Source organism: Haematobia irritans, chromosome 1 (assembly GCF_050003625.1).
Source record: "Haematobia irritans isolate KBUSLIRL chromosome 1, ASM5000362v1, whole genome shotgun sequence".
Taxonomy (NCBI): Eukaryota; Metazoa; Arthropoda; class Insecta; order Diptera; family Muscidae; genus Haematobia; species Haematobia irritans.
Window position 1 is genome coordinate 96,198,826 of NC_134397.1, and position 72,089 is coordinate 96,270,914.

General features: G+C 32.7%; 4 protein-coding genes across 4 annotated transcripts; 1 reads left to right on the forward strand and 3 right to left on the reverse strand.

Moving 5' to 3' along the window:
- Positions 1-1,579: 1,579 nt before the first annotated feature.
- LOC142228714 (uncharacterized) lies at positions 1,580-3,286 on the reverse strand. The gene has a single exon (XM_075299213.1). It carries the CDS (start codon positions 3,284-3,286, stop codon positions 1,580-1,582), a length of 1,707 nt encoding a protein of 568 aa, XP_075155328.1.
- Positions 3,287-3,905: 619 nt separating this feature from the next.
- On the forward strand, positions 3,906-5,456 carry LOC142228723 (uncharacterized). Its single transcript, XM_075299224.1, has one exon. The coding sequence runs from the start codon at positions 3,906-3,908 to the stop codon at positions 5,454-5,456; it is 1,551 nt and encodes a 516-aa protein (XP_075155339.1).
- A 10,951-nt stretch (positions 5,457-16,407) lies between these two features.
- On the reverse strand, positions 16,408-16,920 carry LOC142228731 (uncharacterized). The gene has a single exon (XM_075299235.1). It carries the CDS (start codon positions 16,918-16,920, stop codon positions 16,408-16,410), a length of 513 nt encoding a protein of 170 aa, XP_075155350.1.
- A 5,504-nt stretch (positions 16,921-22,424) lies between these two features.
- On the reverse strand, positions 22,425-22,937 carry LOC142228739 (uncharacterized). The gene has a single exon (XM_075299245.1). The coding sequence runs from the start codon at positions 22,935-22,937 to the stop codon at positions 22,425-22,427; it is 513 nt and encodes a 170-aa protein (XP_075155360.1).
- Between the last annotated feature and the right edge of the window lie 49,152 nt (positions 22,938-72,089).

The following is a 72,089-nucleotide window of genomic DNA, read 5'->3' on the forward strand; positions in this document are numbered from 1 at the left end:
AGTAAGGAAACTTTTAAGACACAATTCTCTTTTAAATTTGGGTTTTGTGTACTTGCTTCTAAGAAGCAAATTTTAATTTTTCGTTTTTTCTGCTTTTTTTCTTCATATGCTATCAAAGTCCTTTAAAAACGATTTAACTACAACTTTATTTTCCAAATTCAGACTCGACTTCCAGTAGAATTTTTTTAACGATTTTTTTGCTTTGTAGTCAAGATGCAAAAAGACAACTAATTTAAAGACAATTTCATTAATTTTAAAGAATTTTTCTGAATTATTAAAGTCAAGTTGACCTTAGCCCAAAATTTTTTCTTTCATGTTATGATACCCATTTTTAAGCCAAATCACTTAATTATTAGGACGATACGACTTCATTGAAAAGTTTATTGACTTTAGGACAAGGAAAAAATCTTTATATTAGAGAAATGTGTCTTCTATGCTAAGCAAAATTTGCATTCGTATTTTAAGGACATGAAATCATTGACCTCACGACAATATTTTTTTCAGTGTATGGAGTAGACAATATCATAGTACAATACACTCAAAACGATCAATTAGTTTAGTTATAGTTAGTATTGATTCTATTGAGTTTACTTCAATAAACCGGTTTTCATCACATACACAAAGTTCATGATTTTATTTAGCAGTGCAAAAATTTCTTATAACCACGCTACGCACCAAAAATTATCACCGAAAATTTTCTAATTAAAACCATAAATGGATTTCAGTAAATCAGTAATAAATACTTTCAAGTTGTAAAGTGCTTTTATGATAAGCGATTCAACGGTTTTCTCTAAAATTGAAAACCTTGCTTGTCTTAAATTTCGTTGCCCAGAAAAGAAAACCATTGGGAGTTAAAAAATTTTATACATATGGGAAATAAAAAATAGGTAAAGCTAAATGTCCAAAAACTGCAATTATAACACTAGTTTACACTGAAAATGTACATTTGATGAGAGGTTACGTGATATTAAAGATTACGCAATCTAAATTTTAGGATGCGAATTTTACAAAATATTAAGGACAAATTTCTTAAAAATAATGAAATTTCATTAAATTTAGGACACACATTTTGTAAATTGTTGTCCTCCGTTAAAGTCAAACAAAAGCTTATTTTCCTTAAAGTAAAGAAATACATTTTTGATTTAAAGAAATTGTCCTTAAATTAACTGAAATATTTGGTTTCTTATTCGATCTTTTTCTGTTTTAATAAAAATGCTTTATTTTGTCAAGCTTGAGATCTGTTTTGTTTTTATTCTTTTCAATTCATCCGTCCTAATATTTCGCAATTTTCTTTGAATTGCTTCATCAGAGGTGTATGATCTATAAACATTTGTTATAATATTAATTAATCAATTAAGTTTAAATTCATTAATTATCTATAAACATTTGTTATAATATTAATTAATTAAGTTTAAATTAAACAATTAATACAAATTTCACATACATAGTACATCACAAAACATCTTATTCTAAACATCGTCTACCAGGCTATCATAACTGTCAAGTCGTAGCTATTATCTCTAACTTACATATGCGTCAATCACTACACAAAATTCTTATTAGAGCATCACTGCTCTCGTCAGCTTTCGCTATTGCACTGTTGGCTGATGTTGTTGTTCGAATTGTTCTTTGCCTGTCGATGATCATTTTTGCATACCATATGTCTGTATATGTGGGCGATGTTGTCTGTATCTGTTTTGTAATTCATTCTTCTTTTTGTTGGTACATTATTGATGTGCAGCATTTCTAATGTGTATCTTTTGTTGGTATTATTTTCTTGCTGTAATATGCGGACATCATTGAAGTTTGGTTGATGTTTGGTTGTTGCACAGTGGGCTGCCAACGCGGTTTTTTGTAGTTTAGAATTGCTGCGAGTTTTTATATCAGATTTATGACCTGATATTCTTGTTTTTAATTTGTTTTTTGTGGTTCCAATATACACCATTTTACATTTTTCTACTGAATTTCCTTCGCATGGAATTTCATAAATCACATTCGGTGTTTCCGTTTTTGGAATTTTGTCCTTGATGTTGGTAAATAATTTTTTAACTGTATTATTGGATTTGTGTGCTAAGTCATATTTGTTCTTGTCAAAAATGTTGGATTTCGTTATTCTTTCCGATATTCCTGGTATATATATTAAAGATTTGAAAATTTTCTCTGTCGGTTTTTCAATGTCTCTTTTTTCCGTGCGTGGTTTAAAGGATGTTATTAAATTCTTGATTATGTTCTTAGGGAAATTATTCTCTTCTAGTATCCTTTGTAGTATTTTCTTGTTGTCTTGATGGAATCGTTTGTCACTGATGGAAAGAACTCTGTCAATTAGATTTTGGGCTGTATTAATTATTATTCTCTTAGGATGTTTTGAATAAAAATTCATAATTCTCCCTGACGCCGTGTTTTTCTGATACCAGTTCACAGTTATATTTTTCTTATTTCTAAGTATCAATATGTCCAAATATGGTAATTTTCCGTCTTCTTCCAGTTCCATAGTAAATCGGATGTTGCTGTGGTAGTTGTTGAGTGTTGTCAGGGTTCTTTCAATTTCCGTTTCCTTAATGATAGCAAATAAGTCGTCCACATATTTAGTTATTATTTTTGGTTTTTGTGTAAGTTTCCTCAAACTTTCGTCCAGTAGTTTTTCCATCATTATGTCCGCCACGATGGGGGAAGCTGGAGATCCCATAGGTAACCCTCTTTTCTGTTTGTATATTTTGCCGTCATATTGAAAATATCTATTATCCATTATACAAAATTTAAGTACTTTGACAAATAAATTCTTTGACATGTTCGTATGTAAACTTATTTCGTCCCATCTATCGACTATGGTTTTTATAGCGAGATCTACTGGCACACTGGGAAAAAGTGATATTACGTCAAAAGAGATCAGCTTTTCGTCCTTTTCTATGGTCAAGTTTTTTATCTTATCTTTAAATTGTCTTGAGTCCTTTACATTATATGTAGATTCTTTAGTCAGGTTCTTTAATATATTTACTAAATATTTATTCATATTCGCTGCTGGTGCGTTGATCGAAGAACATATGGGCCTTAATGGGAAGTCCTCCTTATGTATTTTCGGTAAACCATAAAGTCTTGGTGCCGTTGCGATTTCTGTCTTCAGTCTTCTCATTTCAAATTCTGATAAAACCTTATTCCTAAATAATTCTTCTACAAGTTCATTGTTCTTTTTTTGTAGGGATTGTGTCGGATCCTTGTTAATCCTTTGATACGACATCATGTCGTCAACAATTTGTCGCATTCTAATTTTGTAGTCTTCTTTTTCCATGGCTACTGTAGTATTACCCTTGTCCGCATTCAAAATTAAAATGTTTTTATTTTTCTTTAAAAATTTTTTTGTTCGTTCCACTGTGTTCATAATGAATATATCTCTTCCATTTTGGCTCATTTTGTTCATATGATTGTCTACTGTTGTTGCGAATTTTATTCTGGCTGTCTCCTGTTCTTCTTTGTTATTATTAGTTTGTATTAGATTTTCTCCATCTGCTATATAGCAGATGGAGAAATATATAGCAGATGGAGAAAATCTAATACAAACTAATAATAACAAAGAAGAACAGGAGACAGCCAGAATAAAATTCGCAACAACAGTAGACAATCATATGAACAAAATGAGCCAAAATGGAAGAGATATATTCATTATGAACACAGTGGAACGAACAAAAAAATTTTTAAAGAAAAATAAAAACATTTTAATTTTGAATGCGGACAAGGGTAATACTACAGTAGCCATGGAAAAAGAAGACTACAAAATTAGAATGCGACAAATTGTTGACGACATGATGTCGTATCAAAGGATTAACAAGGATCCGACACAATCCCTACAAAAAAAGAACAATTAACTTGTAGAAGAATTATTTAGGAATAAGGTTTTATCAGAATTTGAAATGAGAAGACTGAAGACAGAAATCGCAACGGCACCAAGACTTTATGGTTTACCGAAAATACATAAGGAGGACTTCCCATTAAGGCCCATATGTTCTTCGATCAACGCACCAGCAGCGAATATGAATAAATATTTAGTAAATATATTAAAGAACCTGACTAAAGAATCTACATATAATGTAAAGGACTCAAGACAATTTAAAGATAAGATAAAAAACTTGACCATAGAAAAGGACGAAAAGCTGATCTCTTTTGACGTAATATCACTTTTTCCCAGTGTGCCAGTAGATCTCGCTATAAAAACCATAGTCGATAGATGGGACGAAATAAGTTTACATACGAACATGTCAAAGAATTTATTTGTCAAAGTACTTAAATTTTGTATAATGGATAATAGATATTTTCAATATGACGGCAAAATATACAAACAGAAAAGAGGGTTACCTATGGGATCTCCAGCTTCCCCCATCGTGGCGGACATAATGATGGAAAAACTACTGGACGAAAGTTTGAGGAAACTTACACAAAAACCAAAAATAATAACTAAATATGTGGACGACTTATTTGCTATCATTAAGGAAACGGAAATTGAAAGAACCCTGACAACACTCAACAACTACCACAGCAACATCCGATTTACTATGGAACTGGAAGAAGACGGAAAATTACCATATTTGGACATATTGATACTTAGAAATAAGAAAAATATAACTGTGAACTGGTATCAGAAAAACACGGCGTCAGGGAGAATTATGAATTTTTATTCAAAACATCCTAAGAGAATAATAATTAATACAGCCCAAAATCTAATTGACAGAGTTCTTTCCATCAGTGACAAACGATTCCATCAAGACAACAAGAAAATACTACAAAGGATACTAGAAGAGAATAATTTCCCTAAGAACATAATCAAGAATTTAATAACATCCTTTAAACCACGCACGGAAAAAAGAGACATTGAAAAACCGACAGAGAAAATTTTCAAATCTTTAATATATATACCAGGAATATCGGAAAGAATAACGAAATCCAACATTTTTGACAAGAACAAATATGACTTAGCACACAAATCCAATAATACAGTTAAAAAATTATTTACCAACATCAAGGACAAAATTCCAAAAACGGAAACACCGAATGTGATTTATGAAATTCCATGCGAAGGAAATTCAGTAGAAAAATGTAAAATGGTGTATATTGGAACCACAAAAAACAAATTAAAAACAAGAATATCAGGTCATAAATCTGATATAAAAACTCGCAGCAATTCTAAACTACAAAAAACCGCGTTGGCAGCCCACTGTGCAACAACCAAACATCAACCAAACTTCAATGATGTCCGCATATTACAGCAAGAAAATAATACCAACAAAAGATACACATTAGAAATGCTGCACATCAATAATGTACCAACAAAAAGAAGAATGAATTACAAAACAGATACAGACAACATCGCCCACATATACAGACATATGGTATGCAAAAATGATCATCGACAGGCAAAGAACAATTCGAACAACAACATCAGCCAACAGTGCAATAGCGAAAGCTGACGAGAGCAGTGATGCTCTAATAAGAATTTTGTGTAGTGATTGACGCATATGTAAGTTAGAGATAATAGCTACGACTTGACAGTTATGATAGCCTGGTAGACGATGTTTAGAATAAGATGTTTTGTGATGTACTATGTATGTGAAATTTGTATTAATTGTTTAATTTAAACTTAATTAATTAATATTATAACAAATGTTTATAGATAATTAATGAATTTAAACTTAATTGATTAATTAATATTATAACAAATGTTTATAGATCATACACCTCTGATGAAGCAATTCAAAGAAAATTGCGAAATATTAGGACGGATGAATTGAAAAGAATAAAAACAAAACAGATCTCAAGCTTGACAAAATAAAGCATTTTTATTATTAACTGAAATATTGAAAATTTAGATTTAAGATAAAAACGCTTCAAATATAGGCTTATTTTGAGGATTTAGCGTCTTTGGTTTAAAGTTTGTTTTTTTTTTTTTAATTAAGAAAACATTTTGTGCTTTGAAGTATCTATTATAATTTGGATTTTTAAACTGGCATTTGTTTGTATGTGAGTACCTTCATTAATAAACCGCGAAAAGAGAATTAAAATTTTATAAATGAGATCTGTATCCTAAAAACTGTTCCATAAAAATTTTGACCTTCATTTTCGAATTCAACAGATCAAAATACATAAGAAAAGTCACCTCCCATCAAATGTATATGAAAAAAAATATTTTGTAAATCAGTGTAATTTATAATAAAAATATAAATTTTTCGTTTATATTATTCCATAATTTTCAGACTCTTCCCAATTAGGATAATCGAATTTAAAACTCGCCTAAAGCCTTTTAAAGGTGTGGAAGTTGAGAATTTATTATTATTTGTTCAAATCCGAAATACTCAAAGCGAAATCGGTGTAGCGAATTTTTATTGATCTTTTGGTTAGGCTTTGCTGTGGATATAACATATACCCATCATTAAACCCATTCCAAATTAATCTTCATAAGCATGCAAAACATGAAACTGGTAAATATCGGCAAATAATTAGATTTGGTAATCTGACAGCGCCGAAAAAAAGTAAACTGTTTTATAGGAAGAATAAACTAACTCGTACGAAAATTGAACTAAATTTTACTCCACATTTTGAGATATCCACAAAGCGTTGTTAAAACCAGGAAAATTTATTGCCCCGTTGTACTTTTTAACTGCAGTTCTGGAAATTACACCCTCTCATACAAGAAGTAATTAACTAAAATTAAAGAAGAAAATCATTGGCGCCAAATCATGACCATTTTAACCATACAGTAGTTCATTCTTACTATTTTTGGGAATCGTACGAAAATTTTCATTTGCTTTAGTTCATATTGAACTTATGTGTACGGTCATTAAACTTTATACTCACGTTTAGTTCTTAAAATGTTTGAGACATACTTAAAAAAACGAAATTTTCATTGGGCTGTGGAAAATTTCGCAAAAATAATCAAATTTAACTACAAACAAATAATTTTTCTGTGAGTGAACAACAGGATTTGTGTTAGCCTTTTCGTAGCTAGATGCTTGATTTCTTCCTCTCTGCAAAGGATAATAGTTATTTTGTTTCATTTGTTGCATTGAATTCGAGAAAATCACCATCATGTTTATACTTATAATATACAGAAATATTGAGCGATAAAGAGTAATGATGTGTAGAATTCTCTATCCTCATTTAAACCCATTCCTTTCCATATCTTTTTGAGAAATAATAGTACTCAAAGTGGTTAATGTCATCCCTTATCACATTATATTTTATTAGCAAGGAGAAGTGGCATAGTTGAAACTTACGTGAACGTTACAAATAACTGTCGACTCATTCGTGGTATATCCCGTCTATAGGTTTTATGGGTATCATTTTCGGCAACTAAAAACACATGATGCTTTTTTATTTATTATAGCCATTCTTGGAATATTGGTATATTAATTCAAAATCTATACTCCCAGCCACTTGTATATGCCAGATTGATTTTTTTAAACTTTGCCAGCCCTTTTCCGGTCCTCAATGTGATAGCAAATCGTATGTTGGATGGAGTGCCTGATATACAATTTTAACAAGGGCAAGTTATTTTATTGTATGAAAAGTTTAACGATTCGATTCTGTACTGAAGTGTTCTTGAGTACAGGCGTCGTTGAGCGTTAAATTAACTCAACCCTCTAAAGCCCCATGTTTTGCCAAATGACTGATATTTTCGGAGTTTGTCACACAAATACAAAAATAATAATTTTTTGTACGTGTTTATTGTTTCAAAATTTTCATATAACGTATAACTATAATAACCTATAGTAAATACTGTTTTCTTCAACAATAAGAGACTATGTCTCTTAGTCGGGCTCTCGAGTACAATAACTATGGTGGAGGTATTCATTTGGAAAAAATGATAATAGTATTATTCTTACATGTTTGTAATTCTGTTGTAATGTTTTTGCAATGAACAATTTTTGCGAAAAAACACCACATTTAGATGTATTTTAGAGGATTAAGTCAGAAATTTAAAAACAAGGAACTTATAATATAATTTTAAATAATTAGCCACCAATACTGTTTTGGTGAAGGTTTATGAGAGGAATACAGATCTATATTAGATATGCTAGTGCTAAATCTAAAATTGTTATCTACATAAATAATTTGTACAATCAATACATTGATATTGGCCTTCTATAATGGTCATAAATCACAGGCAAGACAATTTCTTTCTGAATGATCTTTTTTTATCGAGGTACAAGAATGCCTCTGGAGGGACCCATCCTTTACTTTTCGTGTCTATTTTATATTGATCATCCACATGATTGGAGCCAATATCAAATTATTCGTAGTACATGTAGTGCATCTTACAATGTAATTCCTGATCAAACGAATAATGACATTGTCTATCCTTATTACATTCGCCTCATCATAAAGCCTTCTATTTGATATGTACTGTGTGTTGACCTAAATAATGAAGTTCAAACTCGTTTCCTTTCGAAAACTCGTATCCTTTCCATATAACATATGATGGAGATATATTAAACCAGATTGGACTTCCATATGAAATAATTGCAGAATATACTGCAAAGTCTCTATTAACCCTGTAAGTCCGGGCATTGGAAGCTTAAAAGACAACGAAAAAACCATCATGTAACGAAAGTTTAAAGTCGAGCGGGGCCTACTATAATACACCCTGTCCCACTTTGTAAATTTACATTTTCGATATCATCTCAAATCCTTCGAATTTTTTGATTGCTATATACACGCTCACAAAAAATCGCTTCTGTAACATATACTCCCAAACATATTTTGCTTCAAGCATATACATTTTTGGGTATTGCCCAAACATTTATATGGTTGATCTCTTCCAATATATAATATGTTTGAAAGCATATTGGTCTAAACAATATATGTTTGGGTAGTCTAAGTTCCAAACATTTTGTATTTTTGCATCCAAATTCAATAATGTTGTCTTCCAAAAAACAATATGTTATTATGTGAACATATAATATGTTTGGAAGCATTTTGCACCCAAAAATATTATATGCTTAAAAAAAATTCTCCCAAACAATATTGTGCTCAAAATTTTATTTATTTATTTATATATTTACAATCATAATGAATTATGAAAATAAACAGGTAATATAGGTGCTAACAACATAGGTTTTCGACCTGAATGCTCAAAATTTTGTTTCTGCCCAATTGTATATTCCCCCACATCTTTCTCACTTCCACCAGATTTTTTAGTTCTTAGCACCTTTTTCTGTAATACAGAAATTATTCAATTGTATGATTTTTTTATTTTAATTTTACCTTTTGCCGGACGGGGATTCGAACAGCGGACCACACAGTTTGTAAGGATCAGAGAAGTAGCTGATCAATTGCCCAAGGAAAAATAAAATGTTAATTTTGTAATAACAAGCAACAACCACCAACTTAATTCAATATCGCTCCCTGTTAAATAGCGCTCCAAGCTACTAAACACATATATGTTTATAGGCTATTTCTAAATTAATATATGTTTGCATCCAAGCATATTATATTTACTAACATTTTATGTCCCAAACATAATATGTTCTAACATATTAACATATATGTCCCAAACATGTTATGCTAGTTTATGAACATTATATGCTTGCACTCAAAAATATTGTGTTTAAAAATTTGTGTTCCAAACATATAATGTTTATAGCCAAACATATGAAAAACAGTCTTTTTCATCCGTGTATAAAGGTTTATGTTCCCATATACATACATTTAAATCTGATCCGGTCTGGACAAAATTTGTTAGACATTTGCAAGATCTATAGACTTACAGCCGTATTCATAAAAAGTTAGTCGACGTTTACAAACGACTGAAGGAGTATTTCGTTAAAAATAGCATTCATAAACGATTAATAGCTTACCAATCATTTAATAATTCCTTGGTAAGTTGCAAAACATTATTCTAAGATCTACACGCACAGAAAAAACATGTTTGGACATGTTTGCAGCATCCATTTAATGCTTATTTAGAGTATGTAATTGTCCCGAAAACCATGTATTTTGTCTTTGTAAAAATAATTTTCGAGCGGAGAAAAATATATGTTGGCAATAAGCATTTAAATGGTTCTCAAATGCCGCAAACATGTTCTATTATTTAAATGATAGAATTTGAGACCATTATATGGTCAGGAAAATCATGTACCTGACCATTAAATTTTTTTTACTTTTTTTCAGAGAAAAAAGTATTTTTATAGTTTACGTATAGACATGTCTACACCCTCACAAAAAATCGCTTCTGTAACATATACTCCCAAACATATTTTGCTTCAAGCATATATATTTTTGGGTATTGCCCAAACATTTATATGTTTGATCTCTTCCAATATATAATATGTTTGAAAGCATATTGGTCTAAACAATATATGTTTGGGTAGTCTAAGTTCCAAACATTTTGTATTTTTGCATCCAAATTCAATAATGTCGTCTTCCAAAAAACAATATGTTATTATGTGAACATATAATATGTTTGGAAGCATTTTGCACCCAAAAATATTATATGCTTAAAAAAATTCTCCCAAACAATATTGTGCTCAAAATTTTATTTATTTATTTATATATTTACAATCATAATGAATTATGAAAATAAACAGGTAATATAGGTGCTAACAACATAGGTTTTCGACCTGAATGCTCAAAATTTTGTTTCTGCCCAATTGTATATTCCCCCACATCTTTCTCACTTCCACCAGATTTTTTAGTTCTTAGCACCTTTTTCTGTAATACAGAAATTATTCAATTGTATGATTTTTTTATTTTAATTTTACCTTTTGCCGGACGGGGATTCGAACAGCGGACCACACAGTTTGTAAGGATCAGAGAAGTAGCTGATCAATTGCCCAAGGAAAAATAAAATGTTAATTTTGTAATAACAAGCAACAACCACCAACTTAATTCAATATCGCTCCCTGTTAAATAGCGCTCCAAGCTACTAAACACATATATGTTTATAGGCTATTTCTAAATTAATATATGTTTGCATCCAAGCATATTATATTTACTAACATTTTATGTCCCAAACATAATATGTTCTAACATATTAACATATATGTCCCAAACATGTTATGCTAGTTTATGAACATTATATGCTTGCACTCAAAAATATTGTGTTTAAAAATTTGTGTTCCAAACATATAATGTTTATAGCCAAACATATGAAAAACAGTCTTTTTCATCCGTGTATAAAGGTTTATGTTCCCATATACATACATTTAAATCTGATCCGGTCTGGACAAAATTTGTTAGACATTTGCAAGATCTATAGACTTACAGCCGTATTCATAAAAAGTTAGTCGACGTTTACAAACGACTGAAGGAGTATTTCGTTAAAAATAGCATTCATAAACGATTAATAGCTTACCAATCATTTAATAATTCCTTGGTAAGTTGCAAAACATTATTCTAAGATCTACACGCACAGAAAAAACATGTTTGGACATGTTTGCAGCATCCATTTAATGCTTATTTAGAGTATGTAATTGTCCCGAAAACCATGTATTTTGTCTTTGTAAAAATAATTTTCGAGCGGAGAAAAATATATGTTGGCAATAAGCATTTAAATGGTTCTCAAATGCCGCAAACATGTTCTATTATTTAAATGATAGAATTTGAGACCATTATATGGTCAGGAAAATCATGTACCTGACCATTAAATTTTTTTTACTTTTTTTCAGAGAAAAAAGTATTTTTATAGTTTACGTATAGACATGTCTACACCCTCACAAAAAATCGCTTCTGTAACATATACTCCCAAACATATTTTGCTTCAAGCATATATATTTTTGGGTATTGCCCAAACATTTATATGTTTGATCTCTTCCAATATATAATATGTTTGAAAGCATATTGGTCTAAACAATATATGTTTGGGTAGTCTAAGTTCCAAACATTTTGTATTTTTGCATCCAAATTCAATAATGTCGTCTTCCAAAAAACAATATGTTATTATGTGAACATATAATATGTTTGGAAGCATTTTGCACCCAAAAATATTATATGCTTAAAAAAATTCTCCCAAACAATATTGTGCTCAAAATTTTATTTATTTATTTATATATTTACAATCATAATGAATTATGAAAATAAACAGGTAATATAGGTGCTAACAACATAGGTTTTCGACCTGAATGCTCAAAATTTTGTCTCTGCCCAATTGTATATTCCCCCACATCTTTCTCACTTCCACGAGATTTTTTAGTTCTTAGCACCTTTTTCTGTAATACAAACATTGTAGAAGAAATTATTCAATTGTATGATTTTTTTTATTTTAATTTTACCTTTTGCCGGACGGGGATTCGAACAGCGGACCACACAGTTTGTAAGGATCAGAGAAGTAGCTGATCAATTGCCCAAGGAAAAATAAAATGTTAATTTTGTAATAACAAGCAACAACCACCAACTTAATTCAATATCGCTCCCTGTTAAATAGCGCTCCAAGCTACTAAACACATATATGTTTATAGGCTATTTCTAAATTAATATATGTTTGCATCCAAGCATATTATATTTACAAACATTTTATGTCCTAAACATAATATGTTCTAACATATTAACATATATGTCGCAAACATGTTATGCTAGTTTATGAACATTATATGCTTGCACTCAAAAATATTGTGTTTAAAAATTTGTGTTCCAAACATATAATGTTTATAGCCAAACATATGAAAAACAGTCTTTTTCATCCGTGCACGATTTTCATTTTGCGCGTCAGTCGTGTGTTGATTGTTTCTTGGAATGGACGGAGAATACGGAATTATTGTGTTTTGTGTTAATTTATTTATTCAGAAATGGCACGTGGTTTTATGTGAATACAAAAAAAGAAAGTGTAATTGAAAAAAATTTACCTGGTTTTTGTTCTGCATTTTGATATATGGTATAATTTATTTTTATTTGCGGTTACATGATGTCTGCGTTTGTACATTTGATGGGCACGAAGTAAATATGGAATGATTACTTATTGTTGAAATTGAACGAAAATTGAGTGTGTAAAAATATGTGATGTTTGTGTGCACGACATTATAAATACAAATAAACAATGAATTAGTTTGTAAATAAATAAAAACAAATAAACAAAGTTGATTTTGTGTTTTCTTTTCTCAAGTGGCGTCTTTTTTTCGACGACGAAAAAAGTTTTTTCATAAAAATCAAAAGATTTTAGGTTGTGACCATGTTCTTTTAATTAGAAGGAAAACATTTTTGACGAATAACATAACATTTTAGATCGTGACCATTGTCTTTTAATGGAAACAAAATTCTTTTTATCAATATAATAACATTTTAGATGAGGACAATAGTTAACATGGTTGCAGGTTAAAATGTTACATGGTCGCCGCAAAAATAGCTGCTATCATATTATTTTGCTCTTCGAATATGATTGTGACAATCATGTTTCTTCTCTGCGTGTACCCTTCTTTAACTCTTTGATAAAATTGTAAAATATTTTTTTTCTGGACAATACCTATTAATTTTCACTGTTTTATGCTATTTCGTATATCATTATACTTCAATATGTTACGTATAAAATGGGCGATCTTTTCTTATAAAAAACAAGTAAGTAAAGTAGAAAGTCTGGCGGGGCCGACTATATCATACCCTAAACCACCCTTACTGAATTAGTAATCATAAGCATATGTGGGGTAACATTGATAGAGGTCTGGGAGTTAAACCGCGGTTGCATATTTAAGAAAATTAAGGGGTATATGTTTATGGGTGCTTTGTCTCAATATATAGCTCATAGTCAGTGTTGCCAGGGAAAATGTTCGGTTTACCCTATAAGAACAAAAAAAGTCCCCTACTTTCCCATACATTCCCAAACAATTTTCCCTACAATATTTTTCGTTAAATTTAAATATAATAAATATATATATATATATATATATATATATATATATATATATATATATATATATATATATATATATATATATATATATATATATATATATATATATATATATATATATATATATATATATATATATATATATATATATATATATATATATATATATATATATATATATATATATATATATATATATAACAACAGAAAAAAAGTTTGTATTACCACCACGGATGCCACAGTTAGTAGAATTCTACAAAAAATAGTATTTTTTTAATCTCTATAGAAATAAAATTTTGAAAAAGTATCTAGTAACTAATTTTTTTGAGAAATTTTTCTACAGAAATAAAATTTTGATAATAAATTCTATTGAAATAAAATTTTGGGAAAAAATTCCATAGAAATAACATTTTGAAAAAAAAAACTTTATAGAAATAATATTTTGCAAAAAAATTTCTATAGAAATACAATTTTGACAAAATTTTCTATAGAAATAAAATGTTGACAAAATTTTCTACAGGAATAAAGTTTTGGCAAAAATTTCTATAGAAATATTTGTTTGGTAGATTTGTGGTAAACTTCAAAATTTGTTAGATTTTTTTTGGCACGAGTGGTAACTGTTGTTACCACACATTGTTAAAGATCAAGCCTTGTCGGCTTCTAATTTCCTCCTCTAGAGCCACCAGAATGTAAACCTTATTACAAAATGTCGCTACATTGTGGCCTTACGTCCCTACAAGACGCCTCTTCTTCTACATCTAGCAACTCTTGCTGTAGTTGATATTGCACCTACGGGGTTAGTATGCCACTAATATTGAGCCCATTATTAAAAAAGAGAAAATCGCTCAATTAGTGTGGGTAATAAATCCAAATTTATAAAAATCGGACAATATTCTTATGTAAGAGCTACAAGTACGTATAGTACATCAAAATTTGAAATTTGAGTAACATTGGTTAATAAATAAGAGTATTATGGCCAAATTTGGGGAAATCGAGCGATACATATATATGGAAGCTATATGTAAATCTGAACCAATTTGATAAATACCACAAAAGGTTACCTTGTGCAAAAGTTGAGTAAGATCAGTTAAGAAATGAGGCCTCTATGGTCAAACATAAAGCTATTAGGGGCAAATTTTTCAAAATCTTGCGATATATATATGGGAGCTATATCTACATCTGAACCGAGTTCAATTAAATTTTGCACATACCGTTAGTACTATAGAGGACTGGATCTAGCCAACTTTGAGTAAGATCGGATAATAAATAAGGGTTCTATGACCAAATTTGGGAAAATCGGGCTATACATATATATGGAAGCTATATCTCAATCTGAACCGATATCGACAATTTTTTGCACATATAGTTAGTGCTATAGAAGATTACATTTAGCCAACTTTGAGTAAGATCGGTTGATAAATAAGGGTTTTAAGGCCAAATTTAGAAAAATCGGGAGGTACATATATATGGGAGCTATAGGTAAATCCGAACCGATTTCGATGATTTTGTGCACATATAGTAAGTGCTATAGAAGATTACATTTAGCCAAGTTTGAGTAAGATCGGTTGATAAATAAGGGTTTTATGACCTAGTTTGGCCAAATCGGGCGATACATATATATGGGAGCTATATCTAAATCTGAACCGATTTCGATGAAATTTTGCAGACTTATAGGGTGATACAGAAGATTTTTTGGTGTTAAATTTGACGACGATCGGTTAGTAAAAAAGTGCAACGTGACCCCATTTGTCGAAATCGAGCGATACATATATATGGGAGCTATATCTAAATTTGATCCGATTTCTTCCAAATACAATAGCGTTCGTCCTTGTGCCCAAAAAACAGAGGGACGGACGGAAAGCAAACGCTAGATCGACTCAGGAGGTGATTCTGAGTCGATCAGTATATATTTTATGAGGCCTAAAATCAATATTTCTGGTAGGTACATTTTTTGGACGATCAAACTTATTATACCCTGACCACTATGTGGTTTAGGTATAAAAACCTGTTTTGATGCAATTTTCCCAAATAATAAACCAAATAAGAGGACTGCAGAAATAGACCTGCAGAATTTATACCTACACTGTTAGAAAAATATGTTTTTCATATGTTCCGATATAAACAAAATGTGTTTCGGGCACAATTTTTAAACATAATATATTTAAGTGCAAAAATGTAATATTCCTAAACTAGCATTAAATGTTTGGGACACATATGTTAATATGTTAGAATATTTTATGTTTAGTTTTAGCAGAGATAAATAAAACACGCTTATATAGTTGAACGATTTGAAAAGAAGTAATAATGAAATTATTTATTGACATATAAAAACAAATTTAATTCTCAAAGCATGCGTGTTTTGTTCGCACAAGTATATTTACAGCAGTGTTATTTTCAACACCCCCACTCGAACAAAACTTACAAAAAATCTACTCCCATTTGAATTGAACAAAATTGGTGTTTATTGGAAGGAACAGCCTTCGTTAAATTGTCAGCTACCATATCCTGGGTTTTCATACCAACAAATTGAACAATGTTCGACTCTCTTTTCTCACGTATAAAGTTATGGCGATCTTGCCAAATATTTACTGCTTGGATCTTGCCAAATATTTACTGGTCGATGCAAGATGAATTGCACTTTGATTGCCACAGTAGATTACGGTAGCTTTTTCGTTGAACTTCGGATTAAGCTCTTTATCCAAATTTCCTAACCATAAAATTACTTGCACTGTAGCAGAAAGAGCCATATATTCGGCTTCAGTGGTTGACAAAGCTATTGTGCATTGATGTTTAGATGCCCAAGATATTGATCCGCCTTGAAAGATATTAATGTTTGCCGTAACTGAGCGTCGTTCATCACAATCGCTTGCCCAATCAAAATCTGAAAATGCAAACAAATCTTCGTTACCATTTTTACAAAATTTTAATTTCGCTTTCTTTGTCCCTTTCAAGTATCTTAAAACTCGTTTGACTGCGCACCAGTGTGCTTTGCCTGGACAATTGTTGAAAGTGCTGAGTTTATTTACTGTTTGAGGTCTAATACAGTTTGATGCATAGGGTAAACTGTCTATTGCTTGTTGATAGGGTATACCTGACATTCCCTTAATTCGGCGTCTGTTTAAGGAGACATTTCTTTTGAGAGTTTCGTATTTACATCTATAGGAGTTGATACAGGATTACAATTTTCCATATTAAACTTCTTTAACATCTCATCAATGTATTCCTCCTGGTCTAAATAAATATTACCATCTTTTCTTGTTATTCGAATGCCCAAACAATGTTTTGCTTCTCCCAAAAACTTCATCTTGAATTCTGTCAAGAGTTGAGATTTTAAATCCTCTAGGTAGGCAATCTCATTACAAAAAAGCAAAATATCATCAACGTAGATGGCCAATATTGTCATCGTTGCTCCTTTTCTGTGAATATAAATACAAAGGTCAACTTTAGATCTTATCAATCCAAATTTTTGTAATGCCTTGTCCAATTTTATGTTCCATACTAAACTCGATTGTTTTAGGCCATACAAGGCTTTATTGAGTTTCAAAACCTGACCATCAGATTTCGCTTGAACACCTTCGGGAGTTTCAATATAAATATTTTCTTTTAGGCTCCCCTGTAAAAAAAGCTGTCACTGCATCCATTTGTTGTATTACAAGATCATATTTTGCAGCCAAGACCATTAAGAAACGGATTGACGAATACGTTTCGTCGTAATCTATGTCTTTTTTTTTGTGTAAAACCCTTGGCTACCAGTCTATCCTTAAATCGTATGTTGTTGCCAGGTTCCTTCTTCTTTTTGTATACCCACTTGGTCTTTATCACATTTACTCCATGTGGCTTTTCTACAAAACTCCTAGTATCGTTTTCTTCAAGAACCTTAAATCGCTTTTCATGGCCTCTATCCATTTATCCTTTTCAGAACTTTTCATTGCATCTTCAACATTCACAGGCTCATCGTAAATATGTTTCTGCTCCGCGGCTTTTCGGTTTGCAATTCTTTCACTTCTCCGCTGACCGGCTGAAATATCATCATTGGAAAAAAACATTTTCAATCTCATTTGGAATCTCTCTCGAATCCCCCACTTCATGTACATCTTCTGGCATTGATGTACATGATCCAAAATCACTATGGTGGATTTTTTTCTTTCTCATTACTTTCATTTAAAGAATTGGAATAATGAAAATCGTGTTCATGGAATGCTACGTCGCGGCATACAAAAACTTCTTTGCGTTTCCAACTGTATACACGATAACCTTTTCAGGTAGTTGAATATCCCACAAATATACATTTTTCGGATTTAACGTCAAGTTTTCGACGTTTTTGTTTAGGAATATGACACATCACCGAACAACCAAAAATCCTAAAATGACTTACGTCTGGTTTGTATCCAGACCACATTTCTTCAGGGGTATTTTTCAACATTTAGTGTGGCGATCTGTTTATTATGTAACTGGCACAATTTACAGCTTCCGCCCAGAAAAATTTCGGCAAGTTAGCATCGGACATCATCGCTCGAGCTTTTTCCATCATCCTCTCGGTTCATCCTCTCGGCAAGTCCGTATTGCTCTGGAGTATAGGGCACTGAAGTCTGGTGAACTATTCCACTTTTCTTTAACACAGACGCCATTTTGGAATTCAATTACTCCTTTCCGTTGTCGGTTTTCAAAATTTTTATGGACCTCGGCTTTAAATACTATAAACCGATCGACAACTTCATCTTTTGTTTTCATAAAATACACCTTTACTTTACTTGTGTAATCGTCTACAAAAGTAACAAAGTAGATACTTCCTCTAATGGAGTTTACTTCCAAAGGACCACACACATCTGAGTGTATAATGTCTAAAACCTGAACTTCCTTTATTTGCGAAATTCTTTTCCTTTAATTTCGAAGGACAGTCTGACGCAAAATGACCTATGCCCCCACAATTGAAGCACTTCGACTTTGCCTTTTTATCTGACTTTGCACTTTTCTGGGATTTCAAATATTTCACTACTGAATGCTTACCCTTATTTGAAAACAATGCACTATTAGATGACGATGGCTCGAATTTGACATCCTGCAATAGCTTCATTTTTACGCCGTCTGCTGTTAGAGGATGACCTGTGCTTCCAATTGCCATGATCATTGCTTGGTATTCATTTGGAAGTCCTTTTAACAACACACTTCCAACACATTCGTCATTTGCGATGAATCCTATTTCGTTCAACTTTTGAGCGGTTGAAATAATTTTGTTTACATATTCTTCGATAGAAGAACATTCCACCAATTGTACAGAACATAATTGCTGCAACAAACCGATTCTCCTGTCCAATCCACTATCTTGAAAAAGATTCTGCAATGCCTTCCAAACTGCAGCTGACGTCTTGCAATCTCGTACATGCACGTACAGACTCTTATCAATTGCCAAAATTATTTTGCATCTTGCTTTGCGGTCCTTTTCAATATCCAATACTTCTTTATCACTTATAGGTTCAATGCATTTCCATGCATCGTCCAGTTCTAGCTGCGTCTTCATGGCGAAACTCCAAGTCGACCAGTTCTCGGAGCCGACCAGTTTCTCCATTTGTTGAATTGCTCCCAGCGAATTCATTGTGACACACGTTAGAGGTTACTGTTTGATAAAGATATTCTTGACCAAAAACTACTATTAAAAATGTCCGTATCAGTTATGGACTGGGCCCATAACCTTTTAGCAGAGATAAATAAAACACGTTTATTTAGTTGAACGATTTGAAAAGAAGTAATAATGAAATAATTTATTGACATATAAAAACAAATTTAATAAGTATTGTGACCGTATGTTTAAATTTTATTATTATAGTTGTTCAAATTTAATTCTCAAAGCGTACATGTTTTGTTCGCACAAGTATATTTACAGCAGAGTTATTTTCAACATTTAGGGCAAGAATGTTTCATAAAAATAATATGTGTGAACGTAAACATATATAAATTTAAAAATTTCGAGTAAACATATATATGTTGTTATATTTTATTCAGGGAGCGACAGAGAGAGAGAGTATCGAGAAAGAACCCGGGAGGGTTGACGAAAGATATACACATAACACAGCGAGAGAATCAAAAGAGAGAACTTTTTGTGAAACTGCTTGTATGTTGTTTCGGAAAACTGTTTTACGTGTTCATTTGTTTTGGCTATGCGCTTGGCATGTTAATAAGGCTAGGCTTCGACAAAAATTGGATACGCATAAGTCTAAATATTATTTAATTTCAACATTAAATTGCGTATCCGGAGTAAAGAGAATAGACATTCGGAACCGAGAGACATTTAAAAAAAAACAGCATGTGTTTTTGCCTTGAAAGGAGCAAGTTATGTATGTGTGGACATGTGTTTTGTTTATCATTTTGACATTATGGCACAATTTTTTTTTGTTGGTTCGTCAAAAGAAATCGGAACGTACGACGAGTAAGTCAAAATATTTAGCAAGAAAGGAAATTAAAATAAAAAAAAAAACAGTGGGAAATATATAAAAATAAAAAGGGATCTTCAGAAAAAAAAAATATCTTTAGTTCCTCTTTATCAATAAGCAGTCCAAGATGACTATTTATATTACGACTGAGTTACTACTTATCTAGTAATTTTACAGCAGTTAAAATTACAATACTAGAATATTTACTATAGTGTAGAAATTTGGTGAGAAATATTTCAACAACTATACTCTAGCTTATTACTTTTCTGGGGTTAGTTGACCAGATCCAGGGGGAGAATCCTATGGAGCCTCCTAGAGGTGGATTAGTTTCTATATATATTATTTAACTCGTTGTTTGGGTGATTCTGAAGTTTAGTTTTATGTTTTCGAGCAATGAGTGAAATTCTTGAGAAATTGTTCTCACTCCTAAATCTCGATGCAAGTCACTATTGCGGCGCATTGACTATAGTACGAAGAATGGCGTTTTGTGTTTTCTGGATTGTATCGACATCTCGTTTTGCAGCACAGCCCCACAACTGTGTGCCAAAGCACCATATTGGTTTGATAACTTGAATATACAAGAATTTTATTGTTGACTGATATTCTATCGTCCACGAACAACCAGTAAAGTTGGCTACATTTAAGTTTGACCTCTGTGTTTTTTTACCCTCCATCATAGGATGGGGGTATATTAACTTTGTCATTCCGTTTGTAACACATCGAAATATTGCTCTAAGACCCCATAAAGTATATATATTCTGGGTCGTGGTGAAATTCTGAGTCGATCTAAGCATGTCCGTCCGTCCGTCCGTCCGTCTGTTGAAATCACGCTAACTTCCGAACGAAACAAGCTATCGACTTGAAACTTGGCACAAGTAGTTGTTATCGATGTAGGTCGGATGGTATTGAAAATGGGCCATATCGGTCCACTTTTACGTATAGCCCCCATATAAAGGGACCCTCAGATTTGGCTTGTGGAGCCTCTAACGGAAGCATATTTCATCCGATCCGGCTGAAATTTGGTACATGGTGTTTGTATATGGTCTCTAACAACCATGCAAAAATTGGTCCACATCGGTCCATAATTATATATAGCCCCCATATAAACCGATCCCCAGATTTGGCTTGCGGAGCCTAAAAGAGAAGCAAATTTCATCCGATACGCCTGAAATTTGGTACATGGTGTTGGTATATGGTCTCTAACAACCATGCAAAAATTGGTCCATATCGGTCCATAATTATATATAGCCCCCATATAAACCGATCCCCAGATTTGGCTTGTGGAGCCTCTAAGAGAAGCATATTTCATCCGATCCGGCTGAAATTTGGTACATGGTGTTGGTATATGGTCTCTAACAATCATGCAAAAATTGGTCCACATCGGTCCATAATTATATATAGCCCCCATATAAACCAATCCCCAGATTTGGCTTGCGGAGCCTCAAAGAGAAGCAAATTTCATCCGCTCCATCTGAAATTTGGTACATGATGTTGGTATATGGTCTCTAACAACCATGCAAAAATTGGTCCACATCGGTCCATAATTATATATAGACCCCATATAAACCGATCTCCAGATTTGGCTTGCGAAGCCTCAAAGAGAAGCAAATTGCATCCGATCCGGCTGAAATTTGGTACATGGTATTGGTATATGGTCTCTAACAACCGTGCAAAAATTTGTCCACATCGGTCCATAATTATATATAGCCCCTATATAAACAGATCCCGAGATTTGGCTTGCGAAGTCTCCAAGAGAAGCAAATTTCATCCAATCCGGTTGTAATTTGGAACATGGTGTTAGTATATGATCTTTAACAACCGTGCCAGAATTGGTCCATATCGGTCCATAATTATATATAGCCCCCAGATTTGACCTCCGGAGCCTCTTGGAGGAGCAAATTATTTATTGACATATAAAAACAAATTTAATTCTCAAAGCATGCGTGTTTTGTTCGCACAAGTATATTTACAGCAGTGTTATTTTCAACACCCCCACTCGAACAAAACTTACAAAAAATCTACTCCCATTTGAATTGAACAAAATTGGTGTTTATTGGAAGGAACAGCCTTCGTTAAATTGTCAGCTACCATATCCTGGGTTTTCATACCAACAAATTGAACAATGTTCGACTCTCTTTTCTCACGTATAAAGTTATGGCGATCTTGCCAAATATTTACTGCTTGGATCTTGCCAAATATTTACTGGTCGATGCAAGATGAATTGCACTTTGATTGCCACAGTAGATTACGGTAGCTTTTTCGTTGAACTTCGGATTAAGCTCTTTATCCAAATTTCCTAACCATAAAATTACTTGCACTGTAGCAGAAAGAGCCATATATTCGGCTTCAGTGGTTGACAAAGCTATTGTGCATTGATGTTTAGATGCCCAAGATATTGATCCGCCTTGAAAGATATTAATGTTTGCCGTAACTGAGCGTCGTTCATCACAATCGCTTGCCCAATCAAAATCTGAAAATGCAAACAAATCTTCGTTACCATTTTTACAAAATTTTAATTTCGCTTTCTTTGTCCCTTTCAAGTATCTTAAAACTCGTTTGACTGCGCACCAGTGTGCTTTGCCTGGACAATTGTTGAAAGTGCTGAGTTTATTTACTGTTTGAGGTCTAATACAGTTTGATGCATAGGGTAAACTGTCTATTGCTTGTTGATAGGGTATACCTGACATTCCCTTAATTCGGCGTCTGTTTAAGGAGACATTTCTTTTGAGAGTTTCGTATTTACATCTATAGGAGTTGATACAGGATTACAATTTTCCATATTAAACTTCTTTAACATCTCATCAATGTATTCCTCCTGGTCTAAATAAATATTACCATCTTTTCTTGTTATTCGAATGCCCAAACAATGTTTTGCTTCTCCCAAAAACTTCATCTTGAATTCTGTCAAGAGTTGAGATTTTAAATCCTCTAGGTAGGCAATCTCATTACAAAAAAGCAAAATATCATCAACGTAGATGGCCAATATTGTCATCGTTGCTCCTTTTCTGTGAATATAAATACAAAGGTCAACTTTAGATCTTATCAATCCAAATTTTTGTAATGCCTTGTCCAATTTTATGTTCCATACTAAACTCGATTGTTTTAGGCCATACAAGGCTTTATTGAGTTTCAAAACCTGACCATCAGATTTCGCTTGAACACCTTCGGGAGTTTCAATATAAATATTTTCTTTTAGGCTCCCCTGTAAAAAAAGCTGTCACTGCATCCATTTGTTGTATTACAAGATCATATTTTGCAGCCAAGACCATTAAGAAACGGATTGACGAATACGTTTCGTCGTAATCTATGTCTTTTTTTTTGTGTAAACCCCTTGGCTACCAGTCTATCCTTAAATCGTATGTTGTTGCCAGGTTCCTTCTTCTTTTTGTATACCCACTTGGTCTTTATCACATTTACTCCATGTGGCTTTTCTACAAAACTCCTAGTATCGTTTTCTTCAAGAACCTTAAATCGCTTTTCATGGCCTCTATCCATTTATCCTTTTCAGAACTTTTCATTGCATCTTCAACATTCACAGGCTCATCGTAAATATGTTTCTGCTCCGCGGCTTTTCGGTTTGCAATTCTTTCACTTCTCCGCTGACCGGCTGAAATATCATCATTGGAAAAAAACATTTTCAATCTCATTTGGAATCTCTCTCGAATCCCCCACTTCATGTACATCTTCTGGCATTGATGTACATGATCCAAAATCACTATGGTGGATTTTTTTCTTTCTCATTACTTTCATTTAAAGAATTGGAATAATGAAAATCGTGTTCATGGAATGCTACGTCGCGGCATACAAAAACTTCTTTGCGTTTCCAACTGTATACACGATAACCTTTTCAGGTAGTTGAATATCCCACAAATATACATTTTTCGGATTTAACGTCAAGTTTTCGACGTTTTTGTTTAGGAATATGACACATCACCGAACAACCAAAAATCCTAAAATGACTTACGTCTGGTTTGTATCCAGACCACATTTCTTCAGGGGTATTTTTCAACATTTAGTGTGGCGATCTGTTTATTATGTAACTGGCACAATTTACAGCTTCCGCCCAGAAAAATTTCGGCAAGTTAGCATCGGACATCATCGCTCGAGCTTTTTCCATCATCCTCTCGGTTCATCCTCTCGGCAAGTCCGTATTGCTCTGGAGTATAGGGCACTGAAGTCTGGTGAACTATTCCACTTTTCTTTAACACAGACGCCATTTTGGAATTCAATTACTCCTTTCCGTTGTCGGTTTTCAAAATTTTTATGGACCTCGGCTTTAAATACTATAAACCGATCGACAACTTCATCTTTTGTTTTCATAAAATACACCTTTACTTTACTTGTGTAATCGTCTACAAAAGTAACAAAGTAGATACTTCCTCTAATGGAGTTTACTTCCAAAGGACCACACACATCTGAGTGTATAATGTCTAAAACCTGAACTTCCTTTATTAGCGAAATTCTTTTCCTTTAATTTCGAAGGACAGTCTGACGCAAAATGACCTATGCCCCCACAATTGAAGCACTTCGACTTTGCCTTTTTATCTGACTTTGCACTTTTCTGGGATTTCAAATATTTCACTACTGAATGCTTACCCTTATTTGAAAACAATGCACTATTAGATGACGATGGCTCGAATTTGACATCCTGCAATAGCTTCATTTTTACGCCGTCTGCTGTTAGAGGATGACCTGTGCTTCCAATTGCCATGATCATTGCTTGGTATTCATTTGGAAGTCCTTTTAACAACACACTTCCAACACATTCGTCATTTGCGATGAATCCTATTTCGTTCAACTTTTGAGCGGTTGAAATAATTTTGTTTACATATTCTTCGATAGAAGAAATTTCCACCAATTGTACAGAAAATAATTGCTGCAACAAACCGATTCTCCTGTCCAACCCACTATCTTGAAAAAGATTCTGCAATGCCTTCCAAACTGCAGCTGACGTCTTGCAATCTCGTACATGCACGTATAGTCTCTTATCAATTGCCAAAATTATTTTGCATCTTGCTTAGCGGTCCTTTTCAATATCCAATACTTCTTTATCACTTATAGGTTCAATGCATTTCCATGCATCGTCCAGTTCTAGCTGCGTCTTCATGGCGAAACTCCAAGTCGACCAGTTCTCGGAGCCGACCAGTTTCTCCATTTGTTGAATTGCTCCCAGCGAATTCATTGTGACACACGTTAGAGGTTACTGTTTGATAAAGATATTCTTGACCAAAAACTACTATTAAAAATGTCCGTATCAGTTATGGACTGGGCCCATAACCTTTTAGCAGAGATAAATAAAACACGTTTATTTAGTTGAACGATTTGAAAAGAAGTAATAATGAAATAATTTATTGACATATAAAAACAAATTTAATAAGTATTGTGACCGTATGTTTAAATTTTATTATTATAGTTGTTCAAATTTAATTCTCAAAGCGTACATGTTTTGTTCGCACAAGTATATTTACAGCAGAGTTATTTTCAACATTTAGGGCAAGAATGTTTCATAAAAATAATATGTGTGAACGTAAACATATATAAATTTAAAAATTTCGAGTAAACATATATATGTTGTTATATTTTATTCAGGGAGCGACAGAGAGAGAGAGTATCGAGAAAGAACCCGGGAGGGTTGACGAAAGATATACACATAACACAGCGAGAGAATCAAAAGAGAGAACTTTTTGTGAAACTGCTTGTATGTTGTTTCGGAAAACTGTTTTACGTGTTCATTTGTTTTGGCTATGCGCTTGGCATGTTAATAAGGCTAGGCTTCGACAAAAATTGGATACGCATAAGTCTAAATATTATTTAATTTCAACATTAAATTGCGTATCCGGAGTAAAGAGAATAGACATTCGGAACCGAGAGACATTTAAAAAAAAACAGCATGTGTTTTTGCCTTGAAAGGAGCAAGTTATGTATGTGTGGACATGTGTTTTGTTTATCATTTTGACATTATGGCACAATTTTTTTTTGTTGGTTCGTCAAAAGAAATCGGAACGTACGACGAGTAAGTCAAAATATTTAGCAAGAAAGGAAATTAAAATAAAAAAAAAAACAGTGGGAAATATATAAAAATAAAAAGGGATCTTCAGAAAAAAAAAATATCTTTAGTTCCTCTTTATCAATAAGCAGTCCAAGATGACTATTTATATTACGACTGAGTTACTACTTATCTAGTAATTTTACAGCAGTTAAAATTACAATACTAGAATATTTACTATAGTGTAGAAATTTGGTGAGAAATATTTCAACAACTATACTCTAGCTTATTACTTTTCTGGGGTTAGTTGACCAGATCCAGGGGGAGAATCCTATGGAGCCTCCTAGAGGTGGATTAGTTTCTATATATATTATTTAACTCGTTGTTTGGGTGATTCTGAAGTTTAGTTTTATGTTTTCGAGCAATGAGTGAAATTCTTGAGAAATTGTTCTCACTCCTAAATCTCGATGCAAGTCACTATTGCGGCGCATTGACTATAGTACGAAGAATGGCGTTTTGTGTTTTCTGGATTGTATCGACATCTCGTTTTGCAGCACAGCCCCACAACTGTGTGCCAAAGCACCATATTGGTTTGATAACTTGAATATACAAGAATTTTATTGTTGACTGATATTCTATCGTCCACGAACAACCAGTAAAGTTGGCTACATTTAAGTTTGACCTCTGTGTTTTTTTACCCTCCATCATAGGATGGGGGTATATTAACTTTGTCATTCCGTTTGTAACACATCGAAATATTGCTCTAAGACCCCATAAAGTATATATATTCTGGGTCGTGGTGAAATTCTGAGTCGATCTAAGCATGTCCGTCCGTCCGTCCGTCCGTCTGTTGAAATCACGCTAACTTCCGAACGAAACAAGCTATCGACTTGAAACTTGGCACAAGTAGTTGTTATCGATGTAGGTCGGATGGTATTGAAAATGGGCCATATCGGTCCACTTTTACGTATAGCCCCCATATAAAGGGACCCTCAGATTTGGCTTGTGGAGCCTCTAACGGAAGCATATTTCATCCGATCCGGCTGAAATTTGGTACATGGTGTTTGTATATGGTCTCTAACAACCATGCAAAAATTGGTCCACATCGGTCCATAATTATATATAGCCCCCATATAAACCGATCCCCAGATTTGGCTTGCGGAGCCTAAAAGAGAAGCAAATTTCATCCGATACGCCTGAAATTTGGTACATGGTGTTGGTATATGGTCTCTAACAACCATGCAAAAATTGGTCCATATCGGTCCATAATTATATATAGCCCCCATATAAACCGATCCCCAGATTTGGCTTGTGGAGCCTCTAAGAGAAGCATATTTCATCCGATCCGGCTGAAATTTGGTACATGGTGTTGGTATATGGTCTCTAACAATCATGCAAAAATTGGTCCACATCGGTCCATAATTATATATAGCCCCCATATAAACCAATCCCCAGATTTGGCTTGCGGAGCCTCAAAGAGAAGCAAATTTCATCCGCTCCATCTGAAATTTGGTACATGATGTTGGTATATGGTCTCTAACAACCATGCAAAAATTGGTCCACATCGGTTCATAATTATATATAGACCCCATATAAACCGATCTCCAGATTTGGCTTGCGAAGCCTCAAAGAGAAGCAAATTGCATCCGATCCGGCTGAAATTTGGTACATGGTATTGGTATATGGTCTCTAACAACCGTGCAAAAATTTGTCCACATCGGTCCATAATTATATATAGCCCCTATATAAACAGATCCCGAGATTTGGCTTGCGAAGTCTCCAAGAGAAGCAAATTTCATCCAATCCGGTTGTAATTTGGAACATGGTGTTAGTATATGATCTTTAACAACCGTGCCAGAATTGGTCCATATCGGTCCATAATTATATATAGCCCCCAGATTTGACCTCCGGAGCCTCTTGGAGGAGCAAAATTCATCCGATCCGGTTCAAATTAGGAACATGGTGTTAGTATATGGCCGCTAACAACCATACCAAAATTGGTCCAATCACACAAAAATTGGTCCATATCGGTTCATAATCATGGTTGCCACTAGAGCCAAAAATAATCTACCAAATTTTATTTCTATAGAAAATTTTGTCAAAATTTTATTTCTATAGAAAATTTTGTCAAAATTTTATTTCTAGAGAAAATTTTGTTAACATTTTATTCGGTTCATAATAAAATTTTCATCATAGTCAAAATTTTATTTCTATAGAAAATTTTGTTCAAATTTTATACGGTTCATAATCATGGTTGCCACTCGAGCCAAAAATAATCTACCAAGATTTTATTTCTATAGAAAATTTTGTCAAAAGTTTATTTCTATAGAAAATTTTGTTAAAATTTTATTTCTGTAGAAATTTTTGTCAAAATTTTCTTTCTATAGAAAATTTTGTCAAAATTTTTATTTCTATAGAAAATTTTGTGAAAATTTTATTTCTATAGAAAATTTTGTTAAAATTTTATTTCTGTAGAAAATTTTGTCAAAATTTTATGTCTACTTTGTCAAACTGAATTATATACGTATTGGATCGATCTTTTTTGATTTAATATATACCACGTATGGACTTACATACAATTTAGAAGATGGTGTTAGGAGGTTTTAAGATACCTTGCCATCGGCAAGCGTTACCGCAACTTAAGTAATTCGATTGTGGATGGCAGTTTTTAGAAGAAGTTTCTACGCAATCCATGATGGAGGGTACATAAGCTTCGGCCTGGCCGAACTTACGGCCGTATATACTTGTTTTTCTTGACATGTTCTTTCCATCTTATTTTGGCGTCAAGGTTCATTCCCAAATATTTTGCGGAATTTGCAAATGATATCAAATTACCGTTTAAATACAATGGCGTGTGTGAAATCCGTTTATTCATAAATGTCATATGAATGGGCTTGCTTTCATTTACGTTCATCCTCCATTTATCAATACAGCATTGAATGTTGGATAGAGCATTGCTAAGCTTTGAAGTGGCTTCAGTTTCAGTATTAGCATTGGCAAGCACTGCAGTATCGTCGGCAAATGTAGCAACATCTCTGGTATAGAGAAGTTACAATATTGGCCCCAGGACACTTCTCTGTGGGACTCCAGCCTAAATCGGCTGTAGTTTAGAATAAGAATCTTCTATTTTTACTCTGAAATGTCTATTTGTAATGTATGACTCTAAAATTTTATATAGTTCTGTTGGAAGATCGTTGTACAGTTTTGTTAAGAGACCATGATGCCAAACTTTATCAAAGGCTTGACTTATATCTAAAAAAAACCGCGGAGCAGACCTGCTTGTTTTCCATCGATTTTTCTGCTACATGGATAACTCGATGAACTTGTTGGATAGTCGAATGTTGGTTTGTAAAATCAAATTGGTGGCTTGGTATGAGGTTCCTGGTATTTTAATCGAAAGCATGTATTCGTTATGTACAACATCTTGTTTAGTGCAATATTTGGGAGCTTCTTGATTATTTTTCCAGTTATTAAATCGTAACGTGGCGCTTTCTTTGCACTTAAATATTTGGTAATAATATTTTTCAACTCTTTAAAAGTAATTGGTTTTATGGTGATATGATCAAATTTTTTAACCGTTTCTAGTTTTTCCATGTCGGTCCGTTTTTCTGGTGTCTTAAAATACCACAGAAGTGTTTTGGGAATAGTTCCGTTTTTTCTTCAGGCTTACGGGCCCACGAGCCATCAACATTTTTGATTGGAGGGATTTTCGGAGAGGATTGATGATGTTGTTTTGTGGCTTTCCATAAACTGTAGTTGGTTTCTTTAGAGGATGTTAATCTACTTAAGTGTGAACCCATAGTTTTAATATGGTTCTGTTTAATATGGTTTTGTTTTCTAGGGTTCTTTCTTTCTGCCATTTCTTTCTGGCTTTTCTTTTCTTCGCTAATAACTCCCGAATTTCCTTCGGATATGTGTTATTAGTATTAGTCTCCATAACTTCGGGAGTACTTTCCCATGCTGATACTTGTATAACTTCAATGAATCTAGATAGTTCTTCATCGATTTGAGATTTGGTTTTTAGTAGAGTGTGCAGTTCTATCTTATCTTTGAGTTTGTAATTGAAATAATTCCAAGTAGTGCGATGGTTTGTTAACATTCCAGCGCTCTGCAGGCTTTTGCAGTTGGTGTCCTTTTGGTGTAGTAAGTCCGGAACCCCAAAGCTTGTTTTTTGCATTGTAATCTCCTCCCAGTATAAAATGATTATTGAAAGTCTTTAGAAGTTCCACGTATTACTGATATTGAATATTGTGTCTTGGAGGGGAATAAATTGATCCTATTTTAAAGATAACTTAGGTGCCACCTCGGGGTTTTCCTGATGGATGTAACGCAAGATGAGTTGACGACACTTTCAAAAACAAAATCGGGCATCAAGTTCGAGTTTTGCCGCTAAAATTATTTCTCATTTTAGCGGCAAAACTCGATCCAAAGCAACAATTGAAATATTTAAAATGAATTATTACATAAAAGAAAACGTGAAAACATAGCCATTTTAGAGCGATAGTGCCAACTTAATACCGGCGCTAAAGGTAAAAATTAAATTAAGTACAAAATTATTCATTAAAAAATATTCATATTTATTTGTATTTCTAAATACGACAAATTTTAAATGCATTTAAAATGGTGTTAAATGCTAGTAAAAAATAGTTCACGTCTAAATAAATTTATGTTTAAATTGTTAGAGATTTTGAATTTCTTCGAAAATTATTTTTTATGTTAGCCTGATACCGAAACAGGCAATTAACGTCCAAATGCATTTTTATATCTAATTTTACAGTTATTAATCGAGCTTTTATGGACAAATTTAGATTAAGGAACTTGATTAATAGAGTCATTGAAAAGAAAACGCCAGATACAAATCTATACACGCCTAGACTTTACATGTTTCGTTTCGGGCGAATGAAGCTTTCCACAGCCTTTAGTATAGATCTGGCTGGAATAGATAACTCAATTTTGGGCCCTTTATGCTAACTCCTTATGGAGAAAATATCTAGGAATTTTCCTCTTACAAATTGAATCATCTTTACTCCCACTGTACATCAATTACAAGTCCCTTAATCTTATTTTTATTTCGTTTTGTTACTGCAGTAATGCAACAACACGACATTTATTTTTAGAAGCTAGTTGTTTTAATTCACCAAAGTGGTGAACAATCGAACAATGCTTTTGGTTTCTACAGTCAACAACAACATGTGACAACTTACCGAAACTGGTTTTAAGGAGACAACAACAATTCTAACGCGTACATTAGTAGTTTTGTTCCTAGTATTACGACGGACCCTTCGTTGCTTATTATTTTTATGTTAGCCTGATACCGAAACAGGCAATTAAATTTCAAACTTTTATACCAAAAACATTTTTTGTTACAAAATTTTTATTTTTGCAATTAAAAAAATAATATTTTATCCAAAAGCTCAGTCCATTTCGTTTATACTCGTATCAAGCACTGCTCTTTTCTGACTGAAAATCTTTCGAAGTTTCATTGTAAAAATTTAATTTAATAATATATAAATATAAATACAAACATAAAACAAGTAAGGAAAGTCTAAAGTCGGGCGGGGCCGACTATATTATACCCTACCAATTGTAGAATATACCAATAGAATCATATTAGTCCATATCGGGCGAAAGATATACATGGGAGCTATATCTAAATCTGAACCGATTTCAATCAAATTTTGCACACCTGACGATACTACTAATTGTACTCCTAGTGCAAAATTTCAACCAAATTCTGCTAAAAATCTGGCTTCTGGGGCCATGTAAGCCCATATCGGGCGAAAGATATATATATGGGAGCTATATCTAAATCTGAACCGATTTCAATAAAATTTTGCACACTTGACTATACAACTAAGTGTTATGTTTGTACAAAATTTCAAGCAAATCGGTATAAAACTCTGGCTGCTGGGTCCATATCAGTGCATATCGGGCGAAAGATATATATGGGAGCTATATCTAAATCTGAACCGATTTCTTCCAAAATCAATAGGGTTCTATTCTGACCCAAATTAGGAACATGTGCCAAATTTGAAGGTGAGTGGACTTAAATTGCGACCTAGACTTTGATCACAAAAATGTGTTCACAGACAGACGGACGGACGGACGGACGGACGGACAGACGGACAGACGGACATGGTTATGTCGACTCAGAGACCCACCCTGAGCATTGTTGCCAAAGACACCATGTGTCTATCTCGTCTCCTTCTGGGTGTTACAAACATATGCACTAACTTATAATACCCTGTTCCACAGTGTGGCGCAGGGTATAAAAAATGTGGGAAACATTTAAATCTAAAGCAATTTTAAGGAAACTTCGGAAAAGTTTATTTATGATTTATCGCTCGATATATATGTATTAGAAGTTTAGGAAAATTAGAGTCATTTTTACAACTTTTCGACTAAGCAGTGGCGATTTAACAAGGAAAATGTTGGTATTTTGACCATTTTTGTCGAAACCAGAAAAACATATATATGGAAGCTATATCTAAATCTGAACCGATTTCAATCAAATTTGGCACACATGACCATACTACCAATTGTACTCCTTGTGCAAAATTTCAGGGTCCATATAAGTGCATATCGGGCGAAAGATATATATGGGAGCTATATCTAAATCGGAATCGATTTCAACCAAATTTGGCACACATAGCTCCAATGCTCAATCTACTCCCTGTGCAAAATTTCAACCAAATTGGGCCAAAACTCTGGCTTTTAGGACCATATTAGTCCATATCGGGCGAAAGATATATATGGGAGCTATATCTAGATCTGAACCGATTTCAATCAAATTTTGCACACATGACTACACGACTAAGTTTTATGTTTGTACACAATTTCAAGCAAATCGGTATTAAACTCTGGATGCTGGGTCCATATTAGTGCATATCGGGCGAAAGATATATATGGGAGCTATATCTAAATCTGAACCGATTTCTTCCAAAATCAATAGGGTTCTATTCTGACCCAAATTAGGAACATGTGCCAAATTTGAAGGTGAGTGGACTTAAATTGCGACCTAGATTTTGATCACAAAAATGTGTTCACAGACAGACGGACGGACGGACAGACGGACAGACGGACATGGTTATATCGACTCAGGGACCCACCCTGAGCATTATTGCCAAAGACACCATGTGTCTATCTCGTCTCCTTCTGGGTGTTGCAAACATACGCACTAACTTATAATACCCTGTTCCACAGTGTGGCGCAGGGTATAAAAAATTGGTGTTCGGTCAGAGCAGGGATTGAACCCAGGACCCTTTGCATGCAAGGCGGACATGCTAACCACTGCTCCACGTGGCCAACAAATATATGTTACTGTTGAATAATGTTTTGTTTCCATCGGCTCGTGGGCGCTGCAAACTATGCTATATAAATGTAAGTTATAACGATAATTGTCTATTGGTGACTACAACAGCTACGCAGCCCAGTGGTAGTGTGTTGGCTTACAAACTGTATGGTCCCCGGTTCGATTCTCCGTCCAGCCGAAAGGTAAAAATTAACAAATTTATAAAATTGAATAATTATTTCATCATTGTTTGGTTAAATGTTGAATGTGAACCACACCTAAACGCCAAGTTTTTTTCCGAATTTTATTTGACATTTCTCTATTTCAGACTTACTCAATTTGAACCATGGAGAGATACACAATCCAACAACGTGTTAAATGGTTCCAAGAAATGGCAATAGTGGATGATCAATTTTCGAACAAAATCATCTTCATTGATGAGGCACATTTTCACCTCAGTGGATTCGTCAATAAACAGAATTGCCGCATTTGGGCGAATGAGAATCCAAGAGTGATTGTCGAAAAACCAATGCACCCACAAAGAGTGACTGTTTGGTGCGGTTTATGGGCTGGCGGCATCATCGGGCCGTATTTTTTCCAAAATGAGGCCGGTCAGGCAGTTACTGTGAATGGTGTTCGCTATCGTGAGATGATAACGAACTTTTTATGGCCCGAATTGGAAGATATAGATGTGGACGATATGTGGTTTCAGCAGGACGGTGCCACTTGCCACACAGCTAACGAAACAATGGCTCTTTTGCGCAACAAACTCAATGGCCGTGTTATCTCACGTAATGGCGATGTAAATTGGCCGCCAAGATCATGTGATTTGACAACGTTGGACTTTTTTCTTTGGGGTTATTTGAATGAAAAGGTGTACGTCGATAAGCCAGCAACAATTCAAGAGCTAAAGGATGAGATAATTCGGCACATTAACGCCATAGAACCACCATTATGCCTCAGCGTCATCGAAAATTTTGACCATCGGATGAAGTTGTGCCACCGAGGTCGCGGCGCCCATTTGGCCGATATTTTGTTCCATACGTAATTGAGTAATACCAATATATCATAATAAAATAAAATTACAATAATTTCCTAAATAGTTTGCGTTTTATTCAAAATCAACATCGGCCCTTGAAATTTTAACCACCCTTTATTACAGAAAAAGGTCCTAAAAACTAAAAAATATCGTGGAAGTGAGAAAGATGTGAGGGAATACGCAATTTTTTTGAGCAAAATCTTCTTTGTGAGAAAATTATTCCAAGCATATAATATTTTTGGTCTCAAAATGCTTTCAAACATATAATATGTTCACATAAAACAACCATAATAATATTTCGGCAATATCCAATAATATATGTGCTTCCTGCAAAATATGTTTGGAACATATGATAGAGAAGTAATTTTTTTAAGGGTGTTCAATATTGTATAAATTTATCGTCATCTAAAAGTTCTTTTTTTTTTTTTGCTTTAATGAAAAATGCCTAGAAAATGTGCTCGAGAAATTAAATAGATGAATTCCATTAGATTAGTTATGTGTTTTTAATAACAATAGGCTTGATATTCGAATACAATCCGCTTCGATTAATACAAATATCGATACTAACATATTGACTATTTATAAAATGATTGTATATTGTGAGTAATGTCTTCTATATAAATTAATTAAATCTGGAAACTTATGTTTCGTCACACAATCATTAAAATGTTGTGATTTAATTTTTATTAAGATCAACTGGTTATAATTCGTTCTTCTTGTCCAGAGACCAATGATTTCATGTCTTTAAAATACGAATGCGTTTTTTGCTTAGCATAGAAGATATATTTCTCTGATATAAAGTTTTTCTCCTTGCCCGAAATACGATGGATTTTTCTATAAAGAAATTTTTCCTTATAATTAAGTGATTCAAATTAAAAATGGAAATCTTAAAACGAAAGCAAATTTTGTTTGACTAAGGTCAACTTGTCTTTAATAATTGTGAAAAAATTTTCAACATTAAAGAAATTATCTTCAATTTTTTTTTTGTCTTCTTGCATATTGACAACAAAGCAAAAAAGCGTTTACAAATAGGAGACATGTTTCAACACTTTATTTTAAAGACGATTTTTACTTGAAGCATAACTTAATTTCTACTTGAAGTCGAGAAAATTTAAGTTGTCGTTAACACGTTTTTAAAGGACTTTAATTGCACGTGAAGAAAAAAACAGAAAAAAACTAATGAATAAAAATTTGCTGCCTAGAATCAAGTACGAAAGACTTTAAAGACAATTCTGTCTTAAATGTATCCTTAATACAATTCTCCGCTTCTCTGGCTCGGAATCAATACCAAAATCATTAGTGTAAAGACAAAATCTTTGGAACCGGGCATGCTTTTTTTTCAGTGTACGATGAAAATGACAAGCTATAACGATATGTAAACACGAGTTTAGTAAATCGTTATGCTTCATTTGTGTATAATTTTGTCCCTTGTTTAGGGATGCCAGATTTTGAAGAGGAAAAAAGAGCACATTCAGCTTATAAAAAGAGCACATACGAAAATAATAGATCACACTTTTTCAAATAAAAGAAAAACATTTATTTCCAATTTATTGAAATATAATTCATTTAAACATAGCAAAAAGGTTCATGCCATAAACATAAAATAACCCACTTTCAACTCAAGCTAATTTTCTTACAATACTTTTTAAGTAATTTTTTTGGTGTTTTTGTGAAAAACGTTATTGAAGAAGTTTGTTTACATTTAGAACAGAGTACAAAGTGAAGAAGCAACATCTTCTACGACTCTGATATATAAAGTAAAACACTATTTAATTAGAAAATAACGGCTAGGAAAATCTCTTAGTGCGACATTTACGTATTTTCAGTTACTTTTACCATTTATTGAATCGCGCTTGATTAATATTTGTTGTGATGCAAAAACAGAGCACTTTTGCGTGCTCTTTTGGCCTGTCTTGTTTTAAGAGCACATTTTGTAAAAAAGAGCACATGTGCTCTCTAAAAGAGCACGTCTGGCATCCCTACCCTTGTTTTAGTTAATTTAACTACCGTACACAAAAGCCAAGCAAATTTTCTCAAACCATAATAAATTCATGAACTAATATAGAATTAAATTGGCTTTAGTGACATATAGACTTAGACTTCATTTTTTTCGAGTGCACCCTGTGGCGCAGTGTATACTAATTTATATAACAAATATTTTAACTTCACAACTCAAGTTTGTATTTTGAAATGAACTTTGATATTATTACAATTAAATTTACGTATTAATAATATTTATGATAACGCTACAATAATATTTTAACTGAGTTTTTCTAGTACTATACACGAAATCTCTTTATAGAACAGTGTGCATACCAAACTCTCTGGTTGCTAATATCTGATGGTCTGGTTTTTGCAAACATTATTGTACCAAATACAAATATTTAAACAGGTTTATTTTTACAAAGTACTTCGGTGCAAGCATACCAGCAGTCGAAAAATAAGTACTTCGTCGCAAGCATACAAGCTCTACAAAAATAATAGGTTTACCATAAATAAAATCAAAAAGTGCGAGTGAGTTGCTGCTCTCATATTTATTTATAGATTTTATTCTCTCTTATAAGTTAGTTTCGTATTGTCGGTCCTTTACTACCCCTTTCTCTCCCTCTGTTTGTACAATGGTACAATTTGTACTTTAAAAATATCTATGACGCCTGGAGGAATCGAACTCGGACTTGTTGTTTTGTAATCCAACACACTATACCCTACTCCACAACATGGATTTATTCAATGATGTAATTTTACAACATAAATTATGTACTACACAACTTAAGATATGTTGCATTTTTTTTTTTTTTTGAAATGTCATTTCTCTACTATTAACGGTGCCCACAATCGCTGTAGAGGTTATTCTATTTAAAAATATGTCAAGAAAAAAACAAATTTTCAACAAAAATTCTATTAATTAATATTTAATACGAATAAAAAAATAGTAAAAAAATAAATTAAAAAATAGAGTCTCAGCAGGATTCGAACCCGAAAGATATGATTTTAATTACTGGTATTAATAAATGGAATCACTTTTGGTCTACACAGTTAAGTTATTATTTTTAAATCCCAGGTAATACTACAGGTAGTAAGTTTTTGATTACCGGTATTACTGCAAGAATCACTAGTGCTTACCCAGTTTTTGCTGGGATAAATTTTACACCCAAACATATGAAAAACAGCTTTTTTCAACCGTGTAGAACTTTATTATATTTTTACCACGAAACCTAAACATGTCCCATATATGCGACATTAAGCCAATTGTTTTTGAGAAAAGTACTGCGTTTGACGTAAACAAAATCGCCCGCAGTTTTGGTTACTGGCAAAAATCAAAATTTGTTTAGTAAAATAATCTGTTCGAGATGAGTGTGTGAACGTTGCTTACTATTGCACCTTATGCACGGACGAAAACATTATATGCTTGCACTTAAAAATATTGTGTTAAAAAATTTGAGTTCAAAACATATAATTTTTACACCCAAACATATGAAAAACAGTCTTTTTCGTCCGTGTTTATTTGGTTTATAAATAAATATTTGCAGTATAACATTCAAATAAATTATAAACAATTTTTTCTATTTGTAATCCATTTGGCGCCTTAAAAATATATATGCTTAAGGTGAAACCTAATATGTTTGAACAATACAAACAATATTTTGTTTTAACAAATCTTGAAAATATATATGCTTGAAACAGAATGTTTTGGGAGTATATGTTACAGAAGCGATTTTTTTAGGGTGTGAGCTACGGCAAAAAATAAAATATTACATGTGATTGTACAACCTGTGACGTAAACTGTAATTTCATTAAGGACATACCAGGGCTGTGGAGTCGAGTCAATTTCGCTCGACTCCGGCTCCGACTCCAGCATTTCTTATTAGCCTCGACTCCGACTCCGGAGTCGACTCCAGATGTATCTAAGTCTCATCGTAATTTTAAAGTGTAGTGTTCCAAAAATAGACCGATATAAGTATTCTATTTTGCAATATGTGTTTATATGTCCGAAAAAACCCTAATTTTAAATTTTGATACGACTCGCCGACAAATCTCAGCATTTTAGGGATGTAAAGAACTCTACATTTTCGTTTGGTTGATTCTGCAAACAGGTACTTCTTTGTGACAAAATTTTCTATAGAAATAAAATTTTGAAAGAATTTTCTATAAAAATTTTTGAAATTTTCAGCAGAAATAATATTTTTACAAAATTTTCTCAAAAATAAAATTTTGACAAAATTTTCTATAGAAATTAAATGTTTACAAAATTTTCTATAGAAATAAAATTTTGACATGATTTTCTATAGAAATAAAAAAAAATTACAAAATTTTCTTAGAAGTAAAAGTTTGACAAACTTTCCTATAAAAATAAATTTTTGACAAAATTTTCTATAGAAATAACATTTTGACAAAATTTTCGCTGAAATAACATTTTCTGCAGAAATAAAATTTTGACAAAATTTCTACAAAATCGGTTTGTGGTTTTCCAAATCGGACTAGATTTCAATAGTCTTTAAATTTGATATTTTTAATACGTTTTTAGTACTTTTTCGTCAACATAATTTATCATCCCTGTTAGAGGCCAAGAAATAAATATTCTCCCAAAAGACCGGCTCAGATGGCACGTTGGCCGAGGTTTAATTTAAAATTACAGCTTCCAAGGACATCGGGTGTATATGGAGATTTCTCAAGTAATTATCTCCATATACAAAATCTGGGCCGACGGGAAATTTCCGCATTTATTTATAGATCTCAAATAACTCTAAATTCAAAATTTCTGACAAATCTTATGAAAATTTTAGACTGGGAAAAACTTCTTAAAACAAATCGGAAGATGGGTTTATATGCAGGTGTTATATCACAAAATTGTCCGGTATGGCCCCTCTTCGAACTCGACATGCCTGCCAAAAAATTTACATCGTTGGGTTCTACTGCTATATTGCCTTAAAATTGTACCTTTATCAAGAGTACATATATGGTCAAAAATCGATATTTTAATACGTTAAAAATGGACAATACAATTAATATATTTGGCCCATATTCTAGTAAAACCTACTTTTTATATCACCGTGAAATTTCACCCATATAAATACACTTTGAATGGCCTGAAATCCATTACTTCGTTTTTCGTTGTTCGATTAAAAACCCTAATGGAATCTAATTTGTCGAAATATTTCTTTAGTTACTAAGATAGAAAGTGTTTTGTTTCGCCGGAGTCGAGCAAAATTTCTACGACTCCGGCTCCGACTCCAGCAAAATCTTCAGACTCCGACTCCAAGACTCCGACTCCGGCTCCGACTCCACAGCCCTGGGACATACTAACTTCAATCAATTCTATCAGATTTGCTTCCATCTGAACGAGTATCCACAATAATGGGAAACTGTATGGTAATTCCATTATATCACAAATTAAAATGTTTGTTACTAATTTAAGAAATTTGTTCAGTTAGTCCACTCTTGCTATTATCGTTCTTCATATGTTATAACATAAATATGGATTTTGAGGTACTAAATAACAGGGGTTTATGTTGCTATTTATTTGGCGCCAATAATCAACAAGGAAAGTATCCTCACATATCTTTTCCAGCACAGAATGTTGAAGATAGTTTGTCATCACATCATGTAGTATTTGGGGATGACATTCCTTTTCGTTGTTAAAATTGTAATATTCTTTGGTGATGTCAGCGTAACACGTATGATAGAAGCAAACATCCTTTCTTATTTGCCTTCAGTTCCCATATACTCCTCACACAGCAATCGCCATATGATCGAAATCGCAACTTGTATTCTACGCCTCATGTGTCTCCACCAGCCAATATAGTATTTTGTATATTGATATTAAGTTGTTCAACAATGGTAATCTAATATGCATTTATAGACATCTGAAATGCTAAAAAAGTCATATCGCAATTTTTAAAACTACAGATTACTCAGTCAATTATTTCCGTGTTAACTTTAGGATATATAGGATATGCTAAGCTTGATTTAAAGAAATATTTATTATTCCAAAATAAGTCGACGGAATGATATGATTGGAAATTATCCTCTGTTGTCAAGGATTTCGAACTTACAAATTGGAACTAAATAGTTTAGGTTAGGTGGCAGCCCGATGTATCAGGCTCACTTAGACTATGTTATTCAGTCCATTGTGATACCACATTGGTGAACTTCTCTCTTATCACTAAGTGCTGCCCGATTCCATGTTAAGCTCAATGACAAGGGACCTCCTTTTTATAGCCGAGTCCGAACGGCGTTCCACATTGCAGTGAAACCACTTAGAGAAGCTTTGAAATCCTCAGAAATGTCGCCAGCATTACTGAGGTGGGATAATCCACCGCTGAAAAACTTTTTGGTGTTCGGTTGAAGCAGGAATCGAACCCACGACCTTGTGTATGCAAGGCGGGCATGCTAACCATTGCACCACGGCGGCTCCCAAATAATGGCGATGCAAGTTTCGCCATTTTTCCTTAGAATAAAAGGATTAGACAATCGAAACAGTGACCATATGTTAGACGTAAAATATATTGTTCTAGGGTGATCAAGTCCAGTGGACCGGTGCTTCAATATCTCAAAACCGGGCCTCGGTTTTCTTCTAAATTCACTGAGAAAGTGCCAATTTATTGCACAGATAATTAGATCGGTGTTAAGTAATAAACTGACCTAAAACACATCCAACTATATATACTTTGTACAGTCTGAAATCGATATTTCGATGTGTTACAAACGAAATGACAAACTTGTTATACCCCCATCACCATTCTATGGTGGTGGGTACAAAAAGAGCTTGATGGCTATCACTAATTTAAAGTGTACGCTAAGGATTTTTTATGAATAAAGCCGTTAGTATTTCAGTTTTATAAAGTGGTGTCAAACACTGTATGACCGTTTGGAAGTTATCCTTGCTCTTCATGGAATTTTTGTAGGAAATATATAATCTTGGAATCCATTTCTGAAGAAAATACGATAAAAATGTTGTGGTATCGCATACACTTGCCCTCAGTACGTAGATTATTTCAATAACTTTAAAAAATCTTCTTTCTTAGTAAATTTTCATTTCGTGGCTAAGAAAACTATTAACTTATTTAGGCTTCAATTTCTCCAAAAAATATGTAATATTCTCAACAAGTTGCTTATCATATCTTCATTTCTTGTCGATTACAAACTGCTGTTTGTAAAATTAAGGACTTACGTGACTTGATATCATTTCACAAACAATTAAATTAAATTGATTTAAATGAATTATATCACGAAACTTCTAGATAAGTCAAAGGAGCTAATTCATTTCTCATGTCATTGCTCAATAGTTTTGAAGTGTATTTGCTAACTAGGTGAACTTTGTTGTTGATTGATTTTAATCGATCAATTAATGAAAATAGATCAAAACAGCATTTGAATAATGAACAACTCGAGTCGAGTTGGTTATTTGTATATCCACCATAGTAAGGGGTACATACTCGTAAATTTTTCAATATTTTTTTTGAACCAACAACACAGTCCATTTCGTTTATATCAAGCTCTGTTCTTTTCTGACTTTAAGTCTTTAATACGACATATTTTACATCTTATCTTTTCAGAATCTTCCGAACATATCTGGAATATATGTTAAAAAAAGCATTTGGTGTTCGGTCGAAGCAGGGATCGAATCCACTACCCTCGGCATGCAAGGCGGACGTAGCTACTACTGCTCCACGGTGTTTCTGTTAAATAAAGTTTGTTTAATCGGTTCGTGGGCGCCGCAAGCTATGCTATATAAATATAACTTATATGGGTAATTGTCTATTGATGACAATAACAGCAACATAGCTCAGTGGATACACAGAAAAAAATTTCACGAACATTTTTCCAATTAAAATCTTAATTGAGTTTTAAAAAATATTCAATTAAAAATTTAATTGAATCAACAAATTTTATAATTGAAATAAAAATCAATCACACAAATTAATAGTATCAATTAATTTTTTAATTGGATCAATTAATTTTTTAATTGACTGTCAATTAATTTTTTAATTGATACTATCATTTCTGTGATTGAAGACATTTCAATTAAAAAATTAATTGGATCAATTAATTTCGTGATTGATTCAGAAAAAAAATTTTTTGTGTGTAGTGTGATGGCTCACAAATTGCGTGGTCCGCGGTTCGATTCTCCGTCCAGGCAAAAGGTAAAATTTAAAAAATTTATAATATCGAATAATTTCTTCTACATTGTTTGTACTACAGAAAAAGGAGCTAAGAACTAAAAAACCTCGTGGAAGTGTGAAAGATGTGAGGGAAAATGCATTTAGCCAGAAAAGATAGTTTTATTTTTTGAGTTAGTCTTTATGAATTTTTTTTTAACATACATCCTGGAAAAGAATGAAAGTTTATCACAAAAAGAATATACTTTTCTTGTAAATAAACTTCCTTACAGCGAAAAGCAAATGAGAACTTTGTCTAAAATTTCGTTTGGGAGGAAAGAATTAGTTTTCTGCGTGTAAATGAATAAATATAGTTAATTTTGTGTTTTCTTTTTTCATGTGGCGTCCTTTTTTCGCTTTCAACAGCTTTATTTGTTTTACATATACCTTTTTAGGCAAAACAAGTATATACAGCACTAAGTTCGGCCGGGCCGAATCTTAAATACCTACCACCATGAACCAAATATTAGGGTTTCCTTTGAAATTTCAGAAGGGCTTGAGGACACTTCCGGAAGATAAATTTAAAGATTTCACCTATGAGGACTATATCAGATTCTGGATTTATAAGAACCATTTTTGTTTGAGTTTTTTAGAGGAATCATTAACATCTCTTGTAAGTGTGCAAGAAAATGATGAAATAACGCCTTGATTTGAAATCTAAAATCTGTAGAAGTAAAATCTGGAAATTTTACATTGAGTTTCAAGCAATTTTCATGATCAGTGCGCCTTCTACACCCTCAAGAAGTGAAGTCGGTCTATATGGATGCATTATCAAATGGACCAATAAAAACTTAATCCGATACACGTTTTTGTGAGCCTCAAATACCAGAATATTTACAATTTCAGGCAAATCAGATAAAAACTACGGTTTCTAGAAACCCAAGGGGTTAAAACGGGAGATCGTTCTTATGGGGGCTATACTAAAATATGGACCGATACTCACCGTTTTCGGCACACCTCGTTATGACCCGAAAATACCTCTAGATTTCCAATTTCAGGCAAATAGGATAAAAACTTCGGATTCTAGAAGCCCAAGAAGTAAAATCGGGAAATCGGTCTATATGGGGGCTATACCAAAATATGGACCGATACTCACCATTTTCGGCACACCTCTTTATGGTCATAAAATACCTCTAGATTTCAAATTTCAGACAAATTGGATAAAAACTTCGATTTCTATAACCCCAAATCGGGAGGTCGGTTTATATGGGGACTATATCAAAACCTGGACCGATATAGCCCATCTTCGAACTTGACCTGCCTGTAGACAAAAGACGAGTTTGTGCAAAAATTCAGCACGATTGCTTCATTATTGAAGACTGTAGCGTGATTACAACAGACAGACAGACGGACATCGTTATATCGTCTTAGAATTTCTCCCTGATCAAGAATATATATACTTTATATAGTCGGAAATCGATATTTCGATGTGTTACAAACGGAATGACAAACTTATTATACCCCCGTCACCATTCTATGGTGGTGGGTATAAAAAAACAAACAAACAACTAAAACCAGGGATCCGGAGCGGAGCAAGCCCTTTTTTTACCGGAGCGGGAGCGGAGCGGGAGCGGCATTTCTAAAATCCGGAGCGGAGCGGCTTCCAAATGAAAAACCGCTCCGCTCCGAATAAAATATTACTTGAATGAAATGTGTAACTTTGAAATTACACTGTGTAGGTAATTTCAAATTTAGCTAGTACTTAGCGTAGTGTGAGTAAACGTTTAAAATGTACGATATGTATTTTTGTACGTACGTACATTGGGGAAAACACAACGTGTTTTTTAGTAATTTTTTTCAAAAACGGCAAATGTCAAAATATATCTCTAGTATGTGTTGTAAAAATAACAAGAGTACTTTCGATCAATTTCATCCCGTATTACTACAAAGATGTTTGTAATGAACGTCAAATAAATGCAATTAAACGATCTTATTTATATTTAATTTTTTAGTTTTCTACACTGAAAAAAATATTGTCGTGAAGTCAAAGATTCCATGTCCTTAGAATAAGAATGCAAATTTTGCTTAACATGGAAGACGCTTTTCTCTAAAATAAAGTTTTTTTTCTTGTCCGAAAGGCAATAAACTTTTGAATGAAGTTGTAATGTCCTTATAATTAAGTGATTTTACTTAAAAATGTGTATCATAACATGAAAGATAAAATTTTTGAGGTAAGGTCAACGTGACTTTAATAATTAAGAAAAATTCTTTAAAATTAATAAAATTGTCTTTAAATTTGTTTCCTTTTTGCATCTTGCCTACAAAGCAAAAAATCGTTAAAAAATAAGACATGTTTTTGAACACTTTATTTTAAAGACGCTTTTTACTTGAAACATAGCATAATTTCTACTGGAAGTCGAGTCTTAATATGGAAAAAAATAACTCGTTAACTCGTTTTTAAAGGATTTTGATAACAACTGACGAAAAAAATCTAAAAAATTAAAAATTAACATTTGCTTCCTAGAAGCAAGTACATAACCCCCAAATTTAAAAGAGAATTAAGTCTTTAAAGTATCCTTACTTGTATTCTCCGCTTCTTTGGCTCGGAATTAATACCCAAACTTTTAAAGTAAAGACAAAATCTTTGGAACCGGGCATGCATTCACATTTGCTTTACTATTGTACTATACCTAGCATTCTCTTATTTCTGATATTAGTTCTCGAAAATTTAATTAAAATTATGGATAGTTTCAATTTTGGTTGAAAAATGTGCGCATATACATTTATTATACAATAAAGGGGAAAAAAGCGAAATTAGGTAACACTAGATCTGAAGAAGAATATTCGTAGGTATACCACGGACTGATGTCGATGGAGGTTGTTGCAAACATAAACATACACACACACATTACAAATATAACAAAACCTCTTCTCTACGTCTGTTGCAAAACAAAAAAAAACTTTCGGAGAGTAGTTACTTATACTCTGTGTATAGACTTTCAATTCCAATCAGCGTTGCCGTTTTGGTCCGATCGGACCAAAATTGGTCCAAAAGATTTCTAATTTTTAAATTTAGTCCGATGGTCAGACCAAACAGAATTTGGTCCATTTTGGTCCATTTTCATAAATTTGGTTTCTATCACATATTAAATAGTAGATGGTACACCGCAAAGAATATTGTCGGGAGGCCAAATATTTCACATGCTTAAAATACGAATACGAATTTTGCTTAGAATAGAAGACGTATTTTTCTGAAAAAAAGTTTTTCCTTGTCTAAAAGTCTCTAAACTTTTCAATGAAGTCTGTTTGTCCTTATAGCTAAGTGATTCGACATAAAAATGTGTATCCTAACATGAATGCAAATTTCGTTTTAATGAAGTCAAAATGGATTTAATATTTCTGAAAAAATCTTCAAAATTAATAAAATATTTCAACACATTGTTTTAAAGTCATTATACCCTAAACCACATAGTGGTTAGGGTATAATAAGTTTGATCTGTCAAAAAATGTGCCTACAAGAAATATTGAATTTAGACCCCATAAAATATATACCGATCGACTCAGAATCACCTCCTGAGTCGATCTAGCGCTTGGCGTCCGTCCGTCCATCCGTCCGTCTGTTCATGTATGTGTTGTTCACAGGATTTCGGTCGCAATTATTAACCGATTTTGATGAAATTTGGTACAGGGAGTTTTTTTGGGCACAAGGACGAACGTTATTGAATTTGAAAGAAATCGGATCAAATTTAGATATAGCTCCCATATATATGTATTGCTCGATTTCGACAAATGGGGTCACGTTGCACTTTTTTACTAACCGATCGTCGTCAAATTTAGCACAAAATAATCTTCTGTATCACCCTTTAAGTCTGAAAATTTCATCGAAATCGGTTCAGATTTGGATATAGGTCCCATATATATGTATCGCCCGATTTTGTCAAATTAGGTCATAAAACCCTTATTTATCAACCGATCTTACTCAAAGTTGGCTAAATGTAATCTTCTATAGCACTAACTATATGTGCAAAAAATCATCGAAATCGGTTCAGATTTAGCTATAGCTCCCATATATGTACCGCCCGATTTTTATACCCACCACCATAGAATGGTGACGGGGGTATAATAAGTTTGTCATTCCGTTTGTAACACATCGAAATATCGATTTCCGACTATATAAAGTATATATATTCTTGATCAGGGAGAAATTCTAAGACGATATAACGATGTCCGTATGTCTGTCTGTCTGTCTGTCTGTCTGTCTGTCTGTCTGTTGTAATCACGCTACAGTCTTCAATAATGAAGCAATCGTGCTGAAATTTTGCACAAACTCGTCTTTTGTCTGCAGGCAGGTCAAGTTCGAAGATGGGCTATATCGGTCCAGGTTTTGATATAGTCCCCATATAAACCGACCTCCCGATTTGGGGTCTTGGGCTTATAGAAATCGCAGTGTTTATCCAATTTGCCTGAAATTGGAAATCTAGAGGTATTGTGGGACCACAAATACGTGTGCCAAAAATTGTGAGTATCGATCCATGTTTTGGTATAGGCCCCATATAGACCGATCTCCCGATTTTACTTGTTGGGCTTATAGAAACCGCAGTTTTTATCCAATTTGCCTGAAATTTGAAATCTAGAGGTACTTTATGACCATAAAGAGGTGTGCCAAAAATGGTGAGTATCGGTCCATATTTTCGTATAGCCCCCATATAGACCGATCTCCCGATTTTACTTCTTGGGCTTATAGAAACCGCAGTTTTTATTCAATTTATCTGAAATTGGAAATCTAGAGGTATTGTAGGACCACAAATACGTGTACCAAAAATTGTGAGTATCGATCCATATTTTGGTATAGCCCCCATATAGACCGATCTCCCGATTTTACTTCTTGGGCTTATAGAAATCGTAGTTTTTATCCAATTTGCCTGAAATTTGAAATCTAGAGGTATTTTATGACCATAAAGAGGTGTGCCAAAACTGGTGAGTATCGGTCCATATTTTGGTATAGCCCCCATATAGACCGTTCTCCCGATTTTACTTCTTGGGCTTATAGAAACCGCAGTTTTTATCCAATTTATCTGAATTTGGAAATCAAAAGGTACTTTAAAACCGTAAAGAGGTGTGCCAAAAATGGTGAGGATCGGTCTATGTTTTGGTATGGTGCCCATATAAACCGACCTCCCGATTTGGGGTCTTGGGCTTATAGAAACCGTAGTTTATATCCAATTTGCCTGAAATTGGAAATCTAGATGTATTTTAGGACCATAAATAGGTGTACCGAAAATGATGAGTACCGGTCCATATTTTGGTATAGCCCCCATATAGACCAATTTCCCGATTTTATTTCTTGGGCTTCTAGAATCCAAAATTTTTATCCAATTTGCCTGAAATTGGAAATCTAGAGGTATTTTCGGGCCATAAAGAGGTGTGCCGAAAACGGTGAGTATCGGTCCATATTTTAGTATAGCCCCCATAAGAACGATTTCCACATTTAACTCCTTGGGTTTCTAGAAACCGTAGTTTTTATCTGATTTGCCTGAAATTCTAAATATTCTGGTATTTGAGGCTCACAAAAACGTGTATCGGATTAAGTTTTTATCGGTCCATTTGGTAATGCCTCCATATAGACCGACTTCACTTCTTGAGGGTGTAGAAGGCCAACTCATCATGAAAATTGATTGATGCAAAATTTCCAAATTTTACTTCTCGGGTGCAAATCTACAGATTTAAGATTTCAAATCAAGACGTTATTTTATAATTTTCTTGCACACTTACAAGAGATGTTAATAATTCCTCTAAAACTCAAACAAAAATGGTTCTTATAAATCCAGAATCTGATATAGTCCTCATAGGTGAAATCTTTAAATTTATATTCCGGAAGTGTCCTCAAGCCCTCCTGAAATTTCAAAGGAAACCCTAATATTTGGTTCATGGTGGTGGGTATTTAAGATTCGGCCCGGCCGAACTTACTGCTGTATATACTTGTTCTAAATAAAATAAAACTCAGTTGAACAAATAATACAATGTTTGTACTATAATTTATTCGAAGAGGAGCGGAACGGAGCGTGGAGCGGAGCGGAGCGATTTTTTTTCTCGGAGCGGAGCGAGGAGCGGAGCGGTTTTTTTTTCTCCGGAGCGGGAGCGGAGCGAAAAAAATGGACCTCTCCGGATCCCTGACTAAAACCAATGTTATTTAATATACATTAACCAAGTTAATGTATATTAAATAACAGTATTTGTTGTATTTTTTTAGTAAAATATGCAAAAAAAAAACTTCAGACGAATTCTTTCATGTGATTTGTGGAATATATAGAAAACAAGTGAGTAAAGTAGAAAGTCCGGCGGGGCCGACTATATGTCAAAACCGGGCGTTACATATATGGGGGAGCTATATATAACTTTGATCCGATTTCTTCCAAATTCAATAGCGTTCGTCCTTGTGCCCAAAAAGAACTCTGTACCAAATTTCATCAAAATCGGTTAATAATTGCGGCATCATGAGAACAACAAATACATGGACATACGGACGGACGGATACCAACTTAGCAAAAACTCTCATTACCCGGTAAGCTTGTAGGTAAGCCTATTTAAAAATTAATAACCACTTATTAATTGACATCGCTCCGGATTACATTTACACACGCATGTCCTAGGAGGAAAGTACTTCTCCCCAGGCATACCTTCGGCCATGAAATAAGTTGTGCTTTTAAAGCATATAATCACCTAATATGTAATCACTTATTCGTAGATATACCAAAGATTGCAAATCTCGAAAATATTGACTTCTCTAGCCGATTACAATGGATCAAAATATGGCGAGTAATGCTGTAATAAGAACACTACTTGAATAGAAACGAATAAACAAAAATGTAACAAGTCATCTAAATAAGATTATACGCAAATTAATTTCACACTTAAAATAGAAATAAAAGCGGGTTGTTTAAGGGAGTTTGATTTGTTATACTTTATAATAAACCTAATAGACCACATTAGGTTCGAAATCTACTAAAGGTGGATTTTGACTCCCTTTTTTATAAGGCAAATAGTTAAAGTCGATTTTGAAAGTGTAATGGGAATGAGGTATAATAAAGCATTTATTTAAAACAAAATATGGTAATGTCATTAATTTAAAACACAATTATTATAAAATATTCATGAAGAATATTCCTTAACTTTTTGAGCCCTAGATCGACTAAGGAGGTGATTCTGAGTCGATCGGTATATATTTTATGGGGTCTAAAATCAATATTTCTGGTAGGCACATTTTTTGGCAGATCAAAGTTATTATACGTCTGACCACTATGTGGTTTAGGGTATACAAATATAAGTTAAAATAACCTGATTGTCCAGAGGGAACTCCTCTGCTAGGAGTGAATAGCAAAGAGGTCAAAAACGCATATAATATTCACAATCCAATCACACACGCACAATTTTAATGAAATAAAATTAATTATTGCAAATGAAATTAACATAAACAATGTGTACGAATTGGTTGGAACTCGTCCTTGCTCTGATTCTCGTGTTGCCATTCGATGGGGATGTTGTTGCTCTTCCAATGGCAATTCACCAAAGACGAAAACCGTATAATCATAAAATGAAACATGTAAATTAACTGAACTTTACTGGAAATGAGCACATAAAAAAGCTATTAAAAAATATGTCATAAAATTAAACAAAAATTGAATTATGAAAAACAAATAATCCCAAGCGTGCGTCCGCAAACAAACGTGTGCTGACCAATACCAATACAGCAGCAATGGGAAGCAATCACGGACACTTTTCGCAACATTCCAAACATTACCATCCACAAGGATAATAAATAATTCGTAGCAGAAAGGAAATAATGAGAAACCAAGCACATAACTTTAAACATGGATGAAAACTATTTGCACTTCATACGTGGATGTGGTCTGGAAGTTATGGCACTACCGTAGTTTAAGTAGCGTGGGGGCTGAGGTTTGTACACTTTTTTTAATTGACTTGATTATTTTTAATTTAGCCCATTGGTAATGTTGTTTCTGTTCAAATAGATCTGGCAAAAAAGCAATTTATTTACCAAGTGTAGAATGCAAATGATGATTTCTAGTGTGGAAAAACAAGGAAATTTAAAACGAATTATTTCAGTTTAATTTCCAATGTTCAAAACTTTCATAAATGTATGTTACAGCAAAGATTCATGTCCCTACGACACATTCAAACAATTGTCACCAATTGAAATGTATCTTTTATATATGTTCTGATTTATACAAGAAAAACAGAGCTGGAGTTATCTTAGACTCTAAGACGGAAAGTTTCCACAATAAATAAATTGGTTGTTGTAACAATTTTGGTCTGTCATCTTTGTAACCAAATGCGCTTTTGGGTAAAAGCTGGATGGCTAAGCCTTTTCAATATCAACGGTAATGAAAAAGTTAACGACGCCAACCTAACTTTAGCATTGGAAAGTACACAGAAAAAAGTGTTTCGTAAATTTAAGCAGATTTTTACAAGAATTTTCCAGAATTTTAGTTCATTTTTCGTATCTTCAACGAAAATTAATTACTCGAAAGGAAATTTTAAGAGGCAATCGTTTAGTTCATGACCTACAAAATACGATGGAAATTTCCTTAAAAAAAATTCTTAACTAGTAGTTAAAAATTCTTTCGCCATACTATAAAAATACTGATGAAATGTAAAATACTTTCTAAATAATAAGTACAATTTACTATAAAGAGTTTTTGTATGAGAAAATATTTTTTACGAAAATTGAACTTGAAAGCGGACAGCAATTTCTTACTGGCAATTCCTATAGTTAATAATAGTTGGTACAACATTTCTCAATGAAATATTTTTAGTTCACATGTAATTAAATTTATAGTCATTTTCGTCAAAAATGGGTAGATATTATTTCATGAAGTTTTTGCTAATTTTAAGTTAAACATTTCATCATTCTTATACTGATATGCATTTAAAAGTATTGTTTTTAGAGTAAATTGTGGACAGATGCGATGAACAAATGATCTTTCTCGACAAAGTGGGATATGTTTAATGTAATGATGATGTTACTTGAATTTTGTTTGAGAGTGAGAGCATGCAATGCAATAATGAGAAATTGTAGCAAGTGATGGGGATGTTGTGTATATCTGAGCGTGGGGTTATTTTTATGAAATTTTTAAATGAAATTTATTAATATTTTAGCGATGAGATGTACGATGGCGAAATGTTGATCGGTAGCTTAGAAAAAAGCTATTAAGATTATTAAGATTGGTTTTAAGCTGAAATCAAAAAAACAACAACAACGATTAAAGAACAAAATCAACAATAACAAAACAAAACGAATGAAAGAAGAGAAAGCACGCTCAAAATAAATCCAGCCAACTGCACTCAAATCGATGATTTGACGGTGGCAAAGAAAAAGAGATATGTTTGTACGAATTTATTTCGGCATAAGCTGACTATCATGTAAAACCTTTTTTCGGAAGGTTCAAGTGTGGTTCATTGTTGGGTTTAATGAACTGCCTGAATTTATTCTGATAATTGGTTGATAGTTTTGCTTTAAGTAGAGGAATGTGGTAATTCCGAAACGTGCGTCCATCCAACCATCTTGCAGTTTATAGGACTTTGCCCAAATAAATTTGATAACCATTATTTTCCTCTGTTGGTTAAGCTACACTTGTAGTTTAGTCAATGCATGGTTTTAAGCTGAAATCAAAAAACAACAACAGTTATTAAGAATGTTCAATATTTAGGAAAAATTCTGAAATGGAAAGTATATTGAAATTGTTTTGGAAATACTCGTATCTAATTTAATTTTTATTATTCAAAGTTAAAAACAAATATTCAATTTCAGAGTACACCTCATCGTACATTTTAATCATAAATTGATAAGTATTATTTTTAAAATATGGTTTTCTTTTAAAAAGAATATTTTTTATGTATATTATTATTATTATTTGTTAATTAATTTTTTTAGAAGCCAGTTTAATGATTTTCTTTGTTGAAAAAAATATATATATTTTTATTTCAGAGCAACCCCGGATGGATTCAGACAAAATTTTATATTTCTCCTCAGCGTATAATTTAATAGAGAATTGGTAAGTTGTCTTTTAAAAATTGGTTTTCTTTTAACTAGAATATTTACTTTTTTATGACCTTTTTATTATCAAAATTATATGTTTTTAATTCCTTATTTTAGTATTACTTGAATCAAATATTTTTGGAAACCAATTTAATACTTTCTAGTAAAAAACAAATATTTCATTTCAAAATAACAATTTGAAACATATTTTGGAATTGGTAAGCTTTCTTTAACACTCTTTTAACCAGAATGTTTAGTTTTTTCATGCATATTATAATTGCTTTAATTAGATTTTTTGGAAACCAATTTAAAGTTTTGATTTAATGTAAAAAATAAATATTTAATTTCAGAGTAACCTCAAATGAATTTTATATTTCCCCTCAGCGTACAATTTAATTGAGAATTGGTAAGTTTTATATTAAAACTTTGGCTTTCTTTTAACAAGAATATTTATTTTATTATGTCCTTCACATCGATAACAACACAGTTTTATGAGTTAATATATTAGTTAATTCATTATTTCTCTAATCGTTTCAGGTACAAATCTTTATGAGGTACGTTTATCTAAGAAAAGTTGAATTCCTTACATCATTTGATAAAATGCCCCCAAATATGGTAAGTTACAAGCTAATATAAAGACCTAAAAATTATACTTTATTACATGTTAATTTTTAACAATTTTCATTATTCCTTCCATTTTTCAACAAGATGTGTGAAAAATATACTTACGATGAATAAAAAACTAAGGATAAGTCAAAATGTCCAAACAGCGAGTTAAAGTAAACTACTTTCTTGTTCCATGTGACCGTAATTGTTATTCACAAAAACCATTGTATTAAGAATTCCATCATAAGTTTTTATAATAAAATACTTTTGCTTAAAGAAAGTTTACTTCTAATGTATGAAAATTTTCGTAATAGTATAACGGTTTGTTGTTCATTTAATTATTTAATTTCTCTGTATTGTGGAATGATTGTGGAATGGAGTCTAGTCGTCGACATTTTAAAGAGACTGTTAACCAAATTTTATTATCGGGTTTCCCAAAAAATAATCAGATTAACCAAAATAATACTGACTTTTAAATTGGTGGGGGTATATAAATCTAATGGTTTTGTAAAATTGAACTAAAATACAATGCCATAGATGAACTAAAATTTAAAAGAATTATAAACTAGCCAAATAGAAAAAAATCTTAAGGGCTAGATCATGGTCAATTTTACTACAGTTTAGTTAATTTTGCAATGGAAAAGGGTTCACTGTTTTTTCAGTGTAAATGGTAAAATATTAGTTGCTCCAATAACACTAGCTTACAAAATATTTTTTTTCATGTACATTTGATGAGAGGTAACTGTTGTATTTTGATCTGCTGAATTCAAAATGAAGGCTAAAATTATTTTTTAAGGAAAAGTTTTTGAGATATCCCGTTATTTTTAGTTTTTCGGCTTTTTTCACTAAACAAATCATATTGTGGTGGCTCCATTATTTTTATTATAATTATAATTATACTTTAAATATTAAATTTCAATTTTCATCAAGTAACCTTAGATTTGAATTTTCTCATTTGTGTTTGTATTCATTTAACTTTATTATAATCAAACCAAAAAAACATTTTAAGAAAGTAGTTTTAACATTACCTTTCTTGTCAAGTATGTAGTGTTAGTATATTATATTTTTGTTTTAATGTTAGAAATTTGCATGAGAATGTCTAGTAGGCATTGCATTTTTGTTGCTTACCTTAATTTTCCAATGCATGGTTTGCACTTTTCCGGCATCACAGAGTCACTGTAAAATACAAATTTTTTTGCCTTAGTTTCATCGATATATTTTGAACCACTTAACTTATCACAGATCCAAGTACCATTTTGTTCGTCATCCCAATACCTTGCATTCAAATATCAACAACGATATACTCGGCCATTTCTAGTTCTACATATGATTTGCTTAGTGAAAAGGCCGAAAACTAAAAATAGCGGGATATCTTCATGCAGAACTTCTTTGCCGAGTGCTATAGAGAGACGATTAGCCAAAATATATTATACCAAGTATGGAAGAGTGGGAGGATACCACTCGGAACGAAGGAACTAATAGCGGCATTTATGGCAGTATTTATGGCGGTATCCTTCAGGTAGAAATTTCTGCAATCATAAAAGCCGCTGGGTCGCAGTTATCGACTTTCAAGCAACTAAATATAAAAGCCTCAGGCAATGCCAACATAAGGTCTTGGGACTCAGCCGTTGTTATAGGGTTCTCACTGAAAATTATATCTTTGGAACTGAAAATTTTAATACACCCAGAAAAAAGTGACCCCTTCTTTAAGTTAAAATGAACTCATTGTGAAGAAAGTTGAACTTCGTATAGCGCCAAAGACATTTTTATTTGTTTGAATGATGTGATTTTCGTAGAAATTAGGTAGAATGCATTCCGTATATTAGTTAACATTTTCCTATATTTATGTACCACTATACTACAGAATGAAAAAATTCAACTGAATTGAATTCATATATGGAATGATTTTATTGAACTTTTTTTCATTCATTTGGACAAATCTTACATATTTGTGGTAAACCTTTTACTTCAAAGTTAGATCTGCTTACCTTCGTTTTTAAATACAATTTTATGTATTTATATAAGCAATTTTTTCTTCAATAAAAGACATGTTTTATTAATATATTAAATATATTTATTTAGAATCAACAGCATCGACTGGCCTTGAAATATTAATTATTATTATTTTTTCTTCTTGTAGTACCTTTCACTTTGAATAATTTGCTGCCTAGCAATTTTGTCCACCTTCTACAATTTCAATACCTACAAATATAAACAAAAAAATCCAAACCCAATTTTTTCACAAAAGGTTAGCGTCACTGAATATTACCTGTTAATTGAAGATTGCAAAATGAAGTTGAATGAAGGGGTTGTTATTCTGTTGGTGTTTTCTTTTTTATAAACCAATTTTCAAAAAACGAACATTTTTCTCACTAATTTAAAATAACAAATATTTTCTATATTTTATTTGTTTTTTATAATATTATTTTACTATATTATTTTTTAACAATCTCTCCGTATACCATAACAACGCGATTCCAACTAAAAAAACAACCCACGCGCAAACATATCGATTACACCCACGCGCAAACACAAACGATGACAGGTATCGATTAGACAATAGAAATATAGGAAAATTTCCTATATTCTAACAAGAGCGTTTCCTTAAGTTTTGAAAGGATTGCATACTTCTTAGTACGAATGAACTAAAATATTTTTCTATGCCAAGTGTTGTTCGTATGTATGAAAAACTTTCTATTATAAAGGAAGTCGCAATTATCATTTTATAGGAAATTTTACTAATTTTGAGGAAACTTGGTTTTAGTTCGGATTTTGTTTATTTTAACGAATGCTTTGTTATCGGTGAATAAAATTTTCTTGTTCAGTAGTAAATTCTTATACCCAGCGAAGAAAACAGTATGAGTAAAATTCCATGCCTTATTCTAGTTAATGAACTATTCCTAACTGCTTTAAGTTAAGGATTTTTTTACTGAAGCAAGTAATTTTTATCATTTTAAACAAAAATTTAACTTAATGGAAATAAAATGGATAAACTATATTGATGAACATTTTTTCCTTTAGTTTCGAAGGCACTTTTTTCTGGGTGTACGTTATTAACACTATTTTTTTTTTTTTTGAAACCTGATAACTTCATTCTGTCTAAATTATCAAGATTCAAATAATATTGTTTTTCTTTGATCGAATGATTTATGTCTCTATATAAAATGCTTTCTACGAGGGCAGTTCGGAAATTTCTTAGCCTATCACAGAAAGCGCGTAATTTCACCAGATCAAGTGTTTTTAATTACTGGACAACAGATGAATATGGATGCCAAAGAAATGCAATTTTGATTAACTTTAAGGGTAAGTATTTTATTTTATTTCATTTCATTATTTTTATTTTATTTCTTGAATTTAAATTCTTTCAGATCTCGACAACAAACGTGGCGAAAGAAGTCCAGACTTGAAAATTTGTATAATTTATTTTTTATCTATCTATCTCTAACCTCAGAACTTCTTACTGTAACAATAAATAATTGTGAATTAAAAAATAACTATGTAATATCGTATTATTTAGTAATAATAAAGCCATTATTTTGAGAACTTACACGGACGAAAAAGACTGTTTTTCATATGTTTGGGTGTAAAAAATTTTTTCATGTACATTTGTATCTGCTGAATTCGAAAATGAAGGCTAAAATTATTGTTTAAGGAACAGTTTTTGAGATATCCCGTTATTTTTAGTTTTTCGGCTTTTTTCACTAAACAAATCATATTGTGGTGGCTCCATTATTTTCATTATAATTATAATTATACTTTAAATATTAAATTTCAATTTTCATCAAGTAACCTTAGATTTGAATTTTCTCATTTGTGTTTGTATTCATTTAACTTTATTATAAAGGCCGGTATGCACCTCTAGCGAAAAATTTCATTCCCATAAGAAATGCATTGCTATTTATGCTAACGAAATTTTCGGTAGCGTTCAATTTCGTAAGCTGGTACGCACCTCTAATGAAAATAACAGGGTTGTCAAAAGCATATTTTGGCAGCAAACATTTAATTTATTACAATCATTGTGTGCGTAAGAGTTTTAAAAGGTCTGTAAATAATAAACAATTTATTTGAGGAATGTTTGGAACATATATTAACAATTTTTAAAAGCGATTAGCTGCTTTACAATTTGTGTACACATCCCTGTTTTTTTGTTGTAGACTTAAATAAATTTTTGCTACCGAAAATTTCGCTAGAGGTGCATACCGGCCTTAATCAAACCAAAAAAACATTTTAAGAAAGTAGTTTTAACATTACCTTTCTTGTCAAGTATGTAGTGTTAGTATATTATATTTTTGTTTTAATGTTAGAAATTTGCATGAGAATGTCTAGTAGGCATTGCATTTTTGTTGCTTACCTTAATTTTCCAATGCATGGTTTGCACTTTTCCGGCATCACAGAGTCACTGTAAAATACAATTTTTTTTTGAAAAATTTGCCTTAGTTTCATCGATATATTTTGAACCACTTAACTTATCACAGATCCAAGTACCATTTTGTTCGTCATCCCAATACCTTGCATTCAAATATCAACAACGATATACTCGGCCATTTCTAGTTCTACATATGATTTGCTTAGTGAAAAGGCCGAAAACTAAAAATAGCGGGATATCTTCATGCAGAACTTCTTTGCCGAGTGCTATAGAGAGACGATTAGCCAAAATATATTATACCAAGTATGGAAGAGTGGGAAGATACTACTCGGAACGAAGGAACTAATAGCGGCATTTATGGCAGTATTTATGGCGGTATCCTTCAGGCAGAAATTTCTGCAATCATAATAGCAGCTGGGTCGCAGTTATAGACTTTCAAGCAACTAAATATAAAAGCCTTAGGCAATGCCAACATAAGGTTTTGGGACTCAGCCGTTGTTATAGGGTTCTCACTGAAAATTATATCTTTGGAACTGAAAATTTTAATACATTATTAACACTATTTTTTTTTTTTTTTGAAACCTGATAACTTCATTCTGTCTAATTTATCAAGATTCAAATAATTTTGTTTTTCTTTGATCGAATGATTTATGTCTCTCTATAAAATGCTTTCTACGAGGGCAGTTCGGAAATTTCTTAGCCTATCACAAAAAGCGCGGTATAAACAGAAAAAAGTTAAGTGTTTTGGAAACTTCCTTCTCTGTTATGAACACATGTCAAATTTTGTTTCGAACTGGCAACTCCTTCATATAAAAACAAGTGTTCAAAAAAGACGCATCCGTAATTTTTTTTACAATGGAAAAATTAGAAATGCGTGCTGTCATTAAATATTTACATAAAAAAGGTTTATCGGGACAAGAAATTCATAATGATAGTATGTTCATAAACTAGCAAACATATCTTTGCGACATATATGTTAATATGTTAGAACATATTATATTTGGGACATAACATTCTTTTTTTAGAAATTTCCTAAAAACTAGAGGTATGCGCGTGACACGACGTTGTCGAGACACGCGTGAATCACGTGAATTGTGAACGAAATCTGAAGCGTGAATGGAACTGAAATAAATGTGTCGTGCGTGAGAAATAAAATCGGTTCGTGAATAAAATTTCTGCAAAATCACGCTCACGAAAAAATCAAGATTTAATTCTTACTCGTGTTAACTGAAATTAATTTAGCTGTCATGAATTTTGTTACCTTTGCTCATCCCCGGTTGGAAAATATCGCGAGTCACGTGAATCGTGCGTGAACGTGAGTCATTAAAAGTAGTTCGTGCGTGAGCGTTCGTGAGTACTGGTTTTCATTTCGTGAATGTGCGTGAGTGTGAATGCCTACCACGTAAGCGTGCGTGAATAAAAAGTTTGCTTCGTGAATGTGAGTAAAATTTCACTCACGTGCACACCTCTACTAAAAACATATATGTGTTTAGAAGGAAAGACCAAAAGTTCCCCAGCGGCGTAGTTCATGTGCTTGGAAGGCCTGTCTAGTCATTACAGAGGCCTCTTAGGACATTACACCTTCCTTTCCATTTAACATAGGGTGAGACTGGAGGGCAAGGTCTTCTTTTTAGCTTCCATAAAAGGGCGTTCACCAACCCTGTAAACAGAAGGAGTTTTACAGGGGTATATATTAGAATTCCTACATAATTACTGAAAATAGAACCACACCTCCCCTCCTTCTTATTACAGGCATGTTGCAGCGCTACGGCAAGAAGGTGTTCTATAGTACAGGAAGGTCTTCCCTATACACCCTCAGAAAATCGCTTCTCTAACATATACCCCAAACACATTTTGCTTCAAGTATATATATTTTCAGGATTGGTGCAAACAAAATATTGTTTGTATTATTCAAACATATTACGTTTCACCTTAGGGCATACACTGGTAGTAAAAAATTTTAATGAAATTTTCTTTGTGTGGATAAATTTTTAAGGCGCCAATTGGTTACTTCCATTATTTTACTTGCAGCATACTCTCTATGTCTCTCTTTCTAAACACATATATTTATGTTTAAAGGCTATTTCCAAAGTAATATATGTTTGCATCTAAGCATATCATATTTACACACATTTTATGTCCCAAACATAGTATGTTCTAACATATTAACATATATGTCCCAAACATGTTATGCTACTTTATGAACATTATATGCTTGCTTTTAAAAATATTGTGTCCAAAAAGTTGAGTTCCAAACATATATTTTTTACACCCAAACATATGAAAAACAGTCTTTTTCGTCTGTGTAAGTTCTCAAAATAATGGCTTTATTATTACTAAATAATACGATAATACATAGTTATTTTTTAATTCACAATTATTTATTGTTACAGTAAGAAGTTCTGAGGTCAGAGATAGATAGATAAAAAATAAATTATACAAATTTTCAAGTCTGGACTTCTTTCGCCACGTTTGTTGTCGAGATCTGAAAGAATTTAAATTCAAGAAATAAAATAAAAATAATGAAATGAAATAAAATAAAATACTTACCCTTAAAGTTAATCAAAATTGCATTTCTTTGGCATCCATATTCATCTGCTGTCCAGTAATTAAAAACACTTGATCTGGTGAAATTACGCGCTTTCTGTGATAGGCTAAGAAATTTCCGAACTGCCCTCGTAGAATGCATCTTATTTAGAGACATAAATCATTCGATCAAAGAAAAACAAAATTATTTTAAATCTTGATAAATTAGACAGAATGAAGTTATCAGGTTTCAAAAAAAAAAATAGTGTTAATAACGTATTAAAATTTTCAGTTCCAAAGATATAATTTTCAGTGAGAACCCTAAGCTGTCTATAACAACGGCTGAGTCCCAAGAACTTATGTTGGCATTGCCTAAGGCTTTTATATTTAGTTGCTTGAAAGTCGATAACTGCGATCCAGCTGCTTTTATGATTGCAGAAATTTCTGCCTGAAGGATATCGCCATAAATATTGCCATAAATGCCGCTATTAGTTCCTTCGTTCCTTCGTATCCTCCGAGTGGGAGGAAGAGTGTTCCGTACTTGGTAGAGTGTTCCATATTTGGTATAATATATTTTGGCTAATCGTCTCTCTATAGCTCCGGCAAAGAAGTTCTGCATGAAGATATCCCGCTATTTTTAGTTTTCGGCCTTTTCACTAAGCAAATCATATGTAGAACTAGAAATGGCCGATTATATCGTTGTTGATATTTGAATGCAAGGTATTGGGATGACGAACAAACTGGTACTTGGATATGTGATAAGTTAAGTGGTTCAAAATATATCGATGAAACTAAGGCAAATTTTCAAAAAAAAAATTGTATTTTACAGTGACTCTGTGCTGCCGGAAAAGTTCAAACCATTGAGAAAACTTCTGGTTTCTCGTAAACTCAATACTTTGCATTCAAGTACCAACAACGATATAATCGGATATTTCTAGCTCGAGATATTGACGTGGTATTTTGTAATTCAAAAATTTAAACACAAATTTTACAAAAAAGGTAGTAGATTTATTTTTTCTTTTTAACACGTCTACAAATATTTTCTATCTGACTCAAAAATTATGCATTGGAAAATTAAGGCAAGCAACAAAAATGCAATGCCTACTAGATATTCTCATGCAAATTTCTAACATTAAAACAAAAATATAATATACTAACACTACATACTTAGAAAGGTAATGTTCAAACTACTTACTTAAAATATTTTTTTGGTTTGATTATAATAAAGTTAAATGAATACAAACACAAATGAGAAAATTCAAATCTAAAGTTACTTCATGAAAATTTAAATTTAATATTTAAAGTATAATTATAATTATAATAAAAATGATGGAGCCACCACAGTACCCCCTCCCTACTGTTAACGAGATTTAAACTCCAGGTGCAAATGATACTGCGATCCGATTTTATAAAACGAACGATTGACTTAGAAAGGCCTTGAAAATGCATTCTAATTGTAATTAAATAGGAATGCAAACAATTTTAAAACTCTCTTTTAAAAGAGAGCCCAAAGCAAATCTCCTGCTGCATACCTTTAACACCCATGCTATACAACTTTCTATAAAGAAGGCAAAGAGAATGTCCGGGTGCATAAAATGAAAAAAGTAAATGAAACACAATGCTTAATTACAGGTCTGAATTAGGAAGACTTCCGAAGAATGTAAATCAGTACACATGCATGCCTTATAAACACAACTCCTCGCAATTTAAGGCATTTAACATGCCTGAATTTGCAAGGCCCTTCTCGATTCCGCCACTGGGATGTGCTGCAATTTGGTAGTACGAGTATATGTTTCAGAAGCAATTTTTTTAGTGTGTGGTGACTGTAAAAAAAATGGGAAATTAAGAATAAATTATGCTGGCGGACGTTTTTCCTCTGATATTTTCATATCTTTCCAGGAATCATGTTAAATATGATGAACTATGACGAGGACATTGTGTCTCATCGGAAGGTTACGAGCAAATCAAGTTGATCTGGGACAAAAAGAACCGTAGGAATTGCATGTGTTGGAGATGATTATACAAGAATTGAGGCTTTGGATTGGCATTATACGAGTAACTAGGCAATACTCACAGACGGAATGTCTGTGTTTGTAAAGAATCCTACAGTGCGGTCGAACGCTAATAATTGTCGGACGTACTTAAAATATCGATAAATGTGTTATCGATCCCATAAAAGCAGCAATATCGATTATGTCTCGAGCATAACTTACAGTGTAGCCAATATTTGGGATATGTGCGACACGAACACTGTCGTCCGGATAAACTTGTAATCTGTACGGCGCATTACAGATGATGACATTTGCAGGTGTTTAGTCCCGGAAGTTACGGGATACTCGTAACACTTTCTGTGCCTGTATCTAGCATTATCCCTTAGAAGAGACAATACACTGGGCTCCACTACGTGACCCTCGATTTACGTCGTCTCGGTTTACGTTGTTTCGATTTACGTCGTCAAATTTTTTGTTCCATTAAATTTCGATTTACGTCGGCATTCGATTTACGTCGTCAATTTTTTGCTCACTTTATCAGAAACGCCTTCCATAAGTAAAATAAGTATTAACGCAGATGACATCAAAACATTTTTTTTCTGAAATTCTTACCGAAATTACTGAATTACCCTTATTTTTGAAATTTTTTTATTATGTACTTAAACACACAAAAAAGTGTCTCGTAAATTTAAGAAAATTTTTACAATAATTTATTACAAGAATTTTCCAGAATTTTAGTTCATTTTTCGTATCTTCAACGAAAATTAACTACACTGGTAGAAAAAGTTTCGTTAATTTCGTTTCGTTCATTAAAAGTCAGCCAACTTAGCATTTCGTTATAACAACGTAATTTTACGTTATATTTACGAAACCCTTTATGGAATACATTTCGTAGTATTAACGAATAACTACGTTGCTGTTACGTAGCCTTTTCGTTGAATTAACGAACATTATTCGTTGTATGAATGACATTTATTCATTGTATGGATGTAATTTATACGTTGTATGAATGAAAATCATTCATTGCATGAACCCAGTTTTTTCATTGTATGAATGAAAGGCGAACGTTGTATAAATGAACACAAATGTTATATTAATGAAACCCAACCAATTATTGCATTTGGTAGTGTATTATTTTTTGTTAAAATCTTTGAAATATGATTTATATACAGTAGGAAATAATATTTATTGATAAATTAAGTAATTTAATAATCATATATTGTGAATTTCACTTAAAAAATTAATCCTCTTATTTCTAAGACCAAAAAATGACAATCGTATCGCCGTGTCAATTTATCCAATGTTTTTGCAACCAAGGTTCATTAATTGTTCCGCCTTCTTCATCTGAAAGTTAACTTCCCCGGGGCATTTTTACTCAAGATTAAAAATGTACCCTAAATTTCTTGCGAATATAACATTTTCACTAAAGATTAAATATGTACACTAAATTTCTTGCGAATATAAAGGGTGGTTAAATTGTAAGGGCCGATGTTGAATGTGAACCACACCTAAACGCCAAGTTTTTTCCGAATTTTATTTGACATTTCTCTATTTCAGACTTACTCAATTTGAACCATGGAGAGATACACAATCCAACAACGTGTTAAATGGTTCCAAGAAATGGCAACATTTGATGATCAATTTTCGAAGAAAATCATCTTCAGTGATGAGGCACATTTTCACCTCAGTGGATTCGTCAATAAACAGAATTGCCGCATTTGGGCGAATGAGATTCCAAGAGTGATTGTCGAAAAACCAATGCACCCACAAAGAGTGACTGTATGGTGCGGTTTATGGGCTGGCGGCATCATCGGGCCGTATTTTTTCCAAAATGAGGCCGGTCAGGCAGTTACTGTGAATGGTGTTCGCTATCGTGAGATGATAACGAACTTTTTATGGCCCGAATTGGAAGATATGGATGTGGACGATATGTGGTTTCAGCAGGACGGTGCCACTTGTCACACAGCCAACGAAACAATGGCTCTTTTGCGCAACAAATTCAATGGCCGTGTTATCTCACGTTGGCGATGTCAATTGGCCGCCAAGATCATGTGATTTGACACCGTTGGACTTTTTTCTTTGGGGTTATTTGAAAGAAAAGGTGTACGTCCATAAAGAGAGAGTGAGTAAGGAGAGGCAGAAATACTCAAACTCCCATTCGTACTATTCTTGAAAAAATTACAAAGTCAATATTCGTAATATTAACGAAACGTGTTTTATTAATATAACGAAAAACCAAAACACAAAATTGTCTTTTAAAGATTGATTTCGTTGTATTAACGATCACTTTCGTTCTTATAACGAAAAATTTCGTAATATTAACGAAAAATAATCAACGAAAATGGTTCGTTCTATTAACGAACGGGGTTAATAGGACGAACCATTTTTCTACCAGTGTAGAATATTTACGTTTTTATGATGTTTTTATTAACAAAATTAAAGGTTTTTAATACCTTATTTTAGCATTTCTTTAAACAATTTTTTTGGAAACCAATTTAATATTTTTAATGTTAAAAACAAATCTTTAATTTCAGAATAGTCCCTTAATAATTTGCAAAATTTTTTATTACTCCTCTGCTTAATAGTGAATTGGTAAGGTGTCTTTAACTTTCTTTTAACCAGAATATTTCGTTTTTTTATGCATATTATTACTTCTTTGGAAACCAATTTAATGTAAAAAATAAATATTTAATTTCCACGCAGAGAAGAAACATGATTGTCACAATCATATTCAAACCGCAAAATAATATGATAGGAGCTATTTTTGCGGCGACCATGTAACATTCTCAACTGCAACCATGTTGGGTCAGTGAACATGGTTCTAAGAAAACTAAAATTGTCCTCATCTAAAATGTTATTATCTTGATAAAAAGAATTTTGTTTGAATCAAAATACAATGGTCACGATCTAAAATGTTATGGTACTCGTTAAAAATGTTTTTCTTCCAGTTAAAAGAACATGGTCACAACCTAAAATGTTTTGATCTTTATGAAAAAACTTTTTCGTCGTCGAAAAAAGGACGCCACTTGAGAAAAGAAAACACAAAATTAACTTTATTTATTTGTTTTTACTTATTTTTATTTATTTATAAACTAATTCATTGTTTATTTGTATTTATAATGTCGTGCAAGCCAATATCACATATTTTTACACACTCTATTTTGGTTAAATTTCAACAATAAGTAATCATTCCATATTTACTTCATGTCCATCAAATGTACCAACATCATGTAACTGCAAATAAAAATAAATGATGCAAAATGCAGAACAAAAAACAGGTATATTTATTCAGTTACGAGTACACTTCCCTTTTTTGTGTTCACATAAAACCACGTGCCACTTCTGAATAAATAAATTAACACAAAACGCAGTAATTCCGTATTCTCCGTCCATTCCAAGAAACAATCATCACACGACTGACGCGCAAAATGAAAATCGTGTGTACCTGCTCAATGTTTTTATAAAAATACTTCTTTCCCTGCAAAAAAGTCAAAAAATTTAATGGTCTCAAATTCTATCATTTAAATAATAGAACATGTTTGCGGCATTTGAGCGCAATTTAAATGCTTATTGCCAACATATATTTTTCTCCGCTCGAAAATTATTTTTACAAAGACAAAATACATGGTTTTCGCCACAATTACAAGTGAACTCTCTATTTCACTAAAGCCAATTTAACTTTATATTAGTTCATAGAATCATTATGTTTGGAAAAAGTTTACTTTACTCAAATAATTTTTTGCGTACGTTAGTTAAATGGACTAAAACACAGGAAAAAATTATACAAAAATAAAGCATAAAGGTTTCCTAATTTCGTATTTCTCACAAAATAGTTCATTATTTCTTTAAATTTGTAAATTTTACCAAAAATGTGTCCATCATGAACTTCGTATGGCACTAAAGACATTCTTGCAATTTTGAACTCCAAGATTTCTCTTAAAACTACAAAATTTTCTTTAACAAGTGCAAAAACTTAGTTATGTCTAATAAATTTTCTTGAATTTGTCGAAAACTATTTACTTATTTTTACCATATCGGAGTGATGCCAGCGCTTGTAATACTGTTTAGTTAAAATTTTCTAAAAAAATTCAAAATTTTCTAAAATTAATCGAAAGTTATCTTTCCTGGTGGGTTCACTGTTTTTTCAGTGTACTCTATATAAGCATTAAATGGATGCGGCAACCATGTCCAAACATGTTTTTTCTGTGCGTGTCAGAGTAAACCTAAGTGAATTTGGAAATTTTTTTATATTTACTCTCAGTGTATAATTTAACAGAGATTTGGTATGTTTTATATTAACACTTTGGCTTTATTTTAACTAGAACATAATAAAATAGTCCTTCACATCGATAACAACTCAGTTTTTGAGTTAATATAGCTTACTTCATTATTTCTCTAATTGTTTGAGCTACAAATTTTATGAGAAAACTTAAATTCCTTCCACCATTTTATAAAATGCCCCCAAATATGGTAAGTTATAAGCTAATATAAAGAATTAAAAAATATATTTTATTATTATTTTTATAAAATTTTCATTATTCCCTCCATTTTTTCAGCAAGAGTGTGAAAATTATATTTACGATGAATAAAAAACTAAGGATAAATCAAAACTTCTACACAGCGAGTTAAAATAAACTACTTTCTTGTTCCACGTTGCAGTAATTTTTATTCAGAAATACCATTGTATTATGAACTTTCATCATAAGTTCTTATAATAAAGTACTTTTGTTTAAATAAAGATTACTTTTAATGTATGAAAATTTTCATAATAGTATAACGGGTTGTTGTTCCTTTGATTATTTAATTTCTCTGTATTTTGGAAAGATTTATTTAAAAATAGTTTCGCCGTCGACATTTTAGAGACTGTTAACCAAATTTTGTTATCGGGTTTCCCATAAAATAGTCAAGTTAACCAAATTAATACAGGTTTTTTAACTTGGTAGGGGTATGTATAAATCTTATGATGGTGTAAAATTGAACTAAAATACAATGGCATAGATGAACTAAAATTTAAGAGAATTATAAACTAGACAAGCAGAAAAAAATCTTAAGGGCTAAATCGTGGTCAATTTAACTACAGTTTAGTTAATTTTGCAATGAAAAAGGGTTCACTGTGTTTTCAGTGTAGGAGTAAGTATGAGCATTTTTTAATTCGGTTTACATTGTTTCGATTAACGACGTCTAATTCCGGAACCAATCACGACTTAAATCGTGGGATTACTGTACCAGGGCGGTTCGGAAACTTCTTAGCCTATCAATGAAAGAGAATAGTTAGTTTTTCAAAAATATTTTTATTTTTCAATATAATCTCCTGAAACTTCAATACACTTAGTCCAAAGCTTTTCTAGCAATTCTATCCCTTGATTAAAATAGTTTTCCTCAAGGTCTTCAAAATAGTGGTTTACAACTGTAATTGCATCTTCATTTAAGGTAAAACGCTTGCCAGCAAGGATTATTTTTTAGATTTGGGAACAAGTAAAAGTCACTGGGAGCTAAATCAGGAGAATAAGGTGGGTGGTCAAGCAACTCGTACTTTAATACGTTGATTTTAGCCATTATTAAAACACTCTTGTGCGCTGGTGCGATGTCTTGATGAAAAATTATTTTTTTGTGTTGTAAGCCAGGACGTTTTTCTCGAATTTGTACATTTAATTGATCCCAAGGGTTGCAATAGTACTCTGAATTTATTGTTTTACCCTTTTGCAGATGGTCAATCAATAAAATACCTTTGAAGTGCCAAAAAACCGTTGCCATAACCTTACCAGCCGATTGAATTGTTTTTGCCTTCTTTGGGACACTTCCTCCAGCTTCAGTCCATTGTTTGGATTGTTCTTTTGTCTCTGGAGTGTAGTGGTGAATACATGTCTCATCAACAATTATGAAACGACGCTTAAAATCCATTTTATTTCGCTTAAAACGATTCAAACATGCTTGAGAAATGTTCATTCTTACGCGTTTTTGATCTACTGTTAACAAATGCGACACCCATCTTGCAGAAAGCTTTTTCATCTGTAGTTCTTCATGCAAAATTAAATGGACTCGATCATTTGAGATGGCCATGATATTAGCAATTTCCCGCACTTTTATTCGTCGATCATTTAATACCATATCATGCACTTTGGCTACAATTTCTGTTGTTGTTGCTGTGTTTGGACGTCCACTACGTGGTGCAACTTCAATGCTTGTACGACCACGTTTAAATTCAACAACCTGTTGCATATGAAGGAGCACTTTCACCTAACACATTCACCATATCATTATGAATTTTTTGTCCCGATAAACCGTTTTTATGTAAATATTTAATGACAGCACGCATTTCTAATTTTTCCATTGTAAAAAATTGCGGATGCGTCTTTTTTGAACACCTGTTTCTATATAACGGAGTTACCAGATCGAAACAAAATTGAACATGTGTTCATAACAGAGATGGAAGTTTCCAAAACACTTAACTTTTTTCTGTTTATACCGCGCTTTTTGTGCTAGGCTAAGGAGTTTCCGAACTGCCCTCGTGTTCGCCGTTATCAGGGCCTCTGGTTGGATGTGTTAAGCGACGTTAAAGAAGACGGATAAATGGAAGTTCTTAAGCAACTTTAAAGAAGACCATGTCACGAGGAAGATTAGTAAATCACCTCGAGGAATTACAATGGACCATTTAAATATTGGTGTCATCCTCTACACGGATGAAAAAGATTTTTCATATGTTTGGGTGTAAAAATTATATGTTTGGAACTCAAATTTTTAGGACATTATTATACCCTCCATCATAGGATGGGGGTATATTAACTTTGTCATTCCGTTTGTAACACATCGAAATATTGCTCTAAGACCCCATAAAGTATATATATTCTGGGTCGTGGTGAAATTCTGAGTCGATCTAAGCATGTCCGTCCGTCTGTCCGTCTGTTGAAATCACGCCGGCTGTTTGTTGAAATCACGCTAACTTCCGAACGAAACAAGCTATCGACTTGAAACTTGGCACAAGTAGTTGTTATCGATGTAGGTCGGATGGTATTGAAAATGGGCCATATCGGTCCACTTTTACGTATAGCCCCCATATAAAGGTTGGTATATGGTCTCTAACAACCATGCAAAAATTGGTCCATATCGGTCCTTAATTATATATAGCCCCCATATAAACCGATCCCCAGATTTGGATTGTGGAGCCCCTAAGAGAAGCATATTTCATCCGATCCGGCTGAAATTTGGTACATGGTGTTGGTATATGGTCTCTAACAATCGTGCAAAAAGTGGTCCACATCGGTCCATAATTATATATAGCCCCCATATAAACCGATCCCTAGATTTGGCTTGTGGAGCCCCTAAGAGAAGCATATTTCATCCGATCCGGCTGAAATTTGGTACATGGTGTTGGTATATGGTCTCTAACAATCATGCAAAAAGTGGTCCACATCGGTCCATAATTATATATAGCCCCCATATAAACCGATCCCCAGATTTGGCTTGCGGAGCCTCAAAGAGAAGAAAATTTCATCCGATTCGGCTTAAATTTGGTACATGATGTTGGTATATGGTCTCTAACAACCATGCAAAAATGTGTCCATATCGGTCGTTAATTATATATAGCCCCCATATAAACCGATCCCCAGATTTGGCTTGTGGAGCCCCTAAGAGAAGCATATTTCATCCGATCCGGCTGAAATTTGGTAAATGGTGTTGGTATATGGTCTCTAACAATCATGCAAAAAGTGGTCCACATCGGTCCATAATTATATATAGACCCCATATGAACCGATCTCCAGATTTGGCTTGCGAAGCCTCAAAGAGGAGCAAATTGCATCCGATCCGGCTGAAATTTGGTACATGGTATTGGTATATGGTCTCTAACAACCGTGCAAAAATTGGTCCACATCGGTTCATAATTATATATAGCCCCCATATAAACCGATCCCCAGATTTGGCTTGCGAAGTCTCCAAGAGAAGCAAATTTCATCCGATCCGCCTTAAATTTGGTACATGGTATTGGTATATGGTCTCTAACAACCATGCAAAAATTGGTTCACATCGGTTCATAATTATATATAGCCCCCATATAAACCGATCCCCAGATTTGGCTTGCGAAGTCTCCAAGAGAAGCAAATTTTATCCAATCCGGTTGTAATTTGGAACATGGTGTTAGTATATGATCTTTAACAACCGTGCCAGAATTGATCCATATCGGTCCATAATTATATATAGCCCCCATATAAAACATTCTCCAGATTTGACCTCCGGAGCCTCTTGGAGGAGCAAAATTCATCCGATCCGGTTCAAATTGTCAAAATTTTATTTCTATAGAAAATTTTGTCAAAATTTTATTTCTAGAGAAAATTTTGTTAAAATTTTATTCGGCTCATAATAAAATTTTCATCATTGTCAACATTTTATTTCTATAGAAAATTTTGTCAAAATTTTATTTCTATAGAAAATTTTGTTCAAATTTTATTCGGTTCATAATCATGGTTGCCACTCGAGCCAAAAATAATCTACCAAGATTTTATTTCTATAGAAAATTTTGTCAAAAGTTTATATCTATAGAATATTTTGTTAAAATTTTATTTCTGTGGAAATTTTTGTCAAAAATTTCTTTCTATAGAAAATTTTGTCAAAATTTGTATTTCTATAGAAAATTTTGTCAAAATTTTTATTTCTATAGAAAATTTTGTTAAAATTTTATTTCTGTAGATAATTTTGTCAAAATTTTATGTCTACTTTGTCAAACTGAATTATATACGTATTGGATCGATCTTTTTTGATTAAATATATACAACGTATGGACTTACATTCAATTTGGAAGATGGTGTTAGGAGGTTTTAAGATACCTTGCCATCGGCAAGCGTTACCGCAACTTAAATAATTCGATTGTGGGTGGCAGTGTTTAGATGAAGTTTCTACGCAATCTATGATGGAGGGTACATAAGCTTCGGCCTGGCCGAACTTACGGCCGTATATACTTGTTTTTAATTGCAATGTTCATAAGCTAGCATAATATGTTTGCGACATATATGTTAATATGTTAAAACCTATTATGTTTGGAACATAACTTTTTTTAAATATAATATGTGTGGTTGCAACCATACATTAATTTAGAAATTGCCTATAAACATATATGTGTTTAGAAGGAGATACCAAGAGAGTATGCTGCAAGTAAAAAAATATAAGTTATCAACCTGACACTTTAACCTGACGCCTTAAAAATATATACACACAAAGAAAATTTCCTTAAAAGTTTTTTCCACCAGTGTATGCCTAAGGTGAAATATAATATGTTTGAACAATACAAACAATATTTTGTTTGGACCAATCCTGAAAATATATATGCTTGAAGCAGAATGTGTTTGGAAGTATATGTTAGAGAAGCGATTTTTGTTTGGATGGTGTACAACCTGACCTAACCTAACACAGCAAGAGAAGCAAATGAGAGCAAATCGTGTTGCTGTGGAACTGTTTGTCTGTTTTTGCGGAAATCTGTACTTATATGAGTGCATTCGTTTCAGCTACACTGAAAAAATATTTACGTGATATTAAAGATTACGCAACCTCAATTTTAGGATACGTAATTTACACACTATTAAGGACAAATTTCTTTAAAATATTGAAATTTTTATTAAAAGAAAGTTTTTTTTTTCATTAAAATTAGGACAAACATTTTGAAAATTTGCGTCCCTTCGATAAAATTGCATGTCTTTAAACTGAGGCAAATTTTCCTTAAAGTAAAGAAATACATTTTTGATTTAAATAAATCGTCCTTAAATTAACTGAAATATTGAATCTATAGATTTAAGATAAAACCCTTCAAATGAAGGCTAAGACTTATTTTGAGGATTTAGCATCTTTGGTTTAAGTTTTTTTTTTGGCATCAAGACAATATTTTTTACTTCGAA

Excerpts from the sequence above, each read along its gene's own strand:
- LOC142228714 (XM_075299213.1), bottom strand. The coding sequence starts at position 3,286 with ATGGAAAAAGAAGACTACAAAATTAGAATGCGACAAATTGTTGACGAC.
- LOC142228723 (XM_075299224.1), top strand. The coding sequence starts at position 3,906 with ATGAGAAGACTGAAGACAGAAATCGCAACGGCACCAAGACTTTATGGT.
- LOC142228731 (XM_075299235.1), bottom strand. The coding sequence starts at position 16,920 with ATGTCAGGTATACCCTATCAACAAGCAATAGACAGTTTACCCTATGCA.
- LOC142228739 (XM_075299245.1), bottom strand. The coding sequence starts at position 22,937 with ATGTCAGGTATACCCTATCAACAAGCAATAGACAGTTTACCCTATGCA.